At 42.8% G+C, this 72,089-nt stretch overlaps 2 protein-coding genes across 2 annotated transcripts in view; one reads left to right on the plus strand and one right to left on the minus strand.

Annotated features, from left to right (window-relative positions):
* Positions 1-17,593: 17,593 nt before the first annotated feature.
* COLQ (collagen-like tail subunit (single strand of homotrimer) of asymmetric acetylcholinesterase) lies at positions 17,594-53,804 on the plus strand. Its single transcript, XM_009574705.1, has 18 exons — positions 17,594-17,763; positions 18,596-18,669; positions 25,726-25,838; positions 27,657-27,758; positions 30,660-30,704; positions 31,366-31,392; positions 33,085-33,156; positions 35,462-35,524; positions 36,561-36,587; positions 37,242-37,286; positions 38,019-38,054; positions 38,997-39,077; positions 43,593-43,689; positions 45,490-45,629; positions 48,461-48,580; positions 49,188-49,308; positions 51,610-51,712; positions 53,735-53,804. The coding sequence occupies exons 1-18, from the start codon at positions 17,594-17,596 to the stop codon at positions 53,802-53,804; spliced, it is 1,506 nt and encodes a 501-aa protein (XP_009573000.1).
* A 17,615-nt stretch (positions 53,805-71,419) lies between these two features.
* The window catches only part of PLEKHA8 (pleckstrin homology domain containing, family A (phosphoinositide binding specific) member 8), a 17,574-nt gene continuing 16,904 nt past the window's right edge, over positions 71,420-72,089 (minus strand). Inside the window, exon 14 of the mRNA XM_009574707.1 lies at positions 71,420-71,617. Coding sequence (XP_009573002.1) covers positions 71,420-71,617 — 198 coding nt within the window. The remainder of the gene's footprint in view (positions 71,618-72,089) is intronic.

Below are 72,089 nucleotides of genomic sequence, written 5' to 3' on the forward strand. Positions count from 1 at the left end.
TATTCATACTACTACTAAGCAGGTTACTTTATGTCTGTTCTTAAATGCACTGGGTGGTTCTTTGTTGTTACATATGTAAAAGGGAAAATTCTGGCTCTGATTTGGGTTTTGATTTCTTTATTGTCTATTATTCCATTGACATGAAGTGTTAGTTAACTAATGGAAGGCAAGAATGACCCAAGGAAGAGGAGGACTGGGCTGGCAGGGGATCCTGGCCTACAGTGAGGTTTGTTGCAAAAAGCTTGGGTTATTAGTTCTTGCACTTTAGTCCGGGTCTGGCACGAGGCCATGGGTTACTGTTAGGCAGAGGAATGTCTCTGCACACTCATACAGAAAGATAGTATCTGATATGAGCAAGAGTACCGCAGTCTGAGGTACTCTTGTTATGTGTGTGGTAATAGCCACGTGGCACTATGAATGCTTGAGTCAGGAAAGGTAATATCCTTATGCACACTCGTACAGAAAGATAGTATCTGACATGAGCAAGAGTACCGCAGTCTGACTAGAGGTACCACTACTTGTTATGTGTGTGGTAATAGCCACGTGGCACTATGAATGCTTGAGTCAGGAAAGGTAATATCCTTAGGAGGGCTAAGAAGTGCAAAAGATAAAATCTGTAGAATGCATACAACTCATGAATGAGTGTAAGGCTGCTGAAGCAGCAGAGTTGCTGTGTTCTCTGGGGTACGCTGCAAGGAATGTGGAACAACATTGGATCTTGTAACCGATTTTGTTTCATTCTTCTTTTTAACTCTCAAAAATTGATTTTACTATGTTGCAGTGATTAAACACAATCCATTATGATGATGTAAAATATCTGTAAGAGTTGATGCTGGGGCTGATCATAGCGGAGATCATTTGCATTGGATAAGCAAATGCAGAAATTCTTGTTTTATATTTGAAAGTTAATAAAAAGTGATTTTCATACTGTTTCTCCTTTAATGAGAGTATCTGAATTATGTCAGCATTTTGTGTCAGCTGTTGGAAATCAGCTTATGTTGGATTTTTAGAAAAGTTGTTGAATAACCACAATAGCATGCACAATTCATTTTAATGTAAGTCAAGATGCCTGGAAAATGGAAGGCAAAGAATTTGAAACTGTGGGGAGGCGATAACATAATGAAATCCAAACTGATGTTATCAACTGAGCTTTTAAAAAGCTCGAAGAATTAACACTGCATTTCTCATAGCTTTAAAATAGATTAATACCATGATATAATAGAAATCCTTACGTTATAATGATTAGGTTTTTTGAGACGGGAGAGCGCACAATTTCCATATAAAACCAAGGAGAGTGAAATCTGTACTACTTTGTTTATATAGCTTACCTGCTTGATACTATGTTTTACACCATGGAGTTGCATCTAAGAGGAGTGTTAGGCAGATGAAATTATATGAAAGAAAACAGTTTCAGAGATGAGACAGAAACAAGGTATCTCTGAAATGTCCTCATTTTATTAGAAGGGGCAAAAAATCACAGATGTCCTAAGTCTGGGGAATGCTGACCCATGTGGCTTTAGCCAACTGGAAATTTTTCCAGGCTAAAGTACGGAATTAAAGGTATTGAAAAGACTCAACACCAAACTGAAGAGGAAGAAGATGCCTGGGCCTCAGCTGAGGGAAAATGCTGTGGAAGAAGTACTGAGTGTAATTTACTGAGACATACCAGAAGAAGTTAGTGTTTAAATAAGGCACAGTTCTGAGTCTCTTTCTTGTCATGGCTTTCAGGTAAATAAAGAATATTTTAAATTTTGCTATACCTGTTGTGGGTGACCTCCATCAGTCATTACTCTAGTTCCTGTAAAAACCTTTCTTACAGGGGCCTGCTCAGTTCATGTGGTTGGGAAACCCAGAAGTTCAGGCCAGCAGCGCTTGTCCTCTTCAAAGAGAGGACACCGGCATGCATGAAACGGGTTGGAACCTGGGACCAACAAGTGGTACAGGAAAAGTATTACAGAGATGTCCAAAACCCAGCAGGTAATTTAACTATGGGACAGCAGGTGAAACCATCAGCAGCTACAACAAAATGGCCAGGTATAAGGAATAAGTAAGGTTTGTTACCATCTCAGCACCTCACAAGATAGTTTAAGGTGTTGAGTATGTGTTCCTGCAGCATCTGGGTATGCTCAGCTTGCTAACAAGGTTAGTTTGCAGTAATGACTAACTTGTTAGTAATTATGTTTCACCTTTAGTATGCAGTAAATTCTGTAGACTGTCTGCCCTGTGAACATTTGGGTATATGTCATGTATGCTTGCCTTCAATTGTTATGGCCGTATAGCATATATCCATTTTGATGAGGAATCAGATGTATGTTTGGTCTGGCTAGATTTGTTTTTAACACACATGCAAAATCCCAAGTATACTTAAAACAAGCAGCAATGCATCTTCAGGCCTGCCACTCTGTACCCAAGAAACTAGCACACACTGGCTGTAAGCTATAGTAAAAGTCCTGTTAAGAAATGAGAGTGACTTCTGCCCTGACTACATCATTCCTTTATATGTTGGAAATCAAAATCCCCATTGCAGCTCTTTTTATGCTATTTAAAGAGCTTGATGGCTGTGCTTAGTAGAAAAAAGAGTGCTTGTCACTCCCCTACTTAGTTCTGAGGTCAGACCAGGTATCAGAGCTGATCGTCTTTATGTCATACGGGCAACGCAATTTCTGCCGATTTATTTACTTATGATTGAATATTGTAAGGAGTAAGAAACAGCTATTCTGAAGGAGACATTTGCTGTTTCTTTTGATGATTTGATGGAAACCAGATGGACAAGGTTTAAAGAGGCCCTCAGTAAAGCAGGCCCTTCCAGCTAATTATGGCACACAGTAATATAAATGAGAATTATTTCAGTGTCTGTTCGTTCCAGGAATCTCTAAGCTGCCTGAAATAGTGCAGAAATAAGTAAGAGAAATTAATAGAATGACAATTTTCTTGCTTGAGTCAATACTCTAAGAAATTTTTTGTTTTCATCAATCTTTTCAAGGGGGTGATACGGAAGATAAGGAAGCACACTATTGAAAATGTTGCACAGAATAGTTTAATTGGGATTTTTTTTACTTTTTGTCAGCTACAGGACGTCTGAGCAATCCAACTAGCAATCAGTTGTGTAATACCTTGGGTCAAATTCTAAACTGGATGCAGAGAAGGGATGCTTCTGAAGACGGGATTTGAATTGCTGTATTTTGGAGTTGAAGAAATGGATTAGCAATCCACCTAGAATTGTGTAAATGACCATGGGCACATGAATGTCAGCAGTTTAGAACATCTTTGCATATAGCTGATGGGAGATTTCCTCTATTACTTAGTGTTGGTAATGCTACCACATGAGGAAGATAGTGGAAGACTTATAACCCTTTTTACACCTTCAGTCTACATAGCAACATAAGTTTTTGTGGCGCTCGCTTCCAGAAAGCAATCGCTGCTCCTGGGCATGAATTTTGTCCTGTGACTACCTGTAGCTGTTGCGGCATGAAACTTAGCATAACCTGCAAGCCTACCTGAGAACCAAATTGTTGGGCAGAGAAGCCCTTCTCCTTTCCTTATGGTGCAAACAGCGGGTTTGCATACCTCTGCATCACCTTGGAGCTGCAGTGGTGACTGCAATGTCAACATGCACTCAGGCACTCATCCAAACTAGAGCTCCACAGTGTCCGGATACAAGTCACCCTCTAATGAAATCAGGACACTAAAAGTATTAAAAAAAAAAGTTGGCACTTTTTTTGAAGTGTTTGAAGAACTTGTAATCTGTCTCCTTGGCACTGTCATTAAGATAATGTGCACGTATGGATTTTTTTGATGTTGGCCCTGGGAGGTGCTGATACCAATACTGGTGGACTTGCAGGCACACCTCAAGTTCCAGCCGAAGCAGTGCATCCTTGTTACAGCAAGGAGACGTGGCTGGGATTTAGGTATGAAAGCCTCATTAGGCAGGCCATAAACCTTCTGCTTGCTCTGCAAAACCAGGGATATCATTCAAGTGCTCAGAAAATAAGTAAAAATTATAGGAAATTTTAATATTTCAGCCCTACCAGGATTTTAAGCTACTGCAGATAAGCAGGTAATGTTGGGCCTTGTTCTATGTAGTTGAAATCAGTGAGACCTTTATTACTGAATTTAGTGTAAGAGCTGTTTTTTCTCAAAGTTTTTATCCCTGTGTGCCAAATTGCCACTTGGTAAGGCTGTCTTCAACACAAATGATTGAAGCTTCAAAAGTAGGACTTTATAAGGGAAATGCTAATGCAGCCTTAATTATAGCTCCCTAATTCTGCAAAGGGAGCTGGGAAAATGCATTTGTCTAGTTTGGTTAGGCTCAGCTGTAATCCTGTGTTTGGAAGATGACAACCCTGGCATACTGGAATGACTGGGCAACGTGCAGTGCCTAGCCATTTTGTATGCTGCTGCAGTAAGAGTGTGGCCTGGGGTCCAAAATTTGAAGCACTGTAAAAAGGCAAAGCCTCTCCACCCATAGCCTGACCCAGCACCCCTTGAAATCAGCATTAAATTTGCCATCAGCTTACAAAAACACAGCAGCTTTAAAACGTAGGTGTGGGCTGCCCAACAGATACGGTGCCAGAGAAGTCTCATTGAGTTCTGCTTGCTGTAGTGTCGTGGTCAGCATGTGTGGCCATCTGTTTGCTTAAAAAAAAAAAAAAAAAAAAAAAAAAGCAAGCAAATTTGGCAACATACTGCTACTTCTTCCTACTGTTCTACTGTGACCTATTTCTTTACCCATCCCCAGATTTATACTGTCAGTTCTTTTGTCAGGCCGTTGGATAAACACGTGAGTGCTGTGCTCTACTACTGCTCCCCAAGTGGGTTCAGATGGTTTTGCCTTCTGCCCAGAGGTATCCATGAGAGGAGAGGAAAACCAGCGTGGGAAAGTGAGGCGTCATGCTATTTTAGAGACAAGGTATCTGAAGCTTTTTCAGGCCCTGGTTTGGCATGGCACCTATGCACATGCTTCATTTCAGGAGCAGCTTCATTGATTTCACTTGCATGCCTGAGGTTACACTCATGAGTAAGTCTTCTCCTGGCTTCTCCAGGTTACATTCTGATTAAGTCTTCTGCTGATCAGTGGTGCTCTGGCCACTCATCTGATAGGGAACCTCTACAGAAGGCTACAGTGCCTGTGTTAGGGGCATTCTCCAAGCTGTGTATGCACTGGTGTTCGGATCCATGTTTGTTTGCATCTTAATGGTGTAATGGGCTGTAGTGCAGTACAAAAATTGGGTGCTGCATCGCCAGCACCATGAAGCTCTCTGGAATGGAGAGTTCTGAGACCAGAGTGAGTGTTAAAACAATAATGTTAATATTTTTTCCAGCAAGAATCTTCACAGAGAAAAAAAAGAAAATTGTGCTTTGTGGTGTTTAATTGTTTGGGCTTTTTGGCAAGCTAGATGATAAATCACTTAAATTAGGAGTCATGAGAGCCAATTACTGCCAGATATTCTTCTGTTCTGTGCCTCAAGCAGCACTGCAGTGATACTAGTACAGGCAGTGAGTTCTGCAGACCTTTACTAATAGAAGTAAGTAACAGCAATAGACAATCCAAATGAAAATAAGATGAAAGAATTACCCTGAAGACCATTTCCATCTCCTCTAGATGTAAATATCAAGAACAGACTGAGTTATAGCTGTAACGTGTTTGTGGTTCACCACCCTAGGATGCTAAAGGCTATTTATCCACTTACATACAAGTAACTGTCGATCTCAGCTGGCCAGGACTCCCATTCTCAGGCCATTGTACATATGGATTTCCACGGGCATCCTCTTTTTTCCAGTGGAACACTTTTCTATTAATAATTCTAGGATTTTGCATGTTTGCCCAGGATTTGTCCTGGTTTTGGCTGGGATGGAGTTGATTTTCTTCCTATTAACTGGTATAGTGCTGTGTTTTGGATTTAGTATGAGAATAATGTTGATAACACACTGATGTTTTAGTTGTTGCTAAGTAATGTTTACGCTAGTCAAGGACTTTTCATCTTCCCGTGCCCTGCCAGGTGCGCAGGGGGCTGGGAGGGAGTGTGGCCAGGACGACTGGCCCAGCTGGCCAATGGGCTATTCCATACCATATGACATCATGCTTGGCATATAAGGCAGGGGGAAGAAGAAGGAGGGGGGAACGTTTGGAGTGATGGCGTTTGTCTTCCCAAGTAACCGTTACGCATGATGGAGCCCTGCTTTCCTGGGGATGGCTGAACACCTGCCTGCCGATGGGAAGTGGTGAATGAATTCAGTGTTTTGCTTTGCTTGCGCGCGCGGCTTTTGCTTTACCTATTAAACTGTCTTTATCTCAACCCACGAGTTTTCTCACTTTTACTCTTCTGCTTCTCTCCCCCATCCCAGCGGGGGGAGTGAGTGAACGACTGGGTGGGGCTTAGTTGTTGGCTGGGGTCAAACCACGACACCAAATACCTGGCAATCCTTGATGTATCTCTTGATTCTGTGCAGACTTGTGAGTCTGTGTGATGAGTGCATCTTCTCCAAGAAGCATCGAGTATTGTACACATCCTGCATGGCAGCCTGCTCCTGTGCAGTAGATACAGCACATGTTGGATACACTATATATCCACCAAATAATTACCTAGTACCTGAACATCTTCAGGAGCCATCAGACTTTTGCACATTTGGTCAACACATTCAGCAAGTCCATGGGATTCCTGCCTGTATAGATTTTACAGCACGTGCATGCATCGTAGGGAAGCATAGGCTTTCTGCATGTCTACTGCATTATGTATATGGACATATTTGTGCAAAATTTTGTACAATCCCGCAGTGAATGCTAAATGTATTGCAGTTTGAAAAGCAAGGTCTAAAGGGCAGATAAACAGGAAAGGGGAAGAAGAGTAATGTTATAAAGGTCAGCAGCTGAATTGTTGTTTTAAAATTGTTCTACTTTGTTGTGCCTTCCAACATTAAAAGGCCACAGTGGGGTTCTTCCGACAGCTTTGATGGAAGACACTTGGCATTATCCCATAATCTTTAATCATGTTCATAACTCTTTCACTCTGCAGTTTGTTCCATTATCATCAATAGAAAAAGAAATGTATGTATGGGGATTACTCATAGGAGAAAAAAGTGAAGGGCTAAACCTTTGAAATAGGTCTAAAGGTGCAAAGTTAGAGTTTGGAGCTCAACTTTCTAAAAATGGGGTGAGAGTTGGGCTGCTGTGGCAACAAAGAACCTCTGAAAGGTGTAAAAAGAAATCAGATTCACTAGCCGGTTTTGCATTTCTGCAAATACGGAGTATAGAGAAAAGAGGAGGTCAGAAGGCCACTACTTGTTGTGCAATGTATAACATCCATTAAGTAGCTAATTTGCAAAAAGGGTTGCTTTTGCAAGTTGTTAGGCATCAATGTCCTGCCTTTACCAGGACATCAATGTCCTGCCATCAATGTCCTGCCTTCACCCTGTTCACCCAGTGGGTAATCTGAAGACTTACTAGCAGTGGCTTGCCTTTAGCTGGCCAACTGCCCTGTGACCTGATACCCTGCTGGGTGACTGGCGCGAGTGGAGCTGTCGATTAAGTCAGAACTTTCTCATGTGGTGGAATTTACTTCATCGCACAGTTAGTGCATCTATTCCTATATGGTCTTCTGAATTAGATCTAAATATGCCAGCAAGGAAATGGTGAAACCATACGTTGTTTTTCTGTACTTACTATCTTTTTTACTTCAGCAGCTGCCTTTGTACTTGTAGATAATACCATCTTCCAAAGTAACATTAGCTATATTGTCAAAGTAGTAAATCTAAACGTTAGGCATAACTGATTCAGATGTGCAAACTTAACAGGTATTTTTATTGTGAAAAACAATTGTTGCTAAATAACTATCTAACAAGGAAAGCATAATTATACAGAATCTTTTCCATCTCCTGCACTAATCGAATGAACAGAGTTCTTCTGTACTACTTTGCAGACATAATCTGTTACTGAATTATTGCATTAACACTGGGTTGCTGTTTTACCTTTGCCCCACTCAGCAGAAGAGCTTTCAGACTTTTGAACTAGAAAGTCTCGATTATCTTTGTCCTTCTAACTAGAACTGTGTTTATATAGGACCTTGAGATTGATGATATTTTAACTACATTAACTTTCCCTTGGCTTGTTGATGAAGGACCTGCCAACCAAAAGTGGATAGGACTGGGAAGAAGTCTTCCTTTTAACAAGTATTCATTAATTCTTGCTTAGAAAAGATAGGTTCATAAATTCTGTTTACGTGTAGGATCGTCAGCAGATTCTTCCACCCGCTTCTGAGAGTTCAGTTCTGGGTTGAAAAGGTCAAGCAACAGCTACTTGGGCAGACTTTTTTTTTTGTTGTGTGTTGGTTGGCTTTTGACATTTTTAGTTGCTGTGGCATCTACTCAAAATAGGATTTTTAAAACTGCAGTTGATTCCCTGTGATAAAACTGTGGGGATCTTTGTCTTTGAACAATAAACTGCAGGTGACATTTGGGGTTCTGGGGTCCTCACTGTGGAACAGCTTTTTAAAGTCAAGTCCAAAAAATCTTACTTAGGCCATTGGGGTATCTTATAAGACTCAAACCGCAGAGTGTAAATACTTTGCTGTGTTTCTTTCTTAAGCTGATGTCATCTGAAATAGAAATACTGCTGAAGCCATTGTATTTCCATTTGATGAACACTACTCCTGGTAGGTAATTCTAGGTAAGACACTAGTATGAATTGTGCGGGAAGAAACAATTCCTCTGTTTCTAGCAAATCCGTAATTTCGTAGCAAAATTTTAAGATTTTTTAAAAATATTTTTATTCCCAAATTTTTATGGGATCTTCTCCCGTGATTGCACCATGAAGTCATATTAATGTGGGTTTTCACTACACCAGCAACAGCAGCTGCAGTGAATACAGAAGAAAGGAAAAAATTCCTTTGTTATTAATTGCTATTTTGATGATAGAGACAAGGCCTTATCTTTAATCTCAGGGCATTGGCCTTACCCACCTGGTGCAGAGCTCTCTGAAGGGAGCAGAAGCTTTCCGTTACCTTCGTGGGCCCACGGGAATAGCTGGAGGAATGAACTGCTTGACTGAGCGAGTTCACAGGTGACAGATAGCTCGGGGGCCTTGAAAGCACACGTCTGTCAAGTTTCTCGCGCCGTGTAAGACTCACTCTGCTACGTGACATTTCCCCTCCTCAGGGTCATCTACCATGTGCGCCGATGCCGCGGAGGTCAGAAACAAGCCACATAACCAGGCCTTGTCATCTGGTGTGGAGCGCCAGTTAGCATGGAGTGTCAGTCTCGTACACTGCCACCTGAGTAAGTCAAAAGCAAAAAGCCCACAGCTATTGTCCATTTTATTTCCAATGGACTTCATTCTTCTCCCACTGAAACCGTTGGCAACCTTGCCGGCAGGGTTAGCTGGCCAATGCCTTAAAATTAGGGGAAACAAAAGTGAGTGCTTGCAGCTTGAGTGGCCTGGCTTGCTGCCTTGTGATGAGAGCTCTCCTTTGTGTTGGCCTGATGGTGATCCCACTAAAACTAACGAGTTGATGAACTACCGCTACATCATGATGAAGAGGTCTCTTTAAATACAAGTCCAAACATCTCCGTTTGAGTCCTTTGTGGAAGATGGCATGTTCTCCGCAGCAGAGTGTTTGCCTACAGAGCTTTCTTCTTGCAGTGGCTGAGCGCCAGTTCAGGTCGAATAGGCTTAGACTTCAGAGTGACGGAGATGCTAAGTCAAAAGAAAGGAGAATGTTGACAAAACATCCATTTTTAATCAGGGTTCTCCACTGAAAAAAGTGGATTAAAAATCTCTACTTAAGAATTGACTGCAAAGCTAACTATATTTTATTTTAAACTCCAAAGCAGCCCTGGCTTTCTGTATCACTTCTGGCCATCTCCAACATAGCACTCACGCTTGTGAGGGAAAGGTATATTCTTTGTTTCTACCTATCTTCTTTAGAGCAGGTCAGAAGGGTGGATGTGGTTTGCAACAGAATTCCTTGCAATATTCTTCAAGCAAGATGTTGTTGCATTTTTACCTGAACATGCATTTCTGTTCTAGGCTGAAGAAGCAAGAACTGAAATGGGTAAGGGGGTGAGGGAGGAGGGGAAAGGTATGGGTCCTACCGCGTGATCCTGGTTCTTTTCAGTATTATTGGATTAATTAATTTGCTTATCAAACAGAATACATTTTGCACTACAAATTTCTACCAAATTTTCTATTGCTAAAAGACTACAGGAGGATTTCAGGAAGATTTGAAATTACTCAGTTGTTGCTTTGACTAACTGTTGAGTTGATCAAACATTTCCAGAGGTGAATCTTTTGATATAATCTTGACATTTTAACTTTTGAGCAATTTTTTCCAGCATCCATGCAGGCTTCTAGTGTGGGGATTGTCCACTGCTTACCTTTATAATCAGGCAACTGGGCATTTGTCTTACATACTTAGGGCTTGTCATGATAAACTTTGCAGGAACTATGCCTTTTCCTCTGAGGTGCATCATGCTAAGAGAACTAATGGCACTTACTTCATCCATGGTCATCTTGGTCAAAGAAGAAAGAGGCCAAACTACCATCTTCACTAAAAATAGCCAAATACTAAAAAGTAACAGACAGTGGAATAAGGTAGATTAAATTAAAAAAAAAAAAAATTCAGTTATCCAAAGTGTTGCAGTACTGGAAAGAGATTTTAGAAAGCATATGGTTATATTAATTATGTTCTTTAAGGATAGAAATATATAAGGCAGACATGATTGTTCCTATCAAACCATTACATTTAGAAAGATTTTGTTAATATGTTTGCAATGTTTGTTTTGAAAGGAGCAGCCAAGACTGTCTAACTCGAATTGTGGAAATACATCACTTTGCCCGTTAGTGGTGTGCTCAGTAGGAGTTAACGCCCAGGGGACTTGTCATCGTCTCTGTCAATGAGTGTTTTTCTCCAATGAAAAAAAAAATCCATTCTTTCATTAATCCAAAAGATTTCCATGTTTGTCTGGGATTGTTTGGGAGTAACAATAAACAGAGGGCAAAGAAAATCATCTCCATCTGGAAGAGAGGAAGTAATGATGGTGTTCATGCCGAAGGAGTACCTCTGCTTTTCATGGAAACCCCAGGCAGAAAGGAGGATCCCTGTGCTAGTTATTTTGAGGAGAGAAATTTATTTGCAAAGCCCTGCCAGTTGGAATAAGGCACAGAAACACCAAGCTTTTGTACAGGCAACAAGGGCACACACTGCTTTTCAGAGAGTCAGAGGTTTGTTTTCTTCCCACCGTGCTGCGTGGTGTCTTGACCGTCACCACCCCTGGAGCTGATAGCGTTTCACTCAGCCCATCATGGCACAGGTATTGTTTCTTCCACCCGTTGCACCAGGTCAGTGCACTCTTTGCGGTCCTACCATGTCTGGCGCTATCAGTGATACTGTCATTTTCACTTAAACCCTAAATAATAATCTGTTCTGCCGTTTGTGAAGCCTTTGTGGCATCCCTCAGCCTGAGCTGCACTCTCTAAGTGAATGCAATGCTTGTAACTACCAGTGATAAGCAGATGTTAGGTCACTGCTCGTCTCTCTCATTAAGGCAATTAGTGACCTGTAGAAGATGATCAGTCAGGGGTTTTATCCATCTCGATGTCAGTGTCTGGTTGCCTGCTCTGAGGGATGCTGTTTATAGTCCAGTTCATAATTTCTCCCTTTCCTGCTCATCATTATTATTATCCAGAGTGCCTTTTTGCTTCTGTTAGCAACACCAGAATCCCCCATGCCCCAGTTTTAGCAGCTAATGTCCACAATAGGGGCAACTGATCCAGCGCAGGAGTTAAATATAACCGTGTCTAGTGTAAGGAGAAGATTTAATGGGAAATGGTTGGCATTCTTTCTTCCTAAAGGCACGGGGAGGAGGGGGAGAGAGAGAGAGACGTACACACACAGACACACACACGCATCCCACGGCGAGAGCGAGGAAGAGAGCAGGCAAGGCAGAGAGGGAGCGAGGGGGGGGGGAGAGAGAGAGAGATCCCCAAAGCAGCCCTGCGCCTCTGAGCTGGAACCTGCCAGCGCGCAGCCAGCATGTTGGTCCTCAGCCCGCTTGTCTGGGGATCTTACCTGCAGCTTTTCTTCTGCTTTGCTTTATCTCAGACTGCGTACGTTGACAATGTCTTCTCAGTTTCAGCAGGTAAATTGCTTTAAGTCTTGTTACTTTTCCTTGCTTGGAGCTCTCCTCTGCACTCTGCTTCTTGCACTTTCAGGAGATCCGGAACACGGGATCAAAAAAAAAAAAACAACTTCAGTTGCAGATCTCGGTGGAGGAATTTTACATTGCAGACCTGTTCTGCCACATGCCAGGACATTTTTGTTGCTTAGTTGTTTTTGCTTTTTGCTTTATTATTTCTGGTTCCAAACCCCTCCCTTCCCTTCTCCGGGAGAAATAATAGACAAGATCCTCAGCTGCTCTAAAATGCTTTTTTTCCACTGGCTTCTATGGTGTTGTGCTAATTCATGGATCTGGCCCAATTAGTATATTACTTGCATGTCTGCATGTTTCTTTCTATTTTGGATGAGCTTAGGTAGATTACAGCGAGGGAAAGAAAATGAATCTCAATGTATATCTGCTTCTATAAATAAAGCCCTGACCTCAATGAGCGCTGCCGGAGTCCGACTGGATGTTAGCAGAATAAACATCATCTGGCTCTGGCTATGACACTAACAAATACTCGGATGACTTACATAGCAAACAGGAGTCCACTGCATGGAAAATCCCTCCTAGGCAAAGGCAAAACAAATTAGGTGTCAGCTGAGCCGGGGCACTGGAAATCCCACTTAATAGGTTTTACAGTTTCATCAGCAAGACTTTCCTTTAGCCACGTTCTGTGCAAAGGAAGGGGAAAGTTGGCAAGGGCTCTGACTCCATCCCTCCTTTCACCAACTTATGGCAAATTGCTGTCTTCCACCTTCTGTCTGTTACTCTGTATCTGTCGATAGAGATGTTTCTAACTAACACCCTAGATTCCTTCAATGTCAAATCTGAGATGGTTCACCTAAGATTTGTAGGTCAAGGTCAGCTATACCTACAGATCCTCCCTGTGTCTTTCAGATGAAGACAGTGACCAAAAGGGTGCACATTTTAAGGCTGTACATAAAATCAACCTTAGACATGAATCTAAAGAGACACGGCCTTTCTCTCTCTCTCTCTCTCTCAAGTCTCTGGTGTCACCACAGAGCCAGATGGTTTACATTCAAGGCATTTAAGAGAGAAGGGTGATCAGGAGGGTCGCTTGTATGAGATGATAGATTTCTGCACTAAATAACAGTAACAGTATGCATGATTTCTTCTAAGGGTTTTTAAAAAATCTTTTAAAATGTGCAGAGCAAGTACACTGTATTTCATTCCCAACGGTTATAACAGTCCATTCATTTAAAGATATTCTTATTCAAATAATAAGATTCTGAGGACCACAAGAGTAATGCAGATATCCTTTGGGGAAAAGCTCTACAGCATTTAATAATGCAGCCATTAGAGTTCTGTAGTCATTTCAGACAGCTTTTAAGATAACATCTAGAGAATCCTAATGTTCGAAGAAATACATCCTTTGAAAAACAATTTAATCCATTCTTTCAAACCTTTAGGAGCTAATAATTTTTTCTGCTAAGCTCTATAGGATGCTGAAAAGCATTTACATTTGTTATAATTTCTGTTCAATTGGATATGCTTTTTCCATGATGCTGAATTAGTTAATGCTGAGGTACAGGAATCATCAAGATTTATTTTCTCTGATATATTCCAAATTGCTCTGCAATACCATGTAAGTTACTAGACCTCAAAAATTGTTTTGAAGAGCTTTACATTTATTTGACATTTGTAGATGCCACCCAGACAAACAAGGATTTCATGTTTCCATTGCCTGCATGGCCTGGCCTTTCTCCTATAGCACACACTTGTGTGTCTAGAGAAGCCATTTAAAACTGTTCTCTTAAAAAATAACAGTTCAACAAACCAGTCCTTTCTCTTCTGAGGGGAAGTTCCCATTTCTGCTGAAAACATAGTAGAAGAGGCAAATATGAAGGAAAACGCATAGCCTATTATCGTCCACACGGGTGCTTTGGGGCAGAAGGGTACTTTAGTATTTCATCAACAGCTATGTTAACAAGGAGCTATGAAAACCATTTGAATCCCTAATTCTGCACCAGTGAGAAAGCTGAGATAGAATAACAATAATTGCACAGCAATAAAAATATTTTACAGCAGTAGTGCCACACGTACAGGTTTAATGTTAGCGATGGTATAGTATCAAAGTAGAAAGAGCACCTGGAGATGGCAGGCTAATCTTCCAGCCAAATATCAGGTCATGAAACAGTAACCTATGCCTAAAGCCCTTGAAACTGGCTGTTGATAGCAGCAGATGCCGCCTGGCTGCTCTTGGGGCCAGACTCCATTCTGCAGTAGAATATTTTCCACCGTGCAGCCCCCGGGCCTTGCCCACGAGAGACCCCAGGGCTCCCCAGGCAGCCACTGCAGCCGACCGCGGTCCCTTCCTCCTCCATCCCCGCAGGCCGACAGCTTCTGGTTTCAGGCTCGGAGAAGGTGTGAACCCGATCAGGATATCTGGTTCCCAGTGTGGCAGCTCAGGCAAACCGCCGCCCCACGCACCGCTCCGCAGTAAAGCCCCGCGCCAAGCTCTTCCGGCCAGGCCACTGAAATTACCTTTATACCCAGCAAGCTCTTAGTAAGGCTTTTATCACAAACATATTGTAAACGTTTACTTGATAATATGTGGAAAAAATAACATCTGGTGGATGATTCAGTCATAATCCCACTACGGCAGGGCTGGATTAAAGCCATACTTTGGGGAGCTGTTACACACCTGTGTGCCATTATTACTTGCTAATCGGGGCTATTTGGTATGAAAAATGACATAATAAAAAATTCCTTTAGTGCTTTGATTGCATCTGCATTTTAAGAAACATCTCCTAAGAAAAAAGCAACAAGTTTTCTATTTTCTGGTAGAAATCTCACAATGGGTACAGAAGGGAAATTAATTCCATTTAAATTCTCAGTTATTTTAATGGTTTCTCAAATGTTCTGTGACTGTCAGCTGAGTCAATTATTTGTATCTGGCACCAAGATGTAACTTCACATTTAAAGAATGGATTTCAGCACTGTACTTGCAAATTCTAAAACTAATCACATTTAACAGTGAGGATGTTCTTAAGTGACAACTTGTCTTTCCTATAGTTGGGAAAATACGTTTGGATATTTTCCAGGTATGTCTGAAAACTTCTGGGCTAAAAGTACTTTTATGTCTGTCCTCATACATCTTTGCATAGCAACAGGTCACAAAACAGTAATTAGAAAGCAGAGATAAACAACCGGTAGGGGGGGAAACTGTAGAATAACCGGGGAAAGAAGAATAATCTGGATCTTTGTCTGTTTTGCTGCCAACTCCACCTTATAGTCTCATCAGCCTCAAGCAATGGCGCATCCTTGTTTCCGGAAGTATTTTGAATGTCATGTCAGCTCCAAATACTTGAGTCTCCTGGTGCTGAAGCATCATTTCTGGAGGAAATGCTCGAGGGAATAATATTACAACACGCCCAAGCATGAGGCAGTGGTTCCACGTGGCAGTGAAGGCCCCCAGGGGTGGGCAGCTCAACCCTCCGGGAGACAGCAGGTTTCTTTTCAGGGTAACCTGTCGTGTCCCACCCTTACGCCACTGTGTTTGTGGTGTCCTTTATAACCATTTTTCAGAGCTCTGCTCTGCTGAGGTTCCTGCACTGTGCACTTGAGGAGGTTGCACTCACGTGATGAAAACTAGGCGTGGATTTTATACTCATTTTTGGTAGGGTTACATGAACCAGTCTGCACCTTGTGAGAACCAGCCTGAAGGAAGCCACCTTCCAAATTCAGGTAGTAGAAAGACTCTCTTCTCTCCCCCTCGTTCCTTCTCCTCCCCTATTCTACTCATCCAGGCTGAAGGTTTTTGAGGTTTTGCAGAGAGATGGGAAAGTATTTAAATTAGCAGCAACTGCTGGAGAAGAACAACAGTATCTCGATGCTTCTTCTAACCCAAACTGCCTTTTACGCATGCCACAAATGTATCCCTCGATTGAATTTTCTCCTACGATCAATACTGATACACAGCCCTATGAAAAGAATATGGTTGATTAATTGAAAGGAATGAAATGGGACAGTAACGTCTGAGTGCTATTGGCAGTTTTCTTCATTCTTTCTTTGCCTTTTTCCCATTATTTTCCCAAAGAAAAGGAACACCACGTCTCACTGGGCAGGTGGCACAGCCTCTTTGAATTGGGAAGGTGTAATATTAACCTGCAACCAGACCTCGTGTGGGATAGCTGCAGAAAAGAGTTCAGCTTTGTTGTGGGCCGACACTTGGAGCAGTAAGAGCCACAGTGAAGGGCAAGGCGGGTTGGGAAGAGGAGCCGTGCAGGGTGACAGCCTTGGCTGGGCAGAGCGGGGGGGGACCTCGGTACCCCCTGCGTTGCTGCGCTGGGCGGGGAGGGCGTTGTGCATTTGTGAGAGAAACAGCGGGAGAGAGAAAACACAAAACCAAGTGGTGATTCCTGACATCGAGGGAGTCGGGATCCTGGCTGCCTTTCTGTAAAAGGGATATCTGACCCCATCATTGGGTTTTTTTGTTTTCCTCTAATGAAACAACCTGCAGGAACGATAAATATTGTCAAAATGGACAGCAGAGATGTCAGGTGGATGTTTTTTGTTTCTAAAGAGAGTAATTGTAAATATTTATTTATGTAAAATCACAAGGGAAAAAATTATCAGAGTGCTTGCAGGAGTAAGAAAGACGCAGAAGGAATTTAGAATAAGACCAAGAGCAAAAGCTGGAAGGCTCTCAAAGGCAGCAGCCAGAGCCTACTGGGAAAACAGCCCAAAGGGTGACTAGCAAGCAGAGGTGAATCTTTGAGGAGCAAAAATATCAGTCCAGGGAAGGAAGCCGGGCTCTGCTCTGGAAAGTCAGCATGGGCCCAGGAGCTGCCCAGCATCCTGACACCGTTGGTCCAGGGGTTTCTCATGGAACACACATGCGCAGGAAAGCTTTGGTTAGATTAAAATTCCTGATGGAAATGAGCCACTGGCAAAGGGTACAGCTCCTTTAGGAGAAGGAAAGCAAAGTATCATTGGCCATAAGAGAAGGCAATCACCTGCCTGTGGATCTGGCTGGGCAAAGGTCTTGGGGCTGGACTCGGCTGGGCATTTAAGAGATTTCTGTCTTGTTTGTGGCTCACAGAAGCCTGAAAGGGAAGCAACAGGTTCTTTCAACAGAGTATCTCTTTGCTTGAGAGAAAAAAATAACCTTGGGATTGGCCATTTGCACTTGATAGCCCAAATGAGTGGCTAGAATAGTAAGGCAAAAGAAGGGTTGTGTACTGATTACCCTTCTCAGCTGATAGAGAAGGCAGTTCCTGAACAGCCTCTGGGGAAAGGCTTGGACTGGTAGCAAAATAACAGTCTAGTATGGTGTGGTTACTGTTGCTTTAAGTAAATGGGTCTTTATGATAAACACAGTTACATTAAAGAAGCACCTGCTTTGACTTTACCTGTAGTTTCTCCCTTGGTAGATACAAACTGTGAGAATCGCAAATTGGGTTTCCTGCTCAGGTCAATGCGGATAATACTCAGGGATGAAATTACCTTAGGATTCGTAGACCCCTCTCTGGTGGCGTATGGTGCAGCTGCAGGTGCTGAGTCAGGTGAGGGCAGAGCAGCCACGCTGGTGCACAGCCTGTCCACCACTTCGTGCCTGCCCCCTGATTCCTGTCGGGAAGGGCAAGGGTAAGACTGGTGCAAGCTGCAATAGCAAAGGACCTCCAGGAGGTCCTGTGAAATTAACAGTAGACCAATGAGTAGAAGCCCACTTGATCCTGTGGGTGAGGGACAAGGAAAGGACATCAGAGGCAGTTCAGGGGGGTGTGGCATTTGCCTTGCAGCAGTAAATAAAAATCAGAAGTGGACACAGCCACTACTGAGGAAGATGGAAGCTGGTTGCGATAAGGCTCCTTAAATACAGCTCTGGGTCTTGCATGCAGGAGAGGAAAGGGGCCTCTGAACTGCTTGTGGCATTACTGGATGACAAAGCACTCGGCTTGTCAAAAAAGATTCAGTGACTATAATGCAAATGAAGGGAAAAAAGGTGAGTACAAGGAACGTTCACCTGCTCAAGAAAATGCATGTCAAAGGACCACATGGTCTTCCCTGTGTTCCCCTGTTCCCCCTGGTTTAATATAAAGGTTGATTTGGTTGGCTTCATGTGGTGAGCTGATGGGAGCAGAGACCTCCTGAACTACTGAAGCCAGGTTTGGTACCTGGACTCCTGAAGTGCAGGAAGCTGGGATGACACCGGTGGCCAGTTCAAATTTTTTTTCTGGGACAACATTTGTGTTACAAGTAAGGCAGCTGTCCAACTTGAGACTGTGGAATCTCCTCTGGAGACACAACCCAAGCAAAGCCAGTATTTTTCAGGTAGTTGTTTTGTGGTGAACAAGTTCTCCAGCTCCCAGGGCCAGAGGTCAGTACAGGAGCTGAGGCAGTGCTTGCTTGGCTTTCCAGCGAAGGAAGCAGTAACTGATTTGAAGGTTTTTCTATAAGCTGTGAATGTTTCTGACAGGCAGCGACCAGTTCGAAAGGGAACCTCAGCTGGAAGCGATGCTGCAGCTGGCATGGAGATCCCAACTGGTTCGAGTAAGCCTGTCCGTGCTGTATCATTGCTGTGAACGAGCATAGCACTATCTGTAGTCCATAGGTATTGGATGTGCTGGTGAATACTAGATTTTTGTTTTCACCAGACTGGAACGTGGAGGCTTAAATTCCAGCAGAGCAAAGCAAGCTATTTCAAAATCAGGCGCTTTCTGTGAAAGGATGGGAGCTCCACTGACAAGCAATCCAGAGTGCTGTAAAATCAGCTTATTCCCTATGTCCTTGTAGACAGATAGTGCTTGTAGGCTCCTAGACAATTCATTTGTGGGTTTGTCAGTATTACCAAGCCCCTGCACAGGAAGGGAACAGTCCGTGACTTTGCATTTTAGCCTCCTTGGTTTTTATAGTCTGTTTCATATCAGACACAGAGGCTTCCCGTGGGTGGGCTGTACTGGCACAGGAGCACCAGCAGCATGACTGCAGCAAAAGAAACTGCTAATCTTAGCCAAAACTATAGAAAAATATCGTTTGTGTTTACACAGGAGGAAGTTTGTTGTCAGGATCGGCCATGTATCCCTGCAGTCTTTAACTCTTGGTGCTAGGATAGTGTGTGATTGCAAAATCAGGGGGCACATTCAGCTGTAATGCAACGTAGGACTCACCCAGGACACCTCCAGGAGACCTATTTCATTCCGCAGCTTAGTAGGTAGAAGAGAACTGGGAAAACCCTTCAATTCTAGGGGGAATTCTTTGAGGAAGAGCAGAAATAGATGAGAGAGGAAAACCCCAGAGGAATTAACAGACTCCAACCTAGATCTTCTGTTTCTTCCCTTCTCCTCTCCAAGGAATCACCGCTTTAATGAAAAGGAAATTGGGGGGACGCTTTCTGTAGTGACACGACTGTAATGGTAAAAGGGCATTTGGGGTGAGAAGATGGATATAGGAAGAATGCAGAAGAGGACTGAGGCAGTGGGGGGCGGGGAGAAAAGCTGTTAGCCATTTTTCTCAGGAACTAGCAAGCGTGTATGCATAAATACATGCGCCCGGGGAATGCACACAAGTAAAGGGAGATGCTTTTGTCTAAAGAAGGCAGTGCTACAATTTCAGTTTTCTTCTACCCAGGGAAAAGTGTCGATGGGGTTTTTTTTAGCTTCTTGAAACTACAATGTTAATGACTTTTTACAATACCAAGTCAATACAGAGTTCTTTTTTGTGAAGGCAGGAGAATAAAGTCAGCTGGGCTGTGAATCTGTTGCAGCGAGGGAGTCATCAGGAATTAATTTAGTCCATGGTAGCAAAGTTTCAAAGCAGAGTTTGAAGGCATTTCTCTGAAGTCTTTCTGAGCACACAGCAACACCCCCAGTCTCATAGGGATTGTCTGGGACTGTCTGAGCATACGGTGGAGCAACATCAAAGTCAAGTACACGTTTGATCTATGCCAGCCCTGACAGATTATGGTCTTGCAGTTGCAGAAGGGTGGCACTGGTGTCTCTTGGCTTTGTTGCTACTGATCTCGCAGATAAAGTGGGAGAGGACTGCGTGGCAGGGAATGACACGTAGAAGTCTTTTGGGACTGATGCAGCAACCATCTTGTGTTAATATTTAGGGTTTCAGGCTCTTCTACAGATTGTAGTAGGTTCTTAGGCTTTAATATTTAGAGTATTTATAATATTGTTCTGGTGTGACAAAGAGTTGAGTTTTACAATCCAGTTCATAAAATGACTGAGACGAGATACTGTGATTTACCAGACTGGAACTCTGTTTCTGGTATTGTAATTGAGTCATCCGTGGCTTTGGGGGAGTTCCTTAACTTCTCAGTGCCTCAGTTTCTCATGCAACGAAGGGGAGCACATAGAGTGGTCAACATCGTTTAGCAGCTCTGGATCTCTGCAAATGGAAGGCAATAAAAGGAAAATTGCACAAAATAACCCTGTTGTGGTTACTGGGGTTTATAAGCCATGGGTTTACTTTATATATTTATATTTTATAAACCCATATTATAACCCACTGAAGTGTTCCACCCATCAGATTTTATTGGGATTTTCATGTTCTTGTGAAACTGGAGCGCAGAGCCAACCTAAGCAAATGCTCCTCTCCCTTTCTGTACTGATCTCAGAATTTTCCTTCTGCAATCAATCTGAGAGAACACTATATAATGGCATATGTGTTGCCCTCATACATGCACACACACACAGATTAAATACCTGAAATATTTGCACATAGGGAGTAAAAGCCCTTTCTGTTGCTTAGAAATCTCACAGGTCCCTTTGCTTTCCCGCGTTTTGCCACTTCTGCAGTATTTTCTCTAAGGCTGACCTGCAAAGATGCAGCCGCCCACCAGTTACCGGCTGGGCTGCGAGGGGCTCGCTGGGGCCTCGCTGCCGGGGAGCACGCGGGAGGCGCTCAGAGGTGCCGGGGGCTGCCGGACGAATATTGGGTGGGGACGGAGGACAGAGCGTCCTCGCTCCTCCGGCTGGGGGAACACCGAGATCCGCCGTCCAGGCAGTGTGCCAGGGTTCGTGCTATTGTCAAGCTTTTTGAAGCGCGACTGATTTTAAATACCGTTATTTATTTATTTATTTATTATGACAGCTCTGAGTGTGCACCAGCTGGGAAAGTGCACATTACTGCTGCCACAGCCCGTAGCCACTTTGGGGATTAGAAACAGAGTATTTTCAAATTTTTATGAGTTTTTCTTGGCTGAAAAGAAACTTGCAAGGTTTTGGCTGGAGTTCTTCATTTTTTGTCAGAAGGGTAGGGAATTAATTTCTGATCAGCTTTGCTCTGTTCCTTAAAGACTCTGAAGCCCCATTTCAAGCAGGAGGACACCAGAAGTGGGGGAGAGCTGCAGCCCCACGTCTCATCCCAAAACTCCCACGGGAGCTTCCTGGGTCACCACCTGCTCCACGCAGGCACCATTGATATTATTTCCTTGGCATATTTACATAGGAAAAGATATATTTAGGCCGTCGACTGTAAGGCCAAAGTTCACAAGGATTCTGAGAGAAGCAGACTGTTTGCTAACCTGACCCATCTCCAGACCCGGGCTGTATTCCCGGCTCTGCTTATATGTGCTTATAGCACATTTGGGGTCACAAAGCCTTGTAGAGGGCTTTTTTAAAGTATGTGTTGTCAATGCTGGTGTATGTCTTTGGGGCTTTAAAGGAGAGAGTAATACCTGCATCTGCTCTGTAAATAAAGGATTTTGACCTGTATGGCTCTCAAAAGGCACCTTTGACAAGCTCTTAAACTTTCCTAACTTAAAAAGAAAAAGCGCCTTAGTCACCTTGCAATAGATGTACAGAATGGTACTGGGTGGCTGCTGCCCGTGGCACGCTGCTCTCCTTGCAAGGAGGGTAAGAGGAGCCTGAATGAATGACAACAAAGCAGATGAAAAGTCTCAGTTTCAGCTGGCCAAAACCACATTCATTAACTGAACAGTTTGCCCGGCTCGTTTATTATTAATTCTGAATGCCGTCTGTGATGGGGTGTCAGCCATCTGAGGTCTCCATCTAGCAGTCACGCCCGTCACAAGCTGGGCAGGCCACCAGCACTGCTGCTCGGGGTGACAAGCCTTTGGATGGCAGCTCGGCTTCCCGTCAGGGCTTGCTGGATGAATGTGGTCGCAAATAGGAAGGGGAACACGTGTTAAGTATCTTTTTTCTTTCTTGTCCTTTCCTCCTGACGGTTGGCCTACAGCTTTGTGATTTTAGGATAAAGGTCACTTTCATGGTTTACTTACAATTTTTTTTCAATGAAATCCTGTACACCTAACCTGAACCCAGGACAGCATTTCTCTGGTACCTCCGATGCAGCTGGCGGGGTTCATAGGGTTGAAGGTCAGCTCTAGGAGCAGCTGTGGGAGGGCTAAGAGACCTATGTGCCCCACTCTGGGGGACTCAGCCTGGGTGAAGGCTTCTCTCTGCCTCCGCGTTGGACTATCTCAGATCAGACTTCCCAACTTCCAGCTATGGTCAAACGCAAGCAGTCTGCAGGAACAAAATGAAACATTGCAACAGCTTGTCTAAAATATGTTATTTTCTGAAGCAACCATTGCTAGTATACCCATAGGTTTATACAGTCACTTTCTTGAATTAGATTAACATATAGTCTGGACTGTAAAAATAATTTGAGTTTGAAAATGATAAAGACTTTCTATTTTAAAGCTGACTATTATAATTCTTATGTTCTCTGAAAACAATTGCCACTTAGACTAGTCATACAAGGAGTTTTTCATTTTGTCTTCCTTCTCTTATTGAAAACGTTGTTTCATACTGAAGCTGTTGAAAGAGCAGTTTCCATATGAGATATGTAAACACGCGCTCTGTGTAGGCAGGGTCTTCGCATTTCACAGAAAACTATGACAGTCCTATTCTTGGGCTGAGATTTTTTCCACTGATGGGGACTGGAGTATTCTGAAGCTGTGTTTAGCAAACAAAGGTAACCTGGAGCCTAAAAATATACATTGCATTTGCAGAGAGCATGTAAGCGTGTCAAGGTAACCCTTTTGTGATATACAAAACAAGCCAATATTGTAACGGTTGTACATCTTGGATCTATCGCAGTTACAAAATCCATAGCAATGAAATGCAGTGCTTATTGGAAGATCAAATTATAGCAGTCATACCTGCAGTCACTCTGTGACTCACTCGTTTTTTTGCTCCCTCTTCTGTCATATCCACCTGCCACACCTGAGTGCTGGAGGTCCTTGGGTCCAGGACCAGCCTTTTCTTAAATATTTTCTTTACAAGTACACCTTCCAGAACATAGCCATAATTAATGATAGAGCCCCATAAATATTAACTACTTCCATCATTGTATAATTGATATCTATTCTATATAATAGTAATAGTAACTAGATACTTTTTTTTTCTTGTTTTCGCATTGAGATTAGTACATGCTATCACTGTTTATACCAGCAAGCCTAAATTGGGTTTCACCCTAACTTGTGGTACAGTAGTATTAGAATAAGACTATAAAGACTGAAATCAATGGCTGTTTTGCTGTCAACTTGGTTAGCTATAGTGTTTTTCACAATAAAAGCTGTTCCACAGAATTTCAGACTTCGCTGCCAAAAAAGGAAAATCCCGATATTTTATAGCCGCGGACTTGACTTTACTCATGAGGACATGATAAGTATCCTATTAAAGCTATAGATGTACATCTATATTTAATCTTATCTTTGCAAAATATTTAAAGAACAACGCTTTAATATCTTCCTTTTTTTTTTTTTTTAGTAGCAGTACACTACAGTGCCTGGTAGTTATCTCTTAGCAACTAAGCCACATCGGGCCAGCTTTGATATTCTTATTCTTGTTGAATTATAATAATCCTATTGAAATTTAGCTAGATCATGAAATAAAGTAATACTAAGAAAGAGTGATGATATTGGAATGTGGCCTAAATTAAAATAATAACCACATTTTATATCCTGTTAAATTACAAGCTGTCCATTACTTTAAAAATATACAATTTAGTCCCAATGCAATATGTTCAAATACAATCCTGAAATTAAGATAACCATAGAAGTATGTATGGTAAAAATTTAAGACCCTAGTTACACCTGCGTAAGAGTGACTGAATTCAAGGTAAGCCAATACAGAATTTAACTCTACACATCTTTGTATGTTATTGCTTGTGCAAACTGGAGACAGGCAGACTCAAACCTTTGCTACTTTTTAAAGAGCATTGGCATTTTCAGTATATATTTAAAGCTTTAAATGAAACAATACGTCTCTATCTTTTATTACAAATCTCCTGCCTTTCTCTTAAATTAAAGTTTTTGGTCGAGTTTCATACTTGTGACGAAAGGTTGAGAAAAAGGATTATGGATACTTTCAGGTTTTAATTGACTCATCTCTCAAAGATACCATTGTAAATAGTGTTTTGACAGAGAAAAAAATCTGGATAACATAAACTACCCCTGAATGCTGCTGAATCACACTCCTCTGGGCAGCTGGTTTTTGTGCATCAGGACTGAGGGAAATGCTGTCCCCATTAACATGGGATGGTGGAACTGATATAATACATTTTCTGAGACATTTGAAAAACTAGAAGTAACTCTGTCCCTTAGAAAATCTGCCTTACCTTGAGATGTGATATCCAGCCTGCGATTGATTTGCACACAAATCTAGCAATTTTGTTGGGTTTGTCTGCCTAGAAACTTAATTTGAAGATTTTCTATTAATACCAGATACTTTACCATGGGCTTTTCTTCCTACTGTATTTGGCTCCCTGCCACCTTTCAAGTCACAGACACCCGTTCCAGCTGCCATTAGCCAGAGGAATAAACCAACAAACATAAATAAATATTTGCTTTCCTTGGCCAAACCTTTGCAGAAGGCCCCCACCCTAGTTTGTTAGGTATTACCCAAGGAGTAAATAGATTCAGTAAAAAAGACATTATAAATGCATCATCTTCACGTCCTTTCTCTGTGAATCTTTGGGCACAGCTTATTTTGTTGATGGACGTTTTCCTCTTAGAAAAGGGTAAATACATTGCCAGACACAACTGAAATCCTACCTTACCAGTCAGTTGGTGGCAAAGCTATCAGCTAAATCTGGGTTGCAGAGTATTTATTCTTATGATGCAGGAATCAGAAATAAGGCAACGTGATTTCAGTCCCAGGGGAAATATAAGCAAATGTGCTGTGGAACAACTTCCCACTCTGTTATCACAGAAGTGCCTGAACCAATTCGGTCCACGGGGAAGGTTGGTGGGCAACAACAGGGAGGGCTTTCTGGTGTCATGCGGGCTGTAACAGGAACCAGAAAATGCTATTTCTAATACACTTTTGGAATGGGGGAGGGGGGGAGAGAGAGAAATGTTTCAATCTATTTTCTAATGTTGCCCATCTGAAATTTTCCAAAATCAACCTGTGTCATAGCCACATTAATAGCTTAAAACTCCGCATAGCCTTCAGCACAAAAAGGATTTAGAGACTTAAGGGACCACCCAGGTTCTTAAATCCCTGCTTGGATTACAGTGTTACAATCAATGCACACAGGATGTAGGAAAATCCTGTGGAATGAAAACTTCTCTTATTCTGTCAGAAATGTTTGTGGTGTTCAAGACAATGGATGAGTGTTTGTATTGAACAGATCTCCCTTGTTTGGAACAGAAGAAACATCTCGGTGGCAGAGCGTGCTGCCTCCTCGGCCCTCCTCCACCGCCCCTGTTTCCACCACCGTACTTCAGGCACGGCTGGAGCACTGTAAGTGTGGCCCGGGAGTCTTTCTCTTCTTTTTACATGACTTTTTATGTATGACAAAGACTGAAGTGTCCTCCCAAGCACTGCTTCACGGTGTCATTCAGCAAACCCATCTGGCTGTGTTGATATGGCTCTGTCAGGCCAACCATTCGACCTCCCAGACTGGGGCTTGAAGTAAATCTCAAATAGATCAAGGAAAAATGAGGCTGGGTTTGTTCAGGTAGTTAACTCAATTAACTTAAAATATTCTCCTTACTATGTTTTGGGAACTTTCTTAGAGTAAGGCAATCCTGAACTAAAGGAAATGGAAATGCAATAAACCAAGTAAGGACAGAAAGGCAATATTCCATCCTGCACAATGATTTCAGGGTGTACACTGTGTATGTGCCCTGTTTTGCATCACATTTCCCTTACCCAGTAGGTGAAATGAAGTCCAAAATCCTCCTATGGAATCTATTCCCATCATTTCATTTTGCAGAAAGAAAGATGTGTTTGGGTTGCTGGTATGGGGTTTTCACTCACCCACCTATGCACATACCTGCTCTATATGATATGCATCCATACACATATGTTAACATATGCAACATACAGGATACAATGGGTATCTGATATAGCAGTTTGCCCAATTACTCTTATTGCCAGGGTCTGTTAACTCCAATATGTTTTACATCCCAACATTAAGAATTTTCTACCTACTCAGTAATTCCTATTTCTTAATTCTACTACTCATTACCATATACAAATACTGCAATTATTGCTAATGTTATGTAAGTAATGATTAGTAAGATGTCTGACAAGAACTAACCCAAGAAAAAACACAGTGTAAAATCCCCCATTGTCTTCAAAGATATCAGGATTGAGCTCAGGGTACTATTCCCCTCAAACGAAAATCTAGTTGTCTCCCCCTTTCTCATCCCCTCCCTTCCCTGTGCCCTGGTTTCCACAGAAAGGAGACCCAGAGACAAGGTCTCCTTAGGTATATGGTGTACTCCTTCAGTGAGGATGAGGTTGGGACCAGGACTCCAGAGATTGCCCCAAGCAGCCCAGAGAGTAATCTGAGTATAAAATCACCCTTCACACCATATTGCCCCAAAACCACAAAATAAAACTAAGCAGTTACTAGGAGGATGGGAGCCACGTGAATTCACTATGAGCAGTTTGCGCTTTGGAGTCTCTAGCTGGAGCTTTTCTGGAACATGGTTTTTCACTTGGAAGCTGAAGATCAGTTGTGTTAACCCAGTGTTTTTGGCTCAGTGTTCGTCTGCATTTCCAGGGGAGATTACTTTTGTCACAGGACATAAATAAACCAGTTTACTCATGCAAGCCTAATTTTGAAGTCAAAAGATTAGACTTTCTTTGATCTTTAAAGGCATCAACCCTGGTCTGCAGTGAATGAATGCCTACGGGTTAGTATCTTCTGGAGCGAAGTTCACGCTGCCTGTACCCCTGCTGAGCATATATTCTTAGAGCAAAGACGCTATTTTTGGAGAGGAGCTGCTACTTGTAAAGTGGGACAGAGAGAGCAGGGTCAGGTCTAAGAATAGGCCAGGGTCCCACGCTGGCTCGGAGGGGCGTGTGCCAGCCTGGCTGCGACGTGCCTCTGGGAGAGGAGGAGGAGGAGGAAGCGTGGGGCAGGACGCTATGCTGAAGTGCTAATGTTCAAGCATCCGTGAAGACAACCTTGTGACAAACCCTAGGCTTCTCCCTAAGGAAGCAAATAAACTCTCTGGCTGTAGCGTTTGGTAGCTGTTAATTTATGCATTTCTCTAACTGGCTACGTATGGCTGCGTGTTCACTCATATGTTTTATGTTACGTAGAAGCTGCTTGCCCTGGATATGAAAGACTTGTGTCAAGAGCTCCAGATAATACAGGCTTCCTCTCTGCCCGAATCGCATTGCCCCATGGGGCCTCCTGGCCCCCAGGTGAGTGATGCATTTGTGATTAAATCGCATTGTTCTCTCACTTGCTCCAAGGTCTTTACAAAGCTGTAAAACATCTTCTGCAAATGCTTTTTACCACTTATTAGGAATACCAACCTCTGGCTTAATTTCATTTTGTTATGACTATACATAAATCATGTATATTTCATAATCATGTATATGAGAACCTATGTTCTCATCCCTGCCTTGCATACTCCAGTAGGTTTCAAGTTCACCCTTCATTTTCGTGGAGTTTTACAGTGGGTAGCACCCATCAAAAATCCCGGAGATGCCATCACTTCCTTCAGAGGCTCTTTGCTAGTTTTTTCTTTGCTTTAGACTCTGTTGTCCTTTATGTGAGGGGAAGAGCCAGTGGAATGACTGCACAAGAGGTGCAATGAACTTGAATGTTAGTGGAGTACATCCCTGAGAAAGCAAACACCTACAGTACAGATCAGAGTCAAGGAGGGGCTTCCGAAGGGCAATGGGATGGGATTCAGGAGGTGTGGGATCTTCTGGCTTGACCTGCTACATCTCTTCCTCTGACTTGCTGGGTAGCCTTGGGTCAGGCCCTTTGAGCTCCCATTTCTTTTTCTACAATTTGTACATTCAGAAATCTTCTGAGGGAGGTCAGAAATCTTCTGAGGAAATGGTCCACCTCTAGGGGGAAGGTTTTTGTGAACATCTCTGTAGTGTGGAGAAGATCTCCCATCTGCCGTTCCAGTTCATCTTTACCGAAAGAGTGGTCAAGCCTTGGAACAGGCTGCCCAGGGAAGTGGTTGAGTCACCATCCCTGGAGGTATTTAAAAGACGAGTAGATGAGGCGCTTAGGGACATGGTTTAGTGGGCATGGTGGTGTTGGGTTAACGGTTGGACTTGATGATCTTAGAGGTCTTTTCCAACCTTAATGATTCTATGATTCTATGATTCCCTCCAAAGAAAAATACAACTTTTCAGGGAGAGGTACTTCCCGCTTCTCCTGGGGCACAGGTGGTCCCTATCTATGTGCTGTGCCTGGTGCTTTGGGACAGTGATCTTCTTCAAGGCCCCTGGGTGCCGGTTTTATTACATTACACCTAATAGCAGGCACGGCATGGGACCTTCACTGCAGCAAAGCTGTGGCTGAGGCTTTGGCAGCCTGAGAGTTTAACAAGCACCCAAACTCTGTTTAAAAAGTAAGGACGCTGCATCACAGTAAAGGTTCGGTTATGTGGCAAAGAGCTTAGCTTTAATTATTTAGAAGTCAGTACTTCAGAAGGTATTTGTAAATAGTCTAGAAGATGCAATGTGAAAGCCACAAAGTTTTATGAACCTTGACTTTTCTGTTCTGTCATTTTGTCTTTGCTGAGATGCAGGATGAGGCAGACTGATTTAGCATGGGAATGATGAGGTGTGGAGAGAAGCGATGGGAAATGTTTGTCCTGTCCTGCATTGAGAAAAGTCTTCTCTGCACTATGAAACAGCCCTGCAGTGTGGTTGGCCACAATCCAGAGTAGCAGTACATGTGAAAGAAGCAGTTGTTATTTCAGTCTTCGCTAGACTGTCTTTTTTTAAAAAAATCCTCTTAATACTCTCTCTGACTTAAATTGGAAGACCAGTAATATTAATTCTATTGTTCTGCAAGGTCCATTGCTATAAATAATATTAATGTTGCAACCAAATAATCTATGATGCCTCCAAGAATATTTTTAAATAGAGTAGGCTGGCAGATTTTATCGCAACAGCAGACAGTAGGGTGGGTATAATATGGCTTTGGAATTTTTAATTATAAATTGCAGGACTGTGTCTTATAACGGGACAGTGTTAGAGCCAGCAGTCCTCTGGGCAATACTTTTATAACAATGGTCACCTGGAAAGAAACGCTACCATTAAAAAAAAAAAAAAATCTAAGAAGTATTTCTGAATTCTTTTCTGCTGTAGGTTGCATGACTTTCAAAGGACTTGTAAAAGCTCATACTGTTGACTCAGAGCTGAATTTTAACACTTTTTCATAAGAAGGAGAATTAGATTTGTAATGATATAACTCAGAGTATAATTCCTCCCATGTATAACCTAAGGTAAAATGAAAAATATAAGATAAAATTTGGCTCTGACTCTAATAGGGTACATTCTGATTTACACTGTTAAAAACCTAAAATAATTCTACTGACTAAAATAATTGGAGTAATTTGCATTTGAGGGTACACTTTGCTTCTATTCATGTACAATTTGTGTCACGTTTTGGACAGTATAAGATAGCCAGGATCCAAACCTGGAGTGAGTGATTTGTATGGTGAATCTAATGCTCCTCTGACGCAGGCTCATGGGATTTTTTTTCCTTAGTCATTCAAAAATAAAAGGTGGTCTGTGAACTGAGGCGTTCTAGAAACAAAACTGTTTTTCTGATTTTGTTGCTGAGATGGGGTTCAAGGTCTCCCTGGATTAAGAAGTCTCCTGAAAGGACAATCAGCCTCATTTGAGAGAGAGAAATATCTTCACGATTCAGAAGTGGTGGCAATCCTCCATGTCCATACCACACTGCAGAGCCCATCCCACATGTTTTATGCCCCTTCCCCTACCACCCCTTTGGCTGACCTCCTTTGCCGGCTGACGGGGTGTCTCCGTGTCCTTGTTGTCACTCATTCTTCAGGACTCCAATAACTTCTCATCTTTCCTTTGCCCCAGGCCTTTTTTCTTGCTAGTTTTCTTCATCTGGAAGATGACCCTGCACTTCTCATGTCTGTCCAACTCTCCAGCCTGCCATTGAAGAGTGGCACAGACCTGGTATTTAGAGGCCATGTTCAAACACCACATCCAACACTCAACCTTGGGGGTTCACACTGTTCCCGGGAGACACCTACAGGGCCATGGGTTGAGGGAAGGCAACCAGTGCCTCCTTATTAATGCATTCACTTTTCTCCCTAGGGTCCACAAGGAATGCCTGGTATAATGGGACCAAAAGGGGAGAAAGTAAGTGTCTGTGTTATGGAGTTTGGTATGTTTTTGAGGGGGCGAGGAAGGAGATGGGGGGCTTGTGTTCACTTTTTTCCTTGTCTGTTTAGTCAATGGTGGGCCTTTTGGATGTGGGGATTTGCTTTAATTTGAATGTAAAGCTGTGAATTGGTTTGAAGCTACAACTTAAATCTTCATCTTTCAGTGTTTGTTTTCAATCTTGAAATGTTTTTTATGGCTTCTCATGATAGCTACCTATGTCTATAGTAAGTGTTAAGAAAGCATCTCAGGTGCACAAGTCAGTGATGTTACTGATCCAACAGCCTTGGATAGCCTTGTCCCTTTGGGAGGACGTGATAAGCAGAGCTCTCATATGCAGTGTTAATTGTATGGGTCAGCTCGGATATTAAGAGTGGTCTGTAAAGTTATGGCTTCAGATCTGCAAAGCATTTGCTCCGTGATGATGCTTAAAGAGCCTTATACCTGAAGCTGGGCATGTAATTACATGTTTTGCTATTTAAGAGGGTGACTGTAGATTTAGGGCTGAAAACACAGGAAAGGCCAAGGAGCTCTGCTAAAGTAATTCTTCTCATTTTACCTCTGGAAGTAAGTCTTGAACACAAAGATATCCCCAATATGTATGGTGCCTATGAGACTAACATATTGCTTTCTCTGGCAGGGGGAGATCGGCAGGCCAGGAAGAAAGGTATGAACGAAGGTGCTGTCTCAGACACTGGTCTAATACTTGACACATAGCAGCTGTTAGAGAGGGGTGCAGGCAATAGTTCAGTAAAATTAGCTAATGGTGAAGTTTAACCTGTTTGTGCTGCTTCCCCTGGTACCCAGGGTGGATGGTAAGGATCTCTGGGCGCAGGGCTGGAGAGCTGGGCACTCTGGCTTGGAGAGCTGTCCCAGCTCATTTGAATTTGACAAATTCCCTCAGTAAGAGCATATGGCCCTGGCCAGACCATTAAAACAGAGTGGGAAATTACCTCAATTATGTCTCTGTGGACAGGGGAAGCAGACTATGGAAGTTGTCATAAAAAGTGTATTTAAAAAAACCCAAAGCAAAGTCAAACTTTTTACTCCTCCGAAGTCAAGACAAGGCTCAGCCAAATAATCCAGAAGGAGGAATAACCATTAATGATTACACTTACAGAGTTTTGGCACCGACGCAATATGCTGACTACGATCCTGCTTGGTGACATATGATCCATGATATATCGTCAAAAATATGTGCCCCTACATGTGATGAAACAGGATACGTTACCTCAGTCGCTAAGTGCCTCCATTTAATGTAATTAACTTTAAAGGAAGACAGAAATGCAGAATGAAATCAGAGATATGCAGGGGATAGTCACTAACCAGGAAAAGAAGTACCCTTCTAATAATATACCAAGGATTTGAACACCCTTCTAATAATATACAAAGGATTTTAACACCAGCTACCAATCAGTAATTCAAATGAATATGAAACACGTAAACGAAAGCAGTCTTTTTCTTTAATCTAAATTGCAAATGCCCTACAGTAAACAAAAATGTTACGTATATAAATTCAAGTGACCAAAACAGTAATGTCTCAGAGAGAGTCACCCACCAACCTACAAGAGAGTGCAAACCTCAAACACTGGTGTACTTACTCTCTGACAAAAACTAGTAGGTCCTGAAAGAGAAGTTGCTCAGATTGGAAATAAAACAGTATAACTCCTGCTAAAAGCTGTCTGGCTCATGGGAGGTCACTCTTAGCCCCAAATGTCGTGATGACATTTCTAAGATCATATTGTCAAGCGGCATAAAACAGTGGAATAGCACTAATCTGCAGCATTTTAGGAGATATCAGAGTGATTTACAGGCAGTAGTTAAAATAGATAAATAACTGTATGTATGTAGTTATTGCTAGTCATATAGTAGCTAATAAAGAGCAACTATAGCTAGTAATATGAGAATGTTCAGAATAAGAATAATAGTAAATAAAAATAGGAATATTGTAGTTAAAGATTTGGTTCTGTTCTTAATGTAAATTGGATTTGTACTGATATGCAGTGCATGCAGGTCTTTTTGATTTACATCGTACTATTAAATGAAAAGAGGATTTACGTTATTGATACTGGGCTTTTAGGATGATTATTTTGACTGCATGTAGATTTACTCTAGCTGATCTACTTAGCTGAACCAGTATAACCTGGCATTTCTGCAAGCCCACACTTCCTTCAGTAGCATCAACTCAAACTGTATTACGAATATAATATAGTATTTTTTGCATTACAAACAAGGTAAAGAAGCATTTGCAGGTCTTTTTCTGAAAAGACTATATTCCTCCATATCTCTGCCGGCAGCAGAGGCCTGTGTTCAGGAATGATGTTACATGAATCGTTGTAACTGATGTTTTCCTTTCAAGGGTAGACCAGGTCCCCCAGGCGTCCCTGGGATGCCAGGACCAGTAGGATGGCCTGGACCTGTAGGACAGAAGGTAAGACTAAAATTCACATGGGATCACCTGTTCAACATCATGATCTGAACACAACAGTTGTCTTGAGAAGTCTCTAAACCACTACCTGCTGGACACTGGGAAGCTGCAGCAGTGCAAGGACACTCTGTACTTGTTAGGGTTAGGTTACTTCATGTTCAGCCTAGCAACTGTATGTTGATTAAAATACATAAAAGGGAAATTGAAAGTCAATCTAATGAAGACTCATTGATAACCACTGGTGTCTCACAACCACACAAATCAGTGTTTCAAAACTGATCATCATCTTTATGACTGTTCTTTATGATGATCACTTTGCCTGAATGTCTACTTCTTGGCAGAGTAACTGTGTGCCCATGCAATCACAGGGAAAATACCAGGCTGGTATCAGGGAAAAGAGATTACAAACCATGTGGATTGCTGATCACGTCTCTGAAGTTCATTCCCATATAAACAAACATTCATTCCTGTGATTTTTCATAGCCAACAGCAGAAGAAATGGCAGGACATGCTTTGCTACTGCAGAGTGGTTGCTTCATCTGCATTTTTTATAAAAAAGCTGCAGGACAGTCCTTTACTGAGCATTACGTTATGCAAAAGGTATACAGCTCTTCACAGGAGCCACAGTATACAAAGTTTCTACTGGGACTTTTGAGATAACTTGCTTTTCTTCAATCCAGTATACATCAGGCAAAAGGACTGCACACAATGTTTAGTTCGAAGCTGCATTTTCCAGTAAATCTTTGACTCTTCATTTGCTCCATGAAGGTTGGTGCCCCCACCTCAGAGGATGTGATGCAGTAGCTCTTGCTACTGCAAGAATAATAGTAGATGACTTCTGAATTCAAGCCACACCTGGAAAGCAGACCCTCAAGCTCTTCACAGCTATGTTAGATGAGGAACATCATATTATATAGACAAGCAACAAGAGACTATGTACAAAAAAAGGAGCCAAAGTTCACTTTGAACTGTGAGATGAGAAATGGTGTCCCCCAAAATGCAGTGTGCATTTTGTCTCACAGTGGAAACAGTGAGGGCAGAAGGAAGGTTCAACTACCTCGGTTTCTCACAGTCTGATTACTGAGAGCATAGCAGTCAGAAAACTCATTCGCTTGGCCTGTTCCTTATATAAACTCTAGTTGTATTTATGAAGTCTTCCTAATTTTGATTTTTAACTCCTCTTTGTCTATAGTTATGCTTTTTCATCACACTCCTAGAAGTATCCCTCACATTCAGTAGTAATACTTTTTCCTATACTTTGGCTGCAAGTCCTACTTGCTGTTTGATTCCAATTCTTCTGCTTTTATTGTCTCCTCTGATACCTGTCTCCCCTGTTCTTTAGATGGGTTCACACTTTCATTTCTTCTGGTCTTTATAAATTTTGGTTTCCTGCCTGTCAATGAAGGCTCCAGTCAAGCAGAGGCTAGCAGGCTCTGTGCTCACTTCCATCGGCTGTGTCTCTCTTCCCTTTCTCTTCTGATTTCTGATCTTCCCAAACTCCTGATACTCATCTTCACTATAGTCATTTGCTGCATCCTCTTCTTGCTGTAAATCTCCAATAAGCTGCTCTTTGGGTTTTTTTTTCTCATTCCTATCTCTGTGCCTTCTGTTTCTTCAGCTGGGTCTCCTTATTTGTCTTCTCTTTCTTTGACACAGCCTTGGTCCAATCCTTATTTCTCCTACTTTGTTTCTTCAAGTCTTTTCTAAACTTCTGCTGGGGCAGCTGCCAACGTGAAAATCCTCTCCACTACTAGGACAGTGAAAGCCAAAGGAGAATGAGAGCCAACTGTATTTTCTGGTAGGGCTGCTGCATGTCTGCAGGGACTACTCCATATTTCACCCTAGATGTAATTAGCTGACAGCAGACAGAGAAGTTGTTGTAAACCCTTTTCATGATTTACTGGCTCCAAACCACGGTAAAGCACATGATGTCTCAGAACTATGATAAAAGTAGTGAATATGCCTCCCCAAGCCATAAAGTCTTGCAGCAAAATACCTTTCTTTTCTGCAACTCAGTGGAAGTGATGCTGGATAGAGACGATGCACCTTCATGCAGTAAAAGGATGCACTGCTGCTGCTAATTTGCTTGCATGTCCTTTAATAGCATTTGGCAAAATTCAAGCACAAGTTACACACCCCAGAAAGTGCAAATAGAAGAATAAGATAACATGAGGACTCAGGCAGAACACAATTGCACTATAGACCTCTGACTACAATCCTACACCAAGGTCAGGCTTGTCTCAAATACATTCAAACACGACTTCGTCAGAGAGCCACAATCAATAACTCTCTTTATTGACCCCTTTAGGGTGAAAAGGGAGAGTTGGGTGTGATGGGATTGCCAGGTACAAGAGGACCAATGGGCTCCAAGGTTTGTTAACCAAACGCTGCATTTTCAGGCATTGGTTTCTAACGCTCTGCTGACAGCTGCTTCCCTTATGAATTTGCTGGAAAGCATTTATCAAGATATATCTTTTCTAATACAGCTAAAAAGATATGTTCTCCTTCAAGCAAGGTTATGTTGTCTGGTTGGGCTTGGCTGTGGTTTTGGCTTTTCATGAAAATGCTTTGGTGTAAATTACTGTAATGTAAAAATTTATTTTAAAAGCAAAATTTATGTATAATTGTATCCCACTAGAAAACTGGAGTTCTTAAGTGTATCCACAACATTAACTTGTGTCTGCAATGTTTTCCACCCACCTCATAAGACTGTGGAGATCATTTTGGTCCTCTACTAAAACTATGCATATGTATTGACAGTTGGATAGTAGCACAATTTGGTCTAGATGTTCTAGTATCTGTACATCATTGTCTATAGCGTAGGCTCTGCCTTTACAAATTTAGGCCATAACATTTTAAGGTACTTACTTTAAAAAAATTATGTAATTAGTTTACTCAAATAAAGGACTGGAAAGGAGAACAGAAGACCATTGTTTACTATATGTTTCTTAAAAAGAAACTCAGTTTTATAGTAATCTTCACATTAGAAGATTACTTAAGTATAATTTAAGGATTATAGGCAAAAAAAAAAACAACCGACAACAGAAGAGGAAGTTTATCGCTAAAATTATTTTAGATTATTAATTGTGGCATCTAAGGCTTCATTCACTTTCAGCTACATTTTATTTCCCTTGTTTCAATTTTAAAAGCAATATCAAACCTGCTGGCTTTACCTGGCTTTTTCACATTGGCTTTTGGGCTGAGTTGGCTTGCCTTTAATCCATATTTCATAGTTCTGTTTCAGTGCAGTTTTAGAAGCTATAAATATTGATTTGCATTTACAAGTTGATGCAATTAATTATTTGTGCTTTGTTCTTTTTCTCCACTTTAAAGCCTGCAAGATATGAATTTGCTTCTTGGGTAATCTTGAAAGTGAGAAGCATTAAAATATCTATCATTCCCTTTAGGGTTTTCCTGGAACTAGAGGAGAAAAGGTCAGTGTGACAATAGAATAATGTATAATTTACCAATTGGAAACAGTTATGTAAAAAAAGTAACTGTAGAAATGAGACTGAATTTTGTTGGAGTGAGCTCTAAAGGTCCCACTTGAAACGAAAACAAGCATCAAGAAGGAGCACAGTCTTGTGGTTTGGGCTGGGATGCTAAAGAATTGAGTTTTACACCCCATCTTCTTGTGAACAAGTTACTACAGTGCACCTCACCACATGTTTCCCCATCTATAGAATGGGTATAATAATCCATATTTGTTGTTCTGGTTTATTTAGGCTATATATACTTCAGCACAGAGAGAGTTTTTACTGTAAGAACATACAGTGGAACCTGAACTTGGATGAAGCCACCTGGGGAAAAAAACCAAAAATTTGGAAGTATTATGTCCAGGAAAGCATGTATTTAAAGTAATTATCTGGGGAGAATGCCCAGATAATTACAAGCCTTACTCTTAATTCTGTTGTAATATCAATGAAAGTAATAAGGAAACGTTTTAGGGTATCTACCATATACCTCACTCTGGAGATATTACTGTATTCTGCGTGACTCCAAATAATGCCTCCTGTAGGAGAAATATTTTTTGCTTCCTTGTGAAATGGTAGTAATTAAGCTGTTGTCACCCTGTTGTCTCTCTCCAGGGATCCAGAGGTGACAGGGGTGACAAGGGAGTCAAAGGAGACCAGGTAATTTTCTTTTCTAAATGGCTGTGAGCTTTAGCTGAATGTGCACATGAGGACTAATGTATTTCTGATAGAAAAAAACAGGAGTGGTATAGACGAAGGGAGCCTGGATGCACCTTTTCCTGGGAGGGCAGGAGTGGCGAGGGAAGGCAGTGGTCCTACCTTGGGGCAGCCTCCATGTCCATGTGCCCCCCAGCCCCAGCGCATAGCGGGGTGACGAAGCAGAAGGGGATTTCCCTGGAGGTAACCTCAGTCTCTCCTGGCCTGTGCACTCCAGAACCATGACAGCTTGCCAAAATGCTTTTAGCTGGTGATATTATATTGCGGGGAGGGGGGGAAGTGAGATTCATGGCTTGGGGGGTCTTTTAACTAAGAAAGAAGAAGTAAACTGCTTTTGATGTAAATGGAGAAATGCCATTCCCAAATGCAGGCTTTGGGAGTTGTCCAGGTAACAGGGTTGCCTGTAGACAAACGCACAACCGGGATTTTTTTGCCAGAGGGGAGGAAGCAGGCGGCAGAGGATCAGATGGAGTAGTGTTATTGTACAAGAGGCTTTACAATAAAATTTTGCTTATAATCCCCCACCTACTGCGTCACCTGCAGTGCTGAATCACAGTGCGGGTTTTTTAACTGATATCAGTACACGGCACTTGTTTTTCTTCCTTCCGAGCAAGGAGCCGCTTTGTCAAAGATCACTCCACATTTTTTGATTATTTTTCTCCTTTTACTTTGCAGGGAGAAATAGGTTTTCCTGGAATGCTGGGACAGAAAGTAAGTGGGTGTGATGTATTGGGGAGTTGTGTTAAGTGCTGGCATAGGGTCAATGAATGGCTTCAGAGACATCCTGGAAAGTATAAGGCATTGAAGCTCTTGCTTGACTCAATGACCAACACTTCTTGGACTTTTGATCAAATTCTTTAGGCTTTTTATCTTAGGAGAAAATTCTGAGATGTAGCTGTTTGTTGTTGTTTCTCCTTTTTCCCAGAATACTGGTTTAGTCATAATCTTCCTCCTCTTTAACATATTCAAACCCTTGATTATAGATTCATAACTGCCCTAATTTTGGGGGTTTTATTCACTTGAAGCTAATAAATATTTCCTTCTTGACACTCTGAATTCAAATGGCATTACTATAAATAGCAGTGATAACCCTGACCAGTTTTTATATCACCATTATTCTGTACTTGAAAAATAATCAAAATTCAGATGTTGGCTTATGGATAGTAATCCTAAAGGGGGATAATTTTATGACATAATCACGACTCATCTCTGAAATTAGAATAAGGAAATAATGATTGCTTCTAAGGAGGCCAGAAGATGAGTGAATTCATCTCCCTTCCCCTAAGTGATTTTATTACATGTGCATCTTAACAGCAAAGCAAGATATTGCCAAGGGGTCAGAGAGTTTTGCTAGCCTTGACCTCTCCAAGTCTCTGAGCATGTTTCAGATCTCTCCGTTTGGCTTCCTCTTTAGGAAAGGATTTTTTCAGGGAAATGTGGGTAAATTGTAACAGGTATTTTTTACTTTATGCTTGTTTTAAAATATTTTATTATAATTTTGGATTTCCGAGAAAGAAATGGTGTCAGCATTATCTAGAGAAATCATGTGAATGAAAGCACCGTGCATCTGCTCTCTTGTATAAGGCAGGTATAACCAAGGTAATGTGCATTTCTGTACTTACGTCCTGCTTCCTTCCCTCCACACCCACCAAGGGAGAGATGGGCCCAAAGGGACAATCTGGAGTACCAGGACACAGAGGACCTATAGGAAGACCTGGAAAAAGAGGCAAACAAGTAGGACCATGGTGTTTCCCATTCCCGTGACTCCTGGGGTCTGTGTGGTTGTGGCGTACGACCGTGCAGTCTGTGCTTTCATGGTACCATGCACTTTGTCACAGCGGACAGAAGCCCTGAAACACTTCACACGCATGCACAGGCTGCGCGGGAGTTAAAGCCTCAGCTTTAGGGCTGGAGCCTTAATCTGCAGCATTCAGCTCCCTGGCTGTGCAGCCTGGGGAAAGTTGTATTTTTCCTGGCTTGGTAATGAACTCATTGAATATAACTTGAGCAGATCTCAAACCCTGCCTTTGAATGCTAAGCAACACAGAGCTATGGTCCCAGCCCCACCTGCTGTCTAGAGAGTTGGCACGAGGTCCAGGTCTCAGACAGTGTGGGACATAAGTCTGTGGGGCCCTACACTTTGTAGATCCCTAGCCCTGAGGCTGACTTAGGGAGCAGGGCTGCTTGATTTACAGGCAGCTTGGTAAGCTGCAATGGCAAATGGGATATATCCAAAATTCAACACATTTCAGCCTGCCCAGGTGCTATCTTCTGCCCCTCACGAACACAGGTTCCTGGGATGAGCGAAGGAAGGTATGTAGGAAAACACTGGATTTCTGGGGCTCTGAATGCGGGAAGGATTGCTGTGGACGCTACAAAAACCAGCCCCCCTCACCTCAGCTCCGAGCAGAGGGGCAGTGTCAGCATCTTGCAAGGGCCGTTCCATTGCCTGTCTATGAATTTTCTCCCTGGGTCACCAGTGCAAAGAGCTACACTACTTCTGCTAGCAAAAAAACTGCTTGTGTGCACTGGCAGTAGCCACCCGTACACTAAGAATGGTATGCTGTCATGGATTAAACTGGTATGTGGCCTGTGGCAATGAAAACCACTGGTCTATACATCCAAACCTCAGTCCTGTATTACACTGTGATACACTTCTGGTTTCTAGCACATGCACTAAGTGTGTATCCAGTATCTGTTCAGGCTCTGCCCTTGCTGCCAGTCCTGCCTGGGGGATGCTTTCTGTCCACGCCGTCTGATTTGGCTGAGTCAGGCTTTGCCCAGTCCGAAGTGTCGGTCAACACAGATCAGCTTGCAGAGCCACAAGGCCTTGGAGATGTTCGATACACAGTGCAAAGAACCCATTTCCTCTGTTAACACTAAACCAAGATTGTTTTGTTAGACTGGATATTTATATGGCAGTTCTCACCATAGTACTGCATGCCAGGGACATATTCTTCTGCTCTGAGAAAGGTCAGGAAGACACGTTGTGACCTTAAGGGATGGTAGTCTTGTGTGGAAGCCGTTCAGGAATGGGATGGTTGACAAATGGCCCTTATTTAGGGTTGAAAATAATTATGCCGGTGGAACTATTTTTCTCAGACTTTCAGATGAATTGGGAAGACCAGGAATTGTGTGTAAATTTAATACTGACTCCTCCACTATACCATTTTCCAAGGAGGAGGTAGCAATATGGGTATAGTTACCTGTTAAAGGCACCAAATGAGCCTCTTTGAGTGCACCTTTCCTTCTGTATTTGTTTTAAGCAACGATATTGGGGGTACAAAGGAGACCAGTTCCTGGTGCTCTGAATTGCCATCTGCAGAGCCTGTTTCCTTCTGCTACTGACAGGGAAGGGAACCCTGTTCTTGCTAGACAGACTTCGGCGTTAATGTCCATCTGCTCAGATACAGGAGCTTGTAGATGCCGTGGTTAATGGGCTTAGCTGAAAGTATTTTATTTGCAGTCTGGTTATGCCCAGCATTGCAAACAGAGGCACATGCCTGCTTCACTGTTGCTCTGATGCCGTCAGCTAATATCTGAAGAGAAAGGATAGCCAGTGTGGGGAAAAATTATAGTTGGATGTTGGGGAGGGAATAATAGGTCACCAAGTAAGGAAGATATGTGCAACATAAGTCTGCTAGATGACCCAGAAGAAACATTTTTTGTCCTTGATTTGACAGTTTTTAAAAGCCAATGCATGCTCTTTGCTGGTTTGGGTTTTTTTTTTTGTAAACTGTGCTCGTCTGTCTTGCCAAAGTGACACAGAATATGTTTCCGTAGCATAAGGCAAATAGAAGATGTAGCGCCTGCAGCTCAACTTGAACACAGTGCACTTCTTACTCGACCTTAGGTGTTTTGTCACATTACACAATTTGACACATTACAGTGTCTTAATCAAAAAGCGGTGATGTAAGGCGTGTCATAATTTAAGGCAACAATCAGTGTGACTAAAAGAACTATAGTCTGGCCCTAAATTAGGATTTCCAGGCCCAAGGCTCAGTATACAAACCCCTTTCTGGTGCCCTGAAAGCAATTTCAGCGTGATCTTCTGCAGGAAAACTGGGCTTCCCTCTTGTGACTGATGAACTAGCTATTTCTTTTCTTGTTTTCTAATCCTTTGAAAAAATTTGAGAGTGGCATTGTAAGGCTCTGTGGCTCTGGCTGCTGCCTTTAAGTGCTGTAGTTATCGTCGGGCTGTTTGTTCAGCTGGGAGGATAGTTTCCATCAACATGGGGCGGTTTCCTGTCTCTTGATCCAGCTGACATCCCTAGATAAAAGCAACTAAATTAAGAAGGTGTCACTTCCACTTCCATTTTGAGATACGTCTTGATTATCTCACTTTCTTCAGCTTTCCTCTGCCTCTGGGGCAGGCTTTTCCTAAAAGGTGGACAGGAGGTGGGAGTCACAAGCCTCACGGCCCTCTGAGATATAACACCCAAAGCTTTGTGACTTTGGAATTGACCCTAAGGAGCAAGTTTAGGGTTTCAGCCTTGACAAGGAGGAATGACATAGAGCTTTAGATAATGTTACTTTGAAAGAAGGGAGACGAATATAAACATTGTCCATGGGAAAAGCTATTCTGAATGCCATGGGGGCATGTGAAAAGAAACAAGGCAAAGATATTTAATATAAATCTCTGCCATTATTTAATCTATCTTTGCTAAACAAGAATACGTTAAGCAATCATTCCTCCAAAGCAGGAGACACGGCAGACAGCTTGTTTTCAGGCAGTACGTGTCTGACTGGCCCTGGCTTGCCTCTGCCAGATCGCTGTTGTGGGGGGGGAAGAGATTTCCCACAGACTTCTTGGGGGCCACAAAATCCTGGTCTGCCTGTTCGGTGTTGTGTAATGTAAGAAGTAATTAGGGATCAGCATCGCTGACATTCACATAAATCCTGGAATATTTTGATGGCACAGAGCTTACCTAATAGGATTAAGCAAAGCAAATATTCAATTAGTTTTTTATGGGCCATGGCAAAATCAACCTTCCTCCGTTGAAATCGTGCAAGTGACATTCAAACGTATCCATGGGATACAACATACTATATAACAACAAATTATTTTAGCATACATTACTATATATGCTTCATTACTCTGAAATTAGACATGCAACCGCTCATCACGTGCCCATGAATGCACATTAACCTGGAATTACACCATCTTCAAGGAACTCATCTCCTTTGTCATTAAAGGAAAGCTTACACGCACACATAATTTTTGTTATGTAAATAATGTATGCTGTTCCATAAAAATCAAATCAGATACTTAAACTTTAAGCTATGTAATACACTTCTGAAATATAAAGCTGAGAACTCCAAGCCTTGGAGAGTATATGAGCAGGAAGATAAATATAGTTATTTTCAATAAGTGTCACCATATTAAATTCAGGAGCAAAAATAGGAAGGTGCTGAACAGTTCTACGGTGAAACTTCCAAATGCCTAAGGGTATGGCTGGACAAACAAGCTCCCATGAGGCAAATTAGGGCTGATTTTACAGAATATTAGCTATTGTATGGTAACAGTGTGTAAACTCGTGTCCCATAGGTAATTTTACAGCATTTTGGAGGGACACCATTTATCAGCATGGTGCTGCCACACGCTAGCTTGCACTTTGTAAAGCCAAGCCCTTGCTTGCCTTGCAATGATTTGTTAACACAGCTATACCCATGGTGAAAGTCAAGAAGATACAGGAGTCCAGGTACCTAAAATACTTCTGAAAACAGTGTGAGCCTCAAAGTCATTAGCATGCTTCCGAAAAACTGCACCCTAAAACTGGGAAATGCCACTGTGGAACCCTTGCCAATGCCTTATTGGATTTTCTCTTTTTTTCCCCCATTGTGTATTAGTGCAGTAACTAGGGATTTCCAGGCTCACCTATTTCAATTCCACCAACCCTTTCTTTCTGAGCTGCACTGACTCCTAGACAGCTATCAGGGGTAAAAAGGCATCCTTAAAGAAAGGCCACCAAATGATTGGAGTCAGAGCAGGGTGATTCCTGACTCCACACAGAGCAGATCTGCTGGGACTGTTCACTTTTAGAAGCAGAGTTCCTGCTTAGACATGTTTTTCTGTCTCCACGTAGAAGAGGACAGCACCTCTTCCCTGGGGTAGTAGCTATGAAGTTCATGCTGCATGCTCCTGTTGGCAAATGTCTTGGCTTTCTTGAAAGGGAAGCCAGTGCTGGCTGGAAGAGATTGTGCATTATTAATAGTTTAGCAAATAAACGGATGCCTCCTCTCTCTTAGGGACTAAAGGGAGACATTGGACCTGCGGGTATCATGGGTCCACCTGGAAGGCCTGGTCCTTCTGGCCAGCCAGGCCCCCCTGGACCTTCAGGATCAGGTAAGCATGAGATCGGGTGATTTCCTAAGCAGTGTCCCTGCTCCCCAGTCCTTCCTGATTCACCACGTATGACTACATAGGCCCCTTTACAAAAAGTGCTGCAGGGCTTCGTTTGCTTCTCCACTGACAGCAAGGGGAGGATTTCTCCTGAAGGCAGATCATGCCATCCTTGTCCATTATAAGAACTCTATACCTTACTTTAAAGCCGACATTATGGCTTCTGATGTTTCAAATAAAATCAAAAACATGGCCTATGTGGTACCTGTGGGACTTTAGTAGATGGGGATGATGAAAAGCCGTCTGGCAGCCTTGGAGGGACTAGTTAATCTCCATCATCAAAGGTCTGCTGCTTCTCCAGATATGCTGACTTACAGTGAAAGATTGTGATTTCTAATCAGCCAGGACATACTCAGCCTGTGCAGCTCTGTAAAAGAAAAACAGATGAGACCCAAGTCACAATGGCAGTAAGGAAAGAAGGGAAGAGAAGGAAAGGGGTAGGAGTCAGAGGGAAAAAAAGGGTGGTGAAAAAAACCCTCTCTCTTTTTAGTTAAGTGCTGTAGATCTATGTTCACTGCAGTTGTGCATGTTGTAGAAATCATGAGAAAAATCTTCTAACTGATAATTGTACAGCTTCAAAGCTATGCATGCACATGAACTCTAGGCGGCTTGTGAGACAAAGAGTAGACACGAGGGACAATACACGACCCACAATGTTCAGTGACAGGGAACCCTCAGGTAGGGTTTTCTCAACCCGGATATATACTAAAATACCTGAAAAGAAAAGCAAAACTAGTTGGAAACTACTGTTGCCTCAAATGGACACAGCTGCTTGCACTGCAGCCGACCTGTTCAATGTCCTCTTCCATTTTGCTTTCCCTTTTTCTTCCCTTGCATACATCAGTGGGCAGGAGGTCCCTACCTTCTGGTGGTCTGGAAATGGTACATCTGTGAAGCTGGGGGCTGCTTCAAAATCTTCACACATCTCATGTCTCCCATTATGAAACATCTTTGTCCTGCGTAAAATAGCTGGAAGTTTTCAGAGGGCAGAATTTTCACCATGCCGATGGGAAGGCAGCCAGGATCTTGAGATTGCGTTTTAAAGGCTTTATTCCATCCACAGAAAGTTTATGTGTCAGGCTTGTTAACCTTTTTCCTCTATAATATAAATTCTGATCCTAAATGACCTTTCTGTAATGATGTCATTGCTTGCAGTATGAACATGTTGGCTTATAGTCTAATTTTGCAGCGTAGTGCATCATTGCCAAAGTTTGAAAGTCAAAACCCAGTATTTTAAAAAATTTTTATCTGTAGCACTCCTGTATTTCCGGTTGGGTTTTCTTGTACAGAAACCTCTGACACAGCATTGCTCACATGGTTGCACAAATGCACAAGTCCAATGCGTTGTGGATGTCTATAGAGTTTGACTCTACTAAACTTGGTACATAGGTGCTGTAGAGTGATCTGTGTGTTCATCATGACCTGAATTTCTGTAGCTTCAAACAGGCTGACATTTATCTGGAAATCCTAAGCAAATGGCCTCTCTTTTTCTCTGTTAAGTTGGTAGAAAAATTTAAAAAGTGATCTGAAAAAAAATGACTGTGGTCTTTCTCCTGAAGTGCTGGAACTGGTGGTTCTGATAATCACTTCCTTCAGTTCCCAGTGGATTTGGTGGGAGATATGCATCTCTGAAAATTTACATAAATGCATATATCCACCTGACCTGTATTTTTTCCACTAAGGCTGAGTTTGTGTTTTGTATGTTAACTTCATAGCAAGGCAACCTGGTATTTTGCTTCCTAGGGCAATTTGCAATAGGACCAAAAGGGGAAAGAGGACTTCCAGGGCCTCCAGGGAGATGTCTCTGCAGATCCCCACAACATGTGAATAACCCGCCATATGAGGAACCTGTGTTTGGACACAATTATGCAAAAGTCCCCGCGGTAAGCAGATTTTCTGGGAGAGGATGTGAGCAATTTTTAAATACATTTATTATTAGAGGTGTTGTATTCAGTAATATTTTGGATTTAAGAGGGAAGATGTCTGTATGTGGGCAATGTGTTATTTCTGGTATCCACAACCTCTGAGATCCAGTCACCGCAAAAGAGTCTGGTCTCATAACTAGTCTGAGGATTGTGTGATTGAGGTGCTGAAATGCAGCTGTTTCAAACCATCAGTAATGTAGCACATGTTTAGAAACCTTTTTACAAGCCTGAGGATGCTCTCTTCCACCTGCTCCTGTACGTAGATAATCTGTTCTTTTTATTTCAGTAAATTGAAATGTATTTCAGATTGGTCAGCAAAGTAAACATCTCTTTCTTGCTTATTTTTTATATGTTCTTCTGCAAAGACCGTGATTTCAGATTCGAATATTGGGGTCAAGCATTTCACATATAAGATAGAACTTTCTCCCAAAGCACACACTCTCTACCTTAAACCAAAGAGGAGTCTCCACGAACCATGGGAGTCAGACTTCTGAGCTCCTGTCTCTAGACATACACTTTATATAGCTAATTTCAATCTCTAGCCTTCTTGAAAGCATTTTTATGAGTAAATTGGACAAAGTTCTTTAAAGGATAAGTCATTGCTGGAAAACGACCCAGCAATTTTTCATCTCCGATTTCTTTGGGCTTTGTAAACACTATTTCTCTACTTTCCCTTCTGCTGGTCTCTGCCTTATTATTCTGTGCATTGTAGCACTTAATCAGAGATGAAAATGCTACCTTGCTGCTGCTGCTGCGTAGCAGCGTAGCCCAGCCCCTCCACTCATGCAAGTGGATATTGCGCGGTGTCTGGTTGTCTCTGAATGACAATAAGCAGCAATTAGCTTTGTTAACTTTCCCATCTGTCACGTTGTCAGAAAGCTATTACAGTTTGTGAAAGGGACGTACTCACAACACTGTCCATTAAACTGGGTCATTGAACTCAATCTTTTGCATGAGTGTGCTGCAAGTCTTGCCAGCTGCTCGCTCAGCCCTGTCTGTGTTGCATTACAGAAAAGCTCCATTATTTTTAAAACTTAATGGTGAGAGAAGAAAGTGCGTGAAATAAAGGTGCATATCACATCATGCTGCACACCGTTGCAGAAAACTATCATGTACTTCACGGCATGGAGACCTTATAGGACAAGATATAAGGCTTGCAATATTCTGCGTAGGTCTTAGGACCCTCCTTCTCCATCCAGCACAGTTTCATATTAGATCTTAAAAGATGGTAATGAGGCTGTAACTACCTAAACTATAAGTACCCTATACTATCTCTATGAACCCTCATTTGATGATGATCAAGTGGCATTTCTGTTCTCAGAAATGAGGGATGGCAAAGAGGCAAGCCTCAGCTCTGAAAGCAGCGCTCCCCATTTTCCTGCCCCATTTGTTTTACTCCCTTGAGTTGCTATTATTTATTCTGTTCAGATCCCCATGTAGCAGATTTGAAGCCTGCCTTGTACCATTTGACGACTATTGCCAGGGTCGCTGTAGCTGCACACGGAAAAGACCCAGAGACGGTGCTCGGTGCCCCCAGTCCCCATCTCGCGTGGTTTGCCAAAGCAGCATCCTACCGCAACACGGCCCTGGTGCAATCACCCACTTGCCCGTCAACTCCTCTGGTGCCAGCACTGCCAGAGGAGGGGAAAGGCTAGGAAACAAAGCACTGGCTAAGGTTCATTCCGGTTTTTAAATCTTTTGCAATTTCAAAGGCCAGTATCTGTAACAGAGAGTTTCAGAGAGCACAGATCTGCTATTGATTTCAAGAGAAATCAGAGCGCTGGGGCTGGGACTTGAGCTCCTGAACACAATTACAGAATCAGTTCTTTGCTGGCTCTCTATTTCTTTGCTTTCTTTCATTCAAGCCGAAGGCATTTTTATTCAATGCTTCTTTAATGAAATTGGCCTTTGTTGAGGGCTATGGGAATATTCTGCTGTGTAAAAATTTCAGGGTAATTTGTTTTAAAAAGAGCCAATTCTGTTTATGCTGGTGGGAATTGGTCTCAGCCCTAAATCCATTTTGCTGAGAAGCACTCCATTTACTTTTTCTTAATTTAAAAATGGTTTGAATCTTGCTAAAATTAATTTGATTAAGCTGCTGAAGGAAGAGATTATTTCCTAATGCTCCTTACAGCCAATTTCAGTGACTGAGACATTAAAAAAATTGGTAAGAGAGCAGCTCGTCCTAATTTTCCCATTTTGAACTAGTTTTTTCATGTTTAATTGAAGACTTGGCTTTAGACTAAAGTATATGCACATAAAGAAACATGCATTTCAATGCCAATTAAATCTAAACAAAGTACAAAGTAGTAAAAGATAAGTGAAGGTTGCATTGAGTAATGCATTAGTTATTTTGTAGCCACGAGCATGCCTAAAAAATTACAGACAAACCCACAAAAAGCATTTATGCCCATATGGATTTTGCAGTTGTTCCAGCATCTGACAGTTTTTCTCAGCAATGATTGTGCACGAGTATTTGCATGATCATTACCTGTCAATGAGCATTTTGAAACAGGGGCCATTGGAGCCATAGCTAGGTGGTCAGGAAAGACCATTCTCCTTTGGAAACTCGTGTCTCTTCTTACCAGTCGCAAAGAAGCCTCTTACAGTCTGGCAGTCCACGGGTGTAAGTTCTCACACCCTTCTGTTTCTGAAAACAACCAAACCATTTTTCTGTGTAATTATTTACCTATTTGCAGATACCTATGTCAGTTGGTGAAACTAGATTCTGTGACAATCCAAAATACTTCTTGAGAGGGTTACCAGTCACCTCTTTTTCTGTGCCCCAGATTTTTGTGGTGAATAATGAAGAAGAATTGGACCGGTTAAACACCGAAAATGCCTTAGCTTTTAGAAGAGATCAGAGATCTTTGTATTTCAAGGATACCTTTGGATGGCTCCCAATCCAGGTGAAAATATGACTGTGGTCTCAGAAAACTCGTGAGTGTATGTTTCATTTTTAAATACAGAACATACTGCTGTACTTAAGGTGTCATACAGAATCAGTGAAGCAAATGGAGAAAAAGCCCATTTTTGAGCACTGCCACAGCTGTACATAATTCTGTGATTTTTGTTCACAGGAGTCTTAATTACTGAGGTATTAAGTCATCAGTGTTGCAGGTTCTACTAACCTCCCTGTGAACCAGGCTCCACTGGTGAACAAACTGGGGCTGAGTTTGGGGAATTACAACAGTAAAGAGCATTTTTTATTTAATACAAAATAAGGCAAAACTCACCAGGGTACAAAGTTGCGGAACAACACAAACCCCGCAAACCAAAACCATGTATTTCCTTATTGCTTCAAGGAGCTAAGCTAAGTCCCGCTGAAATCAGCAGCAGGATTCTTCTTGTGTCCACTGGACTTTGAATCAGATTCTGTATAAACCCTGTCAACCACCAAATAGCGGGATACGAAAACCCGGTTGCGGGATCTGCCTCCCACAGCCCTTCACCTCTGCTTGCTAGCCAGGCTGCTCGTGGGCCGGTTCAGTAACCGCTGTGTGTTTGTTTGGCCAGCTCACCCCTTTCTATCCCATGGATTACCACTTCAAGGATGGTGGTACCTGTGGAGATGGGATCGTACAGGATGGGGAAGAGTGCGACGATGGCAATGCGGTTGTGACTGATGACTGTATAAGTAAGTTACAGCGCATCAAGAGCAGCCTCTTTCTACCAGGGAAGGTGCATTAGTTGTTTCCACAGGGTACACTGCTGTGTAAATCACACAAGTGTTTCACTCAGGGGAGCTTGCGTGGTTTGTGGGTCGAGTAGGCACGGGGAGAGGGAGGCACAACGGCCATAGTGCAAAAACAGAGGTCCTTCGTGCATGTGGATGCCACACACCAGCACAAGACAGAGGTGATGCCAAGTACTTCTTGTGCATCCTCACTGAGGACCGTGTACCTCACTGAGCAGAGGTGTCTGCAGTCAGAGCACAACCACTGCATTTCAGGGGCCAAATCCAGCAGCTGGTTTACATACACACCTTTCCCGGGGGCTGCCAGCTTTCTGGCCAAAAGAGGTAGCGTTCCTTTGCAGTGCACCACAAAACCCCGTAGGATAGACACTGAAGCTGGCTGTTTCTAATAGTAAGCTAGATCCTGGGTCCAGTAAAACCACTTTGGATTTTGTTATTCACTTGCATAGGGAAGGTGTCAGCCCACTACCTTCACTATTAGGTTTATACAACATTCGATTCCTGTCTAGTCAAGCTTCCTTTCATTTTGCTGGTTGTGGATAGCAAAGAGCAGATAAACGTACAAGCATCTGTGGCAACCTTCACTTCTACCTTTCAGTTACTTTTACCACTTGATTCCTTCCCCAGAGCGCAGCACTCTACACCATCTACGGCTGACACACAGCAGGTTTGGTACTCTGTTGGTTCTAGCAAAGGGATGCTTCTTCACATTTCAGAACAGGTATCAGCCAACACTGAAAGATGCAATTTTTCTTTTTCATTTATATAGCCCTCCGTTTTTTAGCCTGACTTTGAAAATGAAGTTTATGCAGCCGCGCTCTATGTGACTTTGTCCATCCACCTGTCCATCACCCCCTTCCCCTTAGAACTTAGGAATCCCATCCAACTTCTCAATGTCAATAGAAAAGAGATTTCAAAGGCAATTCAGTTGCAACAGGTATAGGGAGACATATAAATAAATGCCCCTCTAAGCTTGCCTGACTGCAGAGTAATCCAGTGAAAAGAGCATGAGCTCTCCAGGCTCCGAGCACCAGAAAATGATGCAATTAGAATTTGCAATCAACCGTGGGGAACAAGCATGCAGAAGAACAGTGTTCATTAGCTCTAGTGCCTGCAAAATTGTACATTGTGTGTCTGCAGGCACATCGTGTTACTTTGTGGTGTAGACTGCGCAAAGCTTCAGGTCGATCGAGGCCTTGCAATACATAGACTTCTGACACTGATGTGGCCCAAAGAGTTATCATTTAGTTACTTGGAAATGAGCACATTGTCATCATTCTGCTCTTCTGACTGAACCAAAAGAAAAAGATTAACCAAATGTTAAGTGGATTTAATTGTAAAATAGGCTCATTGTTCTTAGAAGCATCAATTTCTAACAAACAGATTTTTGGTGCAATTAATTAATAATTTCTTTTTGTAAATAACTCATTTTAACTCTTATAAACTCCCTATTCTTGAGTGTCCTTTTAATCTGTTGCTTAATAGTGTCTCTGAGAAGATGTCAAAGGGATTTTAACTAAATGAATTTGTTCAAGTTATAAAGTCATACTCAAAAAGCTGAAGACATCAAAGGCAAAGTCCAGTTGCTAAAACAGCAAACAAACCCACAAATTAGTGCAGCCTACATGCCAGTCACCATGGAAAAATGTCACAAGGCCCACTCACGCTCAGATCAGTAGGAGTCAGCAGTGGGAAAAACACCTTTTTGGCAGTCATTACGTACTTTTTTTTTTTTTTTTGATAGACAGGCAATAGTTCTGCATAATTCTGTTCGTATGTGGGAACTCACTTGCAGTAGACACACAGAGATACTGTGCAATATGGGGTAAAGGTCTAGGTTGGGATTTTCAAACCACTTAATGACCTCAGAGTGTTTTTTTGAAATTGTGACCTCCCCAAATCATTTATGTTAACTGTATTTTATGCTTCCTTTAATTTGTTTTGATAGTAATTATCTATGGTAACAATAATTATTAGAATAAATGCTGTTGTAATTAGTGTTTCTGTAGTAATTATTTTTAGTAGTTATCCATTCTTTTCCTTGGTCATTGAAATTAGGCTAAAAAAAGCATATTCTTTGTAGTGACGAATATGGCTCCTCCTAAGACAGTTCTTACAGGATGCCCTCCCCAAAATGCCTTGTTTTATACTTTACGCTTAAAAATCTATTTCCACTTATCTTACCTGCTTCTTTTACATATGAAGTGCCTTGAAGGTATTTCCTTCTGTATTTTTCACTAGGATGCCGCCGTGCTTACTGCGGAGATGGCTACAGACATGAGGGGGTTGAAGACTGCGATGGGAAGGATTTTGGATATTTTACTTGTAAAACATATCTCCCTGGGTATGTATGAGCTGTCTTCACTTTGGTTTGGGTTTGGGGTTTTTTTGTTTCTTTCTTTCTTTCTTTTTTCTCTTTGCCAGCTTTAAAACAGAAGAGTATTACCCACTTAAACCTTTTTCCACTGGGACCACTGCAGGTAGTGGGGGAGAAAGAGTCTATCAGATTATTTCTGCGTATAATTGACTTTAAGGGCTAAATCTCATCTCTCAGTAATAAGCAGATGCCTCTTACTGTACAAAATGAACGAAGGTCACATAGACATATGTTTGCCCATTGCTTGCAAAGATTTCCTCATTTGGTGACATTATCATTGCATTAATATTCACCCATAACATACCAAGAGTAGGAAAGACCATGAGAAGGAAATGATCACACTAAAGGAAAAAACCCCAAACCACAACCTCCAACCGACCTCCTGTTGCCCTTACCTTTAATGGGTACTCTAGGGGTATCTTTCTGAATCAACCAGCCATCTATCAGCCTTTCCAAAGACCAGGGAATTCACTCAACAGCAGATGCAAAGCCATGCATCTGCTCAGCAATGATGTCCTTCATTTAAAACATCTGCTTCTTGTTGACTTGCCTTCTCTGCCTTTGTTTAAGCAGCTTCCTCTGGTCAGCATTTCGCCTCCAACAGCAGTACCTCTATTTAACTGTCAGGTATTGTTACTGGCTAACAGGAAACATTTAATTTGCAAATGAAATTATGCCCAGAGCCCTCATCGTTCATGGAAGAACAATGTGCTAATTGACAGGAATTAGAAACCACAGGATGTCTTTGTAAGTCAAGTGCTGTGCTAATACTTCCCCTGCGATTGTTGGAGCACTCCTGGTATAAGAGATTACTAAAATTGAGACCAGCAAATCTGACAACCTGAAACATTTTACAGAGATCTCATCTTCAGACAGCGTGGAGCTGTTTTCTACTGTGAAAACTATTCCCTTCTAAGAGTCTGAAGTTTGGTGCCAAAAATAGCACCACAAAAGCTTGACAGTTTTATAAATTTCATTTTCCATGTATAATCAAGTTGTGAAAAGCAACCAAAATCCTTTATTTTTATGTGTGCAGCCTACAGATGATCTGTTAAACTAAAACAAAAAGCTGTGTCTCATCAGTAAGATGGGATAAGTATGTAAGCTTGGCACCCCTGTGGGAGTTTCGTCCCAAAGCACCCTGTCCTCCAAGAGCTCTGCTGCAATTGATTTTCCCATTTTCTACTCTTTCCAGCCCCCAAATCCTTCCTCATATTTCACACACCTTCAGTTCAGATTTTATGTTGGTTTTCTGAGAATGTGGGTTATTCAAGGACATAGTTTTAAGGACTTGATTAATGCTTAATGCACGGCTTGTGGATTATCTGATGGATGGGTTATTCACTTAGACATATGCTAGCAATAAAAACTCATCAAAATGCTTATTTTATTAACGTCCCTGGTCAGGTCATCAGTAGGTAGAGTCACTGCAGCTCAGTTTAAGTCAGTAGAAAGACAAAATCACTGTTTTTCCTTATTTTTCAAGGACCCTTCCTTCTACTTTTTTTTTTCCCAAAGGTGGGCATGTGTCACTATCATTATTTCAAGTACATGAAAAGTAAGTTGAAGGACAGGCACAGTCACAGCTGCTGGAGCTATTGCAAATAACTGGAAAAACACTTAACTCGGAGCCTCAGATATTTTGTTACACAGTTCCCGAGGGTGAGCGCCAAGGCCTCCTGCACCTATCCTCTGCATAACGCTCAAGTCCCACTGCCAATGGGGATTTTTTTTTTTTTTTTCCTTTTTTTAATTGACGTTACTGGGAATTAAGCCTTCACTCTGGAAGCTTGTCCTGGACTCTTATTTTGCTGACAAGGGGGGAACGCAGCAGAGCACTGATGGAAATTATCCTCTTATTTTGGTTCCCATATGTTGCTGCACATGGCATTTTCTGATGTTCTTCACTCCTACAGAGAGTTACATCCAGAAACCATATAATGTGAACTGTAGCATACTTTGAAACTGAGATATTCTCTTTTATTTTAGGTCTTACGGAAAATTGCGATGCACTTCTTACTGCTACATTGACTCTACACAGTGTCGATACTTCACATGAGGGGAGCGGAGGTGGGTAGCATCCCACATGTAGCGGGATGCTAGGTGCTACACTCTCATCTATCCAAGAAGGACTGGACAAAAAAAACCCCACCCACCTCTGTGTGAAAACAAACAAACAGACGTCATGCTGCTGATGGCCATTTTTAGATTTTTTTTTTAATTAAGCCAGATTGGGAAAAAATAGGACCACTGCATCCTGTCTTAACAGAGAAATGTCAAACAGAGTTTGCCAGTAAGACTTTCATGTGGCTATGGATGGCAACTTGCTCTCCACCACAAATGCAACATTAAGCTACTGGAAACTGAATTTCACTAACCAGGAGTATCGTGTAACAATTACCTCGACTTAGCACTGTTAAACCTACATGTAAGCTCTTCAGGGCTTTTGTCTTTAAACCTTCTCAGCATAAACACGAAGCATATCTTGGATGTGGTGTTTATAGAGACTTTTATTACAATGTGAACCTTGCAAGTGTTGTATCCACCTAAGTGATGATTTCAGTGACATTAAGGTTAACTATACACCTTCGTGGGTCAAAGGAGCAGAGGCCCTTCAGTAAGTGCTTTAAAGACCAGCAAATCAGGCAAAAATGCTGGCTAACTTCACCTCCAGGCTAAGACGTTTGGCTGTGTGTGTCTGTGTGCATGCACGGAAATGCATGCAGTCACAGGAGGCCTGAAACTGCAGACCACAAAGGCCAAATTGGACAAATAAACTGTGAAATAGCCAAGGAGCTCTCTCCCAGGAGAAAATCAGACAAGGAGGGAAGATAAAGAAGGAAGGTATTTCTGTATTTTTCACTTCTGTCAGGCTGGCTGGGCTCTGCGTGACCCCGAAGGGGCTGGGACAGCATCTGCCTGTTACTGGGACAGTTACCTGCCTGAAACCACAGTGTGACCACATACACAACGCCTTCACTCTGGTTTCCACACTGGAAGGTCTTTTCAAATTCATCCCCTTGCCCACGTGACCATCATCATTCAGTTGTCCTCTCTCCTGCGCTCTCCCGCTCGCTGTTTCTGCCGTCGTGTCTGGGGTACCCCCCAGCGTACGTTCTCACTTTTGTATCGCTGTAAATCAGATCTTGGAGTAGGGTGTTTATGGATGCTCATTCATGCTGTGTAATGTACATAGATTTTTCTTTTTCAGAAAGCTTTTTCAACTATATTACTTCTGATAGGAGTCAGGGTAATTATATACTTATTTATTAGCAGGCATTGAAGAGCATATTTTACATGGGAAGCATATTAAATGTTATGTGAAAAAAAGTCTATAACAGAAGAAAATGAAACAAAGGATGTGCAGAATTCAGGATTAAAAGTCTCAAATCAAGGTGTTATTTTCCTACAAGCCACTCTTCTCTGCTTCGCATAAATGCTGTACACGACTATTTGAAATGCGTGAGTTATCTGTACCAGTGACAGCACTGCAACAGCTGCACTTACACTGGTGCTTCAATAAAGGTGGATGTTGCATTATAACGATAATGCAGTAGAGTAATCAAGAAAGGGATATAACTTTTATGACCTGTATAGAAGACTTTAACTCTGCATGTCCAAAGTGATACTGGAAACCACCAATTAAAAAAAAAACAACCAACAAAATTAGTGTAGTCTTTGTGGCTATCACTTACCTGGGCTCTTTATGCTGCTGTGAAGTCAAGCCACCAGCATTTGTAGCCCAGTTCAATACTTTAAAATGTTTCTTCTTGTTGATTTTTTTTTTTTAAACAGAGGTCTTAATAAAAGGTCAAGGAACCACTGGGCCAAGGAACTTGCCCAACAGAAGCTCTGGAAATCTGGGCACAAGCACAGCTGCCTTTTGATTTCCTGTGCTTTTCCAAGCGGCGGCTTCCAGCAATGTCACAGCACGCGGGAGCACATACCCCGGTGGGAGGCTCCCGAGCACAGCCACGTCCCCGGCACCATGTCCTGCTGGCCAACCCTATGGCTGAACCTCTGGCAGCATCTGCCAAGTGTTACCATCCTGGGCTTGGAGAGACTTCATCTGAACTCCTCACCTTCTCCAAGGAGTTTAGCTCTACCCCCCCAAAAGGCTGGAGTCTTTGAGAAATTTGGTAATCCCAGTGGCCTTTCACCTTCAGTTTTAAGTTGCACCATTTTCAAAAGCTCCTACCTCCGAAGGACATTGAAGTTGCAAAGCCAAGCGCACGGAGGGTAGGAAATGTAAACGGGAGTTGTGATGGCGTAGGTAAAATTGTACTGTGCTGCAGATGTTCAGGAAGGGGCATATCACTCTGGTCAGAAAACATTCACAGAGCATGGATTTTAAATGGACTTTATTAATACAGCACAAACAATTCAGCATCTTAACAGAAAGAAAGGAATGTAAGATATAAGGAAAAAAAAAGACATGAAACAAGTTTCTTACTGCCATTACTGTCTTGTTCCGCTCAGATAATAAAGCAAGAGAAAGACATCTGGGAAGGTGTTAAGTATATATGATTTTTAAAATGGCAAAAAAAAACCCCTTCCTCCTTATTTCTGACATACCTTCTTCATTATTAATTGGGGATTCTTCAGCTGGATGGCGCCTGGTCTGCTGTGAATTATCTTCCCTCCTTCTCTGAGTTTCTTAACACATTGTGCCAAGTCTGGTTCAAAAGTTAATTGGGGTATTTCAGTTCCTTGGCCTTTTGTAGCAGCAAACGCTTGCAGGAAAGTTTTCTAATGATTAGTATGCAACTCTAGAGGAATACAAAAACAATATGAGCTTGCACCGTGCACTGTACTAAATGTATACTAAAAATCCAGCTTGCACTTAATATATGATTAAATATATGTAGTTATATCTACTGTGTGTATTAGCAGCTCATGTCAATAAATCACGCTACCTTAGTTCTGGTATGTCCTTACTTTCACTTGTTTCATTTTGGGTTTAACAACACAGTTTTTGAATATAATTACCTAGTTTAAGATGCTGGGGAGGGAAAAAAACCAGTGCCTCCTCCCCCATGCCTGCTGCCTCTCCCCGCTTGCTGCTGGACCCGACTCCGCGCGAGCGCACCGGCGGGCACAGCCCGGGAGTGCGACTGTCCATCCCCGCACCCGGTCTTGTCACTGCCTCAGCCCCAAACTGACCCGTGTAATACGCCATGTGCAGAACTGCTCCATTTTCCCTGATTTCTGGTTGTAATCGGTGTCACATGGACTACTTTTAGTAAGGCTTCGGGCTGCGGTTTGGGGGATTATCTCCTCCTGCTACCTCATAACGTACTGACTGGTTTGTAACTCCTACCAGAGGCTGAGCTGATGGCTGCAAACCAGAAAGCAACGGCGTCGGGTGCTGATGGATGATGGGCACAGCGATGTTGGCGCCTAGGGTTGGGTCACTCCCAGTAGCTGGCACCCAGGCTTTGGGAAGAGGCTCCTGCCTTGCGGTAGCAGCCGGCAAATCTGCCCTCCCGAGGCTTTTGTGTACAACAGGGCATCCCAGGGAAGGGCAGTGCTGTCTGTCCCCAGGGGAAATGGAAGTGTATTGACAGCCAGAGAATGAATGAGTCTTTGGGGCAGTGTATTTTCTGCCTGTCCTTTCTGAAAGCTCAGCTTCTGTGACACTCGCCTCTCTGGCTTCCCAAATGCCTACGTCATGTCTCTCTTCACTTCAAATCATTCAAAACTGTAGCTGCCAACCCCATCCTTACCCATAAATCTGGCCATGCAGCTCATCTCCTCCTTTCTTTGGTCTTATGGTTTCCTTTAACAGCACCAAAGTTCATATTCTTTGTAGCCCCTCCAAAACCCTGCAATGCCTTCGCTGCTCTGCAGGCACCGGGTTTCATCGGCTTCTTTTTCAGCCTCTCACGCCATCCCTTTTCTGACATCTTCTGCATGTCACAGCCCCACAAATATCACAGCAAAGTCCCTTGGCCATGGTTCTTACCTTTTTAAAGGATGGCTTCTTAGAGAAGCCAACCTCAATGTCTCTAAAAATCGTGTGGTGCAATTCCCATTTCTGTCCCACCGATTTGGACAAAAGGAGAGAGGATTGGTGGTTATCCTTAAACTGGGAGTCCCCCAGAACAGGCACTGTCCTTGAGCACCAGCTCTTTATGAGTAATAACAGTACTAAGTCCCCAGGTAGATGCTTTTGGGGACAATTCAATAGCTTTGGCACTCTGTTGCCACATACAATCAGGTCATGTATTAAAAAAAGAAGACCAAAATAAAGCCAAGAGAAGTAAACCAGTGCTGTGCTGTGATTCTTTGATGATACTCAAGTGTATCATGCAGGCAAGGCAATGCCACAAGAAGATCTTTAAAGAGCTGTTGGAAAAATCATGTTTAATTCACAAAGGGTGAGGCAACAGAGAGCTTTTGCCTAAGGAGATGGATACGGCAAAGCAGATGTCCCTTCCCTAGAAACCATTCTCTTGCATGGAAGGCACCGAGTAATGGGCTATTGAACTCTGCTACAGGCAACATAAGGTGCTGGCAGAAAGACAAACTGGAGCAGGCAACTAGTGAATGTAAAATTGGGATCAGGAATTCGGTTCGGAGTAACTGATGCTTACGGATCTGGTAAGGGACTGTGCAACTTGCAGACCGTCTGAGCACTGCCAAACCTTAATCAAAGAGAAAAAAGGAACAAAGCCTAAGCAAATGAGCCATTTTGTGTCTTTATTGAACGTGGTCAGTGAAAAAACCCCACTGTATTAATGCATTCTGTTACATGCCCGGCAATGTGCTCTTTGCTGCAAACTGGGCTCCTCTATGCTGAAGGCTGGTGTTACTCCAGGTCTGAAGAGGCCAGAGCAAAGCCTGGACACATGCTTTCATTGCATCGGTAATTACTGGGGCATTTAGGAGGATGGTCCTGAACCAGCCCAGCCAAGGAAAGGCTGCGTTTGAAAGGGTAGCCAGGCCAAATTATATTAGAGGAGTGTACTCCTGCTGGAAATTACATTAGTGGCTACTTCCCTCCCGCCGCTCCCAACAAAATCTTGGCGCTTAAAAAGCGCTGAGTTATAGCCCTGGCCTTTTAGGGCTTTTAATTCAATTTGACAGTTTCCTGTGCATCTGATGGAGGGTTCGGTTTGGATGCACAATCTTCTCAAGTGAGAGAGAATAGGGTTTAAACACCCATATTTTGCTGCAGCCTTCCCACCCACTACTGAACAAGTAGCCCTCCCTGCACAGCATGCTGCTCAGCATTTTCTTTGGGAAAGGAGAGGGAAGGAGAACCATGGAGTTGAACCCATCAAAGCCTCCCACAGCAAAGCCAAGCGGTGCTGCAGGGCGCTGCGGGGAGCCGGAGCCTCTCTGGCCGTCGTGCTCAGGGCGGGAAGGGGTCTTGTGCCACACATCCATCGGAGCATCTCACACTCTTCAGGAAAATCCATCTGCCGGGCTGTCCCCAGGGCCAATGCTACTGGTGGCACCTCCTGCAGGACACAGGGAAGGATAAAGTAGCACCAACCTCCTCACACAGCAGCGCGGTTAGCATATTTAGAACCTTGGCAACTCATGCCCCTCTCTCGGCCAAAGTGTCACCGTTTAATAAGTGAACATCAGCGTTAAATTCAAGCCCATGGTAAAACATTCGTGTTTGACCCTTGTGCCAGGCATGGGAGGAAGCTTTCAGGATTCATCTTGGAGAGGAGACAGAGACCTGTCAGGGTCCTCAGCATCCCCTGCGCAGGGGGAGCAGTGGGGGGACGGTTATTCACCAGCCCCCTCCCAGGAGGAAGAAGCGCCCGACGGCATTTCTTACTGAACCACTACCGAGTGCTGACTTAAGACATGGAAATTCAGGAGTGTAAGACTTATTTTCCTTTGCCCTCTTAACCAAAGCATCTCCAGTTTGGTGGAGCAAGGAGGGAATAGCTTGGGGACCCCATACTGTTCCCCAGCCCCATCGCAGGGGCCCAGAAACTTTTTAGTGATGAATTTTGTTTGGAAGAGAAGAGCCCCCTTCTCATTTCCATCGGCCATGTGCCCCCACGAAACTCACCACACAGGAGCTGGAGGAGGCTGCGCTGAGCCAGTCAGACGTTTGGGGCAGGTTATGTTTGGTGCTTCCCATGCCTTCCTCCTGGAGGTTATTTGATGGACAAACATATAGGAGAACCTGGCAACCCTGACGCTTCATAGTAATATAGTTTCTTTTACACATTTCCATTGGGTTTGTCTTACCTACCTGGCACTAGTGCTCTGAGGACAGGCTGTGCCAAGCAAGAGAATATTGAGGACTGCTTAGATTTTGAGTTGTTACCAGATTTAAAGGGGAGGATGACTGATCAGAGGTAAGAAACAGAATAGATCAGGCAACTGCATTGTCCCAAAGTGTCCTGTGGAAATGTGTATACTATGGGCCAAAAACCACAGGGAGGCTGGTAGTGAAGTACAATAAAAGGCCAGATTTAAGCTGTGATGCTCCAGTGCATTCAGATAAACCATCATAAACCATCTGGTGGCCGTAGTGGCGAGTTACTCTTTTGCTGTCATTTGACCAGAGATTAGTCGTCAAACCCAGCAGTAACCCCAAAGCAGCCAGCGTGGGACCAGCAGGGTGAAGCTGGTAACCTCACTGGTCTTGATGGGCGCAGGGAAGGGCAGAGAGGTTTGCTCTGTGCCAGGACTTTTTGAGCAAGACAACATCTGGTGTGAAATGCTGCAGGATTACAGCTTCTAAATAAAGCCAGGGAGCTGTACCTGTTGCTGCCTGGGGTCAGCAGGCTCTACTTTAAGCTGTCTGGGACCAAGCTGTTATGCTAATGTAAAGATGTTAAATATTTGTTCTCTGCTCCACACTATCCTGTTATTTGATAAGCAATAATGTCCTGTAGGTTTGCCAGGGAGTAACCACATGGCAGGGAGGATTGAACCGCTGTGACTGGCCCTTGGGGCAAATAGATTGACATAAGAGAGTTTGTACTGGGTATGGATAAGGAAGAACCGAGCCCTAAGGACGTACAAATAATGTGATTATTCCTCCTGCACTCAGCCGTCAAGTATCTGTTAGGCCATTTGTAAGGGGAAACCCATGCTCTCTTTAGCAGTGCTGCCCCTGTATTTTGCAGCCCTGAGGATGGTGGGACTCCAGCTGCAGGGTAAAGAGAGGCAAAGCTTGTCTCAAAACACAAGCCCACCCAAAAGGCCGTTAGCGATGTCTCAGCAGTGGGATTTCTGCAGCATGGCCGCAGGCGATGCTGGGTGGCTTGTGTTTCTCTCCTTGCCTGCAACACACACGCCCAGGTTTCATGGCGGGGTGGTCTGTTTTGCTGAGCACTTCCATATGTGAAGACTGAAGACTTCTTAATTTCTATTGCATCAATGGTGGATGCATTGCATCAGCATTTGGGAGCGGAAGGAATTCCCCTCTGCACCCTCACCACCTGTGGCTCAACTGAAGGTTGTCGCCGAGGGACACATGCTTGACAGCTCTGATTCACGGGGATGGTCAGATCTGTCTGTTGTTTACTTAGGGATATAAACCAAGGCAGTTTTCCTGACCTCTCTTGGTTTCACCAAACTTCAAAGCCCTCAAGAAAAGGTAGGACTCCCTCAGCAGAGGTCTGATTATTTCTTCACTTCTTTCTTTTTTAATAAAAAGGGTAATAACAAATAGTTATTTTTGAAAAGCTGTATTTGTGCAGGAATATCCTGCTTTTATATGTTTTTAAGCATCTTTATCAATAGTTGAAAGCAGAGCTTCACTTGAGATGGTCTGTGGACAAAAAAAAAACCGAATGTGGACAGATGAATCCTCTCCTTGTACTGATAACAGCTACATACTCACAGGCTGTTCACATTACCTAATGATACAGGCTTAAGAAAATGTAAATTATGATTTAATTATGTAAATTATTATTTAATTACTTTATCCAAGGCGGAAGAGCTTCTACAGAAGAGAGTCCTATTTCAGAAGGAGCGTAGCCTGGATGCATGAACTCTCCACACAAGTAAAGGACCGACATAAGAAAACAAAGTGCCACATGAAAGAACCTTTTGGGCTGGCTGACAAGAAGCATGTCCAAGTCCTTTGAAATAGGCCGGGGTTTTCCCCAGCTTCCACCCAGGGGCTGGTTCGGGGGAGAGCAGCCTGCCTGAGGAGACTGATGAAGTATGAGGCAGGTAAAAGTAGCAGTGACTATATTTATACACCGACACTGCTGTAAATTAAAGGTGAGAGAATACAAATCCTTGAAAGACGGGGGGGGAAAGGGGAATTTAATAAGCCAGATTGAAGAAAATAAGTTGTGAAATGTCCTGGCAGGATCCAATGCGCAATGGGGTCGTTCAGCATGTCCCCGAGAAGGAGACAACTCCTTACAGACAAGCACCTGCAAGAAGGTCCCTGTGCCTGGCTGGTGTGTCTGGTGAGGCAGGACTGGCGGTGCCTCAACACAAGGGCCGGGGCAGCAGAACGAAGCTCTGTGTGGGAGAGCGTGCCTCTTGCTCTTCAAGAGGGTCTCCCACTGTGGTTTTGGCAAGAAAGCCCTCCCAGCTGCCACAGTGCTTGGAGCTGTGCAGGTTTCGCAGAGACATCTGCGGCACCCCACTGCACGCGCAGGTGCATCCCGACGGTGGAGCAAAGCTTCTTGTTTTGCTGTTTTTGGGAAAGCTGGTTGCCACTCAATGTGTAGGACGCGGAGCGTCGGGCTCAGCAAATGTCAAATACCTGAGACCACGGCTCAAATATCACGACAGGGAGAAAGCAGGGTAGGCGAGAGCGTCGGGCTCAGCAAATGTCAAATACCTGAGACCACGGCTCAAATATCACGACAGGGAGAAAGCAGGGTAGGCGAGCAGTGGCAACGCAGCACAGGCTGCGGAGGCTGCACGGCTCACGGCTTCCTCTCGCCTGCGGGAAGGAGGTTGGGTACCAGCTGCTAAGCAAGAAAGCAAGTGGAAAACTATGACCTATAGGAAACTATGTGAGGCACGTCTGGTCTCTGAAGACTACAGATGAGCTGGCAATACCAACACTGCAAACAGATGCTAAATTGATTGGAAATTATTTTGGCAGAAAGCCATAGCTGGAGCAGGAGCCCTGGTATGAAGACAAATTGATGCAAAATGCATTTTTAAGTCTCACATCTGTTTGATTTTGAGAAAACAGGGACCTGTTCTCTCTTCAGCATCGCTGCAGGACTTTGCACAAGCCACACGCCAGTGCATCTTGCCGAAAGCAGTGAGGTACACACTCAGAAAGCGGCCAAATGCTGCTGGTTGGCACTGGCACCTGTTGGGGGCCCTGACAGGGAAGCAGCATCTCAGTGACTCCTTGACTGACAGCTCTGGAAGGACACGAGTATCACCAATTTCAGCTCCTCCCGCTGCAGGCGAAACTCCTGCACTAATGGTGATGCCTTGCTAAAGTGGTGGGTAAACAGCAAAACATCCTGGAGAAATTTTACCAGACCTTGCAAGCCGGAACACCAGCAAAATAGTACAGGCTGGTAAAAGGTGAAGGTTAGGGGAATGCAAGAACACAGTAAAATTTGGGAAAACCTTTTTTCCCTAATCCCCAAAGTCACAGGTTGAGCCTGCACTGCCGTCACTGCGGCTTCTCTGGGAACCATCCCCTCATGGGGCATGGAAGGAAAGCTGGAAGCTTTCTAAGGAAGATGTGGTTTTTTAGTGATAACACATACGAAACAAATCCAAAATCTGTGTTAGACACAGAAGGGGAGGAATAAATATCTGTTGATTAAGAAATATATTTGGGTCAATGTATGGAAACATTAGGAAAAAATACATGGCAACATCTTGGATGAAATACTCCAGATGGACAGACAGACACATAGCTTGGTTCCACCAATGTTTGGAAGTGTCTGGTGTATGCAGCATCTCCTGCGTTTCCTTTTCTCATTCCTAATACTTGTGCTTGACACTTACTCTACCAGTCCCCAAATGATAAAGAAAACTTTTCTCCTCGTGGCTCCAAGTCAGGGAACAGCTTTGTGCAAACACATTAAACTGGTGTTCAAAACCTATGCTCCATCCAGGCTGTAGCACTGAATTAAGGTCCCATATTCTGCATTTCAATAGCTTTGTATTTTCCATAGGGCAGTAAAACTGCACGCCAGCCCCACACTGCCGCCAGCGTAGCAGGGTTTCCAGCAGGGCTAAAAAGCAAGCAACCTAGTAAAGATTTCGCTCTGCCTGGTTGCATTGGTCAAAGTCTTGGTGCTGTGAGCTTGCATTGCCTTTCCCCCTTAAATTCAGAAAACATAGTCTTTTTCCATGTAGGAGAACCCTAAAAAAAATATATTTACGTTATATTTTGGTCATTGCTGAATCTTTAATTGTTGTCTTTGAGCTTCCCATTTTAACAGCAGCACCTGTGCGTTCCTATGAACTCTACACGTTCAGCACACCATTTTTTATTTTGAACCATGGATCTAGATTCCTGTAGGGACAGGGGTGGGGACAGGAATTTAGCAGCCACTATCACAGTCTATGACCTTTACTAACAGACATCACAAACTCTGTCAAAGCTTTAGCAGGGACTCTCTCTGCTGTTCATCTGGGATCCCGTAAAGGCAACAGATTTGTTTTTTTTAACCAGGGGAAGCTGTGGTGAGGAGCCACTTGCCTGGAAGATTCCTTTTGTGCATGGGGTTTCTATTAGCGTACGTCTCTGCAGTGCTGCTGGCCTGCATTCGGCTATTTAGGAGAGCAGAGCATGTTACGGAGGTGACTCCAATGACTCACGCTGGCAGACAGTCCCTCCGCACGGCCGCAGACCTCCTTGCCCCAGCCACCACGTCCTGCTCCTCTTTTTAATTCTGTCTCTGTGTACATCCTCGTTGTTTCAGTGTGATGAGTTACCGCTGTCTAGCACAGCGTAACACGGTATAGATACCAACACCAGAAGTGCCGATCCTGCGTAGGACAGGGCTCTGCCCCAGCGGCAGCCCCATCCAACTGCGACACGTAACAGCATGGCTTCGGAGGAGCTGCCGGCTAATACAGTGAACTGGGCTCAGTGGTTCCTTGTGGCACAGCCGACACTTCAAGAGCCACCAAACCAACCTGCACCATGGCTGAAATGACAGCTCACGCCAGTGGCACCCAGGCTTACCCACGTGCCATTTCCACATGCCCACGGAATAGGGCCAAGACAGTGTCTTAGGGGGACCCCTAAAAACATTAGTGACACAACTGTTACTTAGCTGCACCACACAAAGCTGGAACTGCCAGGGTCTCATGACTCATAACCTGCTCGTTTCCTTAGGAAGGAGAGAAAATGAGCAAAACCCTGGGGCAGTGAAAAAGGGATGCGATCTCTGCCCTGGGAAGCCTTCTAGACTATTTGCCCCTCATCGAATTGCCAGCTATCCACCAGCTCAGCCCCAGCAGGTGAGACAGAGGGATGCTGAGTTTGGGGCTCCTGCCAGAGCTCAGCCCTCGCTGAAGCAAATGCAGCTCGAAGCCTTTGCAGAGCTGATGCTCTGGGGCCCACTGCAATTAGAAGGGTTCAGAGTCTCCCGTATCCCACAGGAGACAGCCGGCTCCAGCTGAGCAGCGCTGCTGTTGCTGCAGCAGGATACACGCACCCTCCCCACTGCACAGGCAGGGGCTCAGTCTCGTCTGCTCTTCCCCGGGTGAGAAAATGCCTCTGCCGCTTCACAGATCTCCGCCTGGATGTTGCCATTTAACAGAGGGACGTGCCCTTGCTAGAGAGAGACAACGCGGTATCATAGATCTGCTCTCGTGTCCACGCTGTGTTTATACGGAGAGAGAGAAAGAAAAGGGGGAGAAAAGGGAGATGTTATGCCCACATTAAGTAAGGAGCACTAGTCTCGATGTGCATCTCAAGGTGACCACACAGGGATTTCAAAGACTTCAGAAACTTCTAGAGAAGAGATTCAAGTCCAGGCAAAAGAAGGACATAATAATACATGCAATTTTAAAACACAAATTCCTCTCACAGTGCCAGGCTGGCTTTTGTAACTACAGCCTTCACATATTTACACTGGCCAAGGACGCACAACCATACGCCAGACACAGCTTTTATTCTCGTAATCAAAACAGGCTCCATGTGTGTTAACATTCTTCGTACAAAGATACATACAGGTAGTTTCTATGAACCAGAAACATACTGTTTTCGACTGTTCACACAGTACCTAGAACAGATGCAGTCCTGAAGAGCACTTTAGGCCCTCTATTGTAATAAAAGAAACAAAATCCATGCACGGAGAAAGCGAGATTTTAAAACATGCTTATTGAAAATAAGTTTATTATAATGAAATAATATAAAAGTCTGACAAAGGTCTTAACAATGCTCCAAAAGAAGAGAGACAGATGACGCAGACTGGAAACTCCAAAGTATTTCGAGACTGAACTGCTGACAACAGCACAATTTGTGCAATGCTTACACTGGAAGAGGTGATTGTGGGGGCATGAACAAGCCCTTAGAATTAAGTAAATTTAAAGTGTGAGGCAATATACCTTCTCTTCATCTTTAAATGTGTTTCAGTATGTATGTAATATATTTTAGTATGTACAAGTAAGGTTTGCAGTAAGCTCAGCTTGACATTGATAAAATGTATGCTCAAAATTGGCTTGAAAAAAAGAAAGAAAATAGGAAAGGAGATGACAAAAGCAAGCTGCTTTGGTTTTCAGTTTAGTCACCATATTCTGGAATGCAATTTTCTCTACTTTCAAGTAGACATAAATCTTGAACTTTCAAGATGGCTTTAAATAAAAGAATTAAAGAATAAGTTTTGGACCCCCTGAATACTGCAATGCAAAATAAGGTAAACAAACTTAGTGTTAAGCAAAAACCAGGATATGAAAACAAGGAAGTTTCATATATTAAAACAAACCCTTTAGCACATCTGGCGTATTTGGGGGGAGAAATAATATACCAAGAAAGGGATATTAAAAATGATAGTCAAAGGCCATATTTTGAAGTGCATGCCAGTGGGAGGGTGAGCATGTGTTTAAGTGAAGCATATGCCTATGTTCTAACTTCAAAGCAAGTGCTTAAATCCTTGTGTGAACTGTGAGCAGGTCAGCTACTGCCTGGGCTTCCTTAGAGCCATTAAGTGCACTATGACACCCCTTCTGCACGAGGGTGATTTTATATTGCTTGGAGCATGCAGTATTTTGCAGGGTTTGTTCACCAAGGGGCTACAGAGGTTAGCAGAAAGGCATGAATTCAGTTATTCCCGCTGCCCTTCTCTTTTTGTTTTGTTATCTGTATTATGCAGGCAAGAGAACAGAAATAAGTCAATTAAAAAAAAAAAAAAAATCCCTGTGCTTTCACTCCTAAGAGGTAGAACTGCCAAGTCTGAAGTGTCCCAATTTAAATTTCATCGATGAAATTAAAAGTTCAAGGTGGTGTGGTTTTTCCTGGCAAAATATGTCAAATCAGCGAGAAACTTCGGAGAAAAGCAGCACATTCTCCATCTGACTGTAGGTTTGGTTGCCTGCCAAAGAATTCAGGTCTGATTTTCCAAGTTTACATTTTTATCACTTACAAAACTTCCTGTTTTGCACTCCTATGGAGAGATGCTTCAACTTGACAGTAACAGCTCTGGCAGCAAAGAAGTTGAGGAATGGAAGGAAAGGAAGAGGTAGTCACCAGGTGGGGGAAGAGGGAAAGATAGCCAGACAGGAATGTGCTAATGATCTTTTCTGTCTAAAAGGCATTTTAGGGTTCCCTAAAGCTTTTCACAAAAGCTGAACTGATAATGAAAAGAAAGGGTTAGAAGGTCCAGCATACGGACATATGTAACACTGTTTTCTATAATGGTCCACACCCCTTTGCCAAAGCACGCTGCAAACAACTGGAGCACATTTTGGGCATACTTTTTATGTGTCCAGTCAACCAAGTGACATTTTTCAAACTATGAAACATTTTTAAAGCAAACAACTGTAACCTAAATCCTGATGATGCTTTACAAAAATCTTGTAAGTGAAGGTATATGGCCCTTAACGTTAAGTGCATCTGTTAAAGGGAGACCCATATTACAACAGTGTCAAGATGGGATATTTCAATGAGTTTCTTAAGTTTACACTAAAGCACTTGAGTATCTGGTTCATATTCTACAATTGTAATGTCACAGAACTTCAATATGCAACTGAGTATGGTGTCTTAAAATAGCAGAGGGGGCTCCAGAACATAGTTTGTTTTTAAAAAAAAAAAAACAACAAAATAAATAAAATAAATAAAAGCCTCCCATTGCTAAGCAGAACTCGACTGAAATATTATTTGAGAGCTCTGCTCTAATGCCAACGGCACTATATTACAAAGATGTGTGTATGATCCTATTCAAATATGCTGACTGCCATTATTCAGTACTAGATAGCACTTCTATCAGATTGCTTTGGGATTTACCATGTCTCAGCAAGGATGTGCACTGGATAGACACTGTCAGTGTCATATGCTGTATCAGAGTTCTATGCTCAGCGATACTAATCTCACAGAAAGCAGCCTTACTCCTCAGCGTAAGACTGTGATTACTCTTATTTTGCCATGGCTAAGTAAAATCCCTGAGAATATGCAACTGTTAGACATTGAAGGAAACAGCCGAAAGCATTTCTAAAGGAAAGGGATGCAAAACTTCAGACTAGTGCAGTTTAAGAAACCAAAGCAGTTCACGTAAAGTATACAGAGCAAGGGTGCTGTTATCTGAGAGTCATGTCGACCTCCATCAGTACGCAGGTCAGTTGTTCATAAATGTCAGCCATTAAAAAAAACAAAGCAGGCCTAACCAATCAACGAACCAAACATATCAAACAGAAAACACTGACCTTCTCTCAAATTCTAAATTTGAAGGCCAAAAGTTAGCTGCTTGTTCTCTACAACTAAAATCAAAAGCAATCCCCCCTTGCTTGCCAAACTGACATCACAAGAAAAGAAAGAAGTGAATTGTCTAGCAGTGTATTTGCTTCCACTTGGTCATCTGGTCTATTGCATCCTTCGAGATGTAACTTGGAGTTCGGCTCTGCAACATGCTGCATGGGTTTCTTTCTCAGTGGTGGTTTCACTGGGAAGACAGCATTCATTAGTCTTAGAAGTGCTCAACGCCCTGCGAGAGCAGTGCATGGTGCACAAGTTTTGAAGACAAGGAGACCTTGCTCAATTCCTTCTCTACAAGTTGCCTATTTAACAACAAGTACACAGGGGTCTCCTTGAAGCCACAGTCTCCTAAGAACGTTCTCAGAAACACGAACTTTACAGAAAACAGCAAGACGAGAAAGCTTGCTCTGGGGCAGGATGCCACACTGATTAGAGGACACACAATGTGGATGCTCTCTATTTGTTAGAAGAAAGAAGAATGGTGGAAGCTAATGGCTCAATGAAACTGTTAAGTTCTCTGCTTACAAAATAAAGCCTCCTTACTTTTTGCATCAAACATTGGGTCTGATGCACTACTAATAAACCAGTGGTTCTCCCACTAGTTAAAAAACAAAACAAACAGAAAACCCAAAAATACCTCCAAGACTTTAAGTGCTGAATATGCTTTCCTGCTATTGGAAAAGCTTAGAGCAAAAAGGGAAGCCAATTTTCATCATGATCTCACAGTTAATTTCTAGAGAAGAAGGACCTCTTCCTGCTCTCCCCATGCCCCAGTTGATATTTTGTGGAAATGTCTCCATTACCTTTCCAGAGCACTCAGCTAAGAACTATTACATCAAAGTTTTCCACATAATAGCCAAAAACCCTGAGGAAACCATGCAGGGTGGAAAGCTGGTTGTTCTGCTGCAGGGGTGGTTTCCTTGCATTCATGCTTAGAAGAAGCAGACAGCCAAATCCCAAAGGCTCTCTGCTTCATTTTTAGCACTGCGAGTAGTGAAATAATTGAATGGAGCTTTGGTTAAAAGTTTTGACTTTGTACTCAAGCATAAATATATTCTACTTAAATTAAGAAAATCCCCACATTCTTCTGATTCCTCTTGGTGTATGGAGGAACTACAGATAGGCACAACTCAGAGAAGATGACAGGAACAAGAAAGACACACTGTTTAAATGCCTAATTACAGTTCCGGTATCTTGCTTTATACACCAAGTGTGATGTTTGGTCTTTTCTTCAAGCATCATATGTTTTCCTTAAAGCTCACAATGCTAGGCTCTTTAGAAAGGATCAAGTATTCGGTGTGCAGAGAGGCTCCCGTCACAGAGCGATGGAGGGCAGCAGGCCTGCAGTACATTCATTTTACTGACAACATGGTTTTTAGCCTAGCAAAAGCAGTACTTCTCCTGTGAGTATGGTGACACTGAAACTTCTCCTGTATTTACAAAGATTTACTAATTCTAAGTACGCCATTATCGCAGTCTTCTCTCCTCCTGCACATGAGTTAAACTCAACTTTTTGCACAAAGCCATCTGAAGCCCTAGGTCGCCACTAAGAGACCCGTTTATGCCTTGAATGGGCAGTCAGTAATTCACAGACAGCCTTCTAGTCATTAACACAACTACGAATTTTGTCCTTAACCATATCACTAGCTAAAAGGACTTCTTTATTATTTTTAATAGCAGCAATGTTAAGGAGCACATTTTTATCTGTATCAGCAAAATGGGAAAAAGGGCAAATCTTACTTTCTTAACTTCCAGTCACTTTACATCATTTCAGATTTTCAGGTTTGTAATTGGCCCAATGTGCAATAGCTCTGTGACAAATTCTAGCTTCTCCTATGCTGTACTCATTCTATGTCCACTTTCATGAAGTCTCTGCCCATAATGGCAGCCTAGGAAGGATTTTAATAAAATCTGCTTTTCAAACTGCTAGCTGTATTCAATTAAGCAAATGTTACGTTTTTGTGTGAATTTGATTTAAGAAAACCCTAAACCCAAAATAGAATAACCCACCAAAACCTTAATAAACCAGGATGATGGACATGATCTTCAATTGCTTGTGTAAAGCACTGTTGCAACTAGCTGGGTTCTGCCAGTCTGTGCCAGCAAGTTTCTTGTGGCCCAGTGGCAGGAGCTGACAGGGAGAACGTGGCACATACTGGGAGCTGGTCAGGGAACACAACCCCCAGTTTCAAAGGCTGGTTCCTGGGGAAGTTAGACCACCAACCACGTATGCTTGTGGTGAAGATCTCTGTAATATTTGGGGAGGTGCTGCATTAAAAAGCTTCAACTTAACTTAAGCAATAAACACACTGCGTACCTTATAAGCTGGCATTTAACTGACCTTCTCTTCTGCTACCAGAGTAACAGTAACTCTCACTATCTCTGTTCTCCTACATCGTCGCAGGGAGTGGGCACAGGGCATGGGAGAGCCAGAGCCAGCAGCGCCTGCCTGGGCTCCATCTTGAGAACCTGACCGCTCCGCTGCACACATGGCTCTCTCCTAAGGTATGGGAGCAAACGCCAAATTCTGCTCTGTTACTTTTGCAAGGTGAAGAGAAGAGGGAGTACACAGGCAGAAGAGAAACAGTCAAAAACATTCATCATGGACATAGTTATGACCCAAAGAGAAACAGTACCTCTGCATTTAAACACAAAACAAGTGTTAACAAAAAAATAAAAATCATACATACCCTTCCCCAAAACCACTCACAACACCCTTCCCACCTGAAAAGATATAATGAACAGAAACGATGTCCAAAAAAACCCAAAACAAAAGAAATCTTTGTTAACAGACACAGTCCCTGAAGTTTTAAGACACAGTCTTGCTGTAGTCATACCACTTCATCTGACTCCAAACCATGTACTTCATAGAGAGTGTCCAAGATATTTAGCTGCTTTTCCATGGCTGGTAAGTAAATGTTGAGGTCCCTCTGCATTCCTTTGTAAAATGTTTCTTCCTGAGGATCACACTCCTCTACAGAGAGAGCTGCCACGAAGTCTTCGTACGTTGGAGCTGCCCTTAAAGCTAACTGGGAGAGGAACCAAAGCTTTTAGATTTGCAAAACAGAATTGGAAAACAAACCAAACTAAAGCCACAAAAAACTTCTGAGACATCCCTCTTTGCACTTAGATTGCATAGCTTTAATGTATTTATGTGTACATGCATATGTTAAGATTTTTAACTGTCAGGGAGACTAATATATATATAAATATTTTTATTATTATCTCTATGTAGATCCCCAGTTTAAGACATCTTCAGAGAGGCCTGATTTTTAGGAATTGAATTAAATACAAACCCCAAATAAAGTACAGTTTGTTAGGGGAGCTCCCAACCCAGTGTCACACATTTCAACATTGAAGTCCCATTCTCAAAACACTCTTTAGAAAGCTTTCCCCAATACATCAGTTTCTCCCAGATTGCCTGGATGAGACTCTTCATTCTTCTTTTATAATTTTAGTGATAATTTCCAGTGAGAGACACGAGGGGGAGCTGCCAGACTG

This window comes from Fulmarus glacialis, unplaced genomic scaffold (assembly GCF_000690835.1).
Source record: "Fulmarus glacialis isolate BGI_N327 unplaced genomic scaffold, ASM69083v1 scaffold11393, whole genome shotgun sequence".
NCBI lineage: Eukaryota > Metazoa > Chordata > Aves > Procellariiformes > Procellariidae > Fulmarus > Fulmarus glacialis.

What these genes read in the sequence shown, in the direction of transcription:
- COLQ (XM_009574705.1), top strand. Translation starts at nt 17,594, where the DNA reads ATGCGGATAATACTCAGGGATGAAATTACCTTAGGATTCGTAGACCCC. An exon ending in GGAGATCCCAACTGGTTCGA is followed by an intron (nt 18,670 to 25,725) that starts GTAAGCCTGTCC and finishes TGTATTGAACAG; the next exon opens with ATCTCCCTTGTTTGGAACAG. An exon ending in AGGGAGTCAAAGGAGACCAG is followed by an intron (nt 37,287 to 38,018) that starts GTAATTTTCTTT and finishes TTTACTTTGCAG; the next exon opens with GGAGAAATAGGTTTTCCTGG.